The sequence below is a fragment of the Oppia nitens genome, unplaced genomic scaffold (genome assembly GCF_028296485.1).
Source record: "Oppia nitens isolate AA-2021 unplaced genomic scaffold, nextdenovo-longstitch-racon4-pilon3 scaffold9_pilon_pilon_pilon, whole genome shotgun sequence".
Classification (NCBI taxonomy): Eukaryota; Metazoa; Arthropoda; class Arachnida; order Sarcoptiformes; family Oppiidae; genus Oppia; species Oppia nitens.
In genome coordinates this window covers 171,951-244,039 of record NW_026533253.1, presented here as the reverse complement: position 1 = coordinate 244,039, position 72,089 = coordinate 171,951, and the positions used below count along the sequence as shown (strand labels likewise).

General features: G+C 21.0%; 2 protein-coding genes across 2 annotated transcripts in view; both read right to left on the bottom strand.

Moving 5' to 3' along the window:
* Positions 1–2,875, bottom strand: part of LOC128964663 (transmembrane channel-like protein) — a 7,711-nt gene extending 4,836 nt beyond the window's left edge. Inside the window, exons 1-7 of the mRNA XM_054311299.1 lie at positions 2,601–2,875; positions 1,996–2,122; positions 1,740–1,844; positions 1,184–1,265; positions 579–685; positions 310–402; positions 49–112 (exon numbers count right to left, since the gene is read on the bottom strand). Of these exons, the coding sequence (XP_054167274.1) occupies positions 49–112; positions 310–402; positions 579–685; positions 1,184–1,265; positions 1,740–1,844; positions 1,996–2,122; positions 2,601–2,875 (853 nt within the window). The remainder of the gene's footprint in view (positions 1–48; positions 113–309; positions 403–578; positions 686–1,183; positions 1,266–1,739; positions 1,845–1,995; positions 2,123–2,600) is intronic.
* Positions 2,876–36,892: 34,017 nt separating this feature from the next.
* Positions 36,893–61,858, bottom strand: LOC128964500 (endothelial cell-selective adhesion molecule-like). The gene is made up of 14 exons (XM_054311113.1): positions 61,714–61,858; positions 48,167–48,412; positions 46,682–46,805; positions 46,324–46,350; positions 45,499–45,511; positions 45,252–45,299; positions 44,798–44,865; positions 44,598–44,665; positions 39,904–39,966; positions 38,643–38,694; positions 38,390–38,408; positions 38,194–38,289; positions 37,950–38,091; positions 36,893–37,022 (listed from the first exon to the last, which is right to left on the bottom strand). The coding sequence occupies exons 2-14, from the start codon at positions 48,204–48,206 to the stop codon at positions 36,904–36,906; spliced, it is 879 nt and encodes a 292-aa protein (XP_054167088.1). The 5' UTR covers positions 48,207–48,412; positions 61,714–61,858; the 3' UTR covers positions 36,893–36,903.
* Between the last annotated feature and the right edge of the window lie 10,231 nt (positions 61,859–72,089).

Genomic DNA, 72,089 nt, shown 5'->3' with positions numbered 1-72,089 from the left:
ATAATAAATTAAGTTATATTTTTTTTAATTATTATTATTATTAAATACCTTCGCTAGTCATTTCACTTTTGCTATAATATCCATAAAATATTGGCGAAAATTTGAGATAACCCTTCAAAAAAATAAACAAAAAAAAAGAAAAGTTTAGTTAAACTTTGTTGTTGTTGTCATAAAATAACTTTTTCTTATTGTTCGGCGCTTTGCATATAATCCTCTGATGGATGACATCCAGAGGTGATGACAGCACCAGTACTACTACTACTACTAGTAGTAGTAGTAGTAGTAGTCATACAATACAGTAGGTTATACCTCAAAATCCCAAATGGCTTGCAGTTTGAGTGAGTCATCCTTATCCTTAACTTCTTTTCTCATACCAGTCAAGTCTGGATCACCTCTTAAGATCTGAATGTATAAGTAATATATGTTAATAATAATAATAAAAAACAGATACTATTGTTTAGGTGTTAATAATAATAATAGCAACAAAAAAAAGTTTGTTTTTCTCTTGAAGATAACTATCCTAATGGTTGGTGAAGTATACAGAAACTGATGGTTATGGTGGGGGGTCCGGGTCTTACCTCCGGAACCATTACAAAACAGCAGATGAAAACACTGATAAATATGTTGACCCAAAACACCCAACGAAGAAATATGAAATAAGAGGCGACACCTGAGCCGAAGTGACCTTTAAAACAAATATTATTTTTTTTATATGAATATATGTATAATAAACCAACAAAAAAAATATGAGAGATTTATATTGATAATAAAGATTTTTATTTTCTATGACTAAATATATACTACACTAATATATTAATCATTATTTGAAAAAAAGGTTTATATTTTAAAGAGATTTTTTATGTGTCTGTGTTTTGTTGTTGATATTGGTTTAATATGATAATAAAATGATAAGTAAAGTATTATTTTATTTTGTATTGTTTTTTGTTTTAAAGTTTAGTTTTAAAGAGTTTTTTTTGTATGATTATCATATCAACTAATGCATTGAATCTTTTGAATAATTTTTTTTCTTATTATAATATTATTTGCTTCTGTTTTTAAACAGTATATCAGTATATGTTTGTGTGTGTCTGTTATTTTGTTTAAATATATACACTTATGTGAAATATATATATAGTATATAAGTATATAAAATATATTTATATAAAAAAACTATTGAATTTACTCTCAATTTTCTTGATCCTCATCTCCCAGGGAGTGATAACAACTATAAGATTTGCAAATTCCCTTTTGAGTCGATTTATTGTCTGAAAAATACATATAAAAATATATATACACAGTATATATATATAAAATAAACAAAAAACAAGAGTATATATATAAAATATAGAGTAATAATATTTTCACTTTTATATATATATATCATATATAAGATAACAGTAATTGGTTTTTAGAGACGACTATGAATTATACAATATTATTATTACAATAGAAAATATTTATCTCATAAAACAATGTGAACTATAAATATGATATTTTATTTTAAATAAAAGTTTAAAAACTATTTTGTGTTATTTTATTTTTTATATTTTCATCCAAAATTTAACAAAAAAAAAATAACAAAACAAAAATAAAAGTTATGAATAAATAATAACAAAAAATAAACTGAGACTAAATAAGATTATAAATACTTAATATAAAATGTTTATATTTTGTTGTTGTTATCTATTATATATGAATAGTAATAGTAATAATAATTTTTTATTTTAAAAAAGTCATACTCTTTCAACATATGCTCGATATTTGGCTACCATATCCTTGGCCTGTTTGCTCTGTTTGAGGTCTCCCTCGTGTTTCTTAATATAACGTTTGGCCCGATTTAGTACCTGATTTATAGTAACAAAAACACAATTAATTAAAATATTTTGTAACCGTTTTAAAAATAGTTAATCTAAAACAAACAAATAAAAAATTGAATAATTTAAATTATATTAATTGTTTTTTTTTTTGAATATTATATATATATAAAATCAATACTTTTAATTTGCGATGCATTGGCCAGTGTTGTGATCGCATGTTTGTAATTATCTGTTTGTGGGCTCTGATAGTCTCCGAGATCTGCTCTTCAGTATACTCGTCGTCACCCATAGATAATGCCGTTTCTCTATAGATATATATGTAGATAATAGGGATATATATATATATATATTAAAATTTTTTGAAAACAATATAATATAAAATATTATACATTAATTTTAATCAATAAAATTTCAACAAAATCACTTAATGACTATAATTTTTATTTATTTGATGATTGATTTTTTAAAAATCTAAGAAACAAAACATTAAAAATAATTTTTAAAAAATCAATTAAATATTTAGCGAACCGAATGTAAAATTGAAACATTAATTTTTGTTAAGACATTTGAAAAAAGTTGTCATAAATATTAAAATCACAATAAAATTATATATATATATATATATAGATATTTCCTAAGTATTATAGTCAGTAATCAATACTTTTTTAAAACAAAATAACAAAAATCACAATAAAATGCATTAAAAATTTTAAAATAATAAATTTAATGTAATGTAAAACACTTGAGTATTAAAGAAAATAAAATAAACGATTGACTACTAACTCGTTTGAAGAGGTCGTACAAAACGATGACAATCTTCTGCCATCAAAAGCCATAACAATACTATCGTCTCCCATAAGAAAGGCGGTCGACCCTCGCCTCCCACCGCTACGCGAACCCCTACTCCTGGGCAATACAATAGGTTCGCTATCGGGTGGTACCAGCGATTGTCGTCTACCTTGCCTTTCATACGGTGTTTTTGTCGGTGTCTGGCTCTGGGATGTCGAGTCGGTCTCCTTTTTAGGCGACTCTTTAGGTGATTCCGATTTGTCACTCATTATTCTTTGTTGAAGTAATTAATTAACAAAAGTGTTATTATTATTATTATTAATTATAAATTATTAATAAACACTTTTGTATTTTTGTTTGGCTGCAAAGTGAACAAAACAATATTTTTGTTTAAAAACGGAGATAATTAAAAAATTAATTCATAAAATATTAATTTTTTTAGTTGAAAACATTAACACACAAAAAAAATTTATAACTAATAGGAAAATATTGTTATTATTATATAACAATTTGTCCACAGAATAGACTATCAAAACATTTTATGACAAATATTAATAAACCCAAAAACGATATGACAATTGATAGGCTAAACCACCAAAATTCATGATCAATAGATTTGATATTAAATTAAAATAATAATAGTATTGAAATGTGCAAATGTTTTTTTTGACTGCATATTACTTAAGCAAATTTCTAGTGAATAATAATAATAATTCCTGTTATTACATAAATATATATATACAGTATATTGATATTATTAGGAAAAAAATATATGGTTTCAAACAAAGCAAAATATATATATAAAATTATATACAGAATTTGTTGGCAATTCTGTGGATCAGAAAACTACATATAAAAACACAGTATTTTAATGGTCTCTCTCTCTCTCTCTCTCTCTCTCTCTCTCTCTCTCTCTCTCTCTCTCTATCTCTCTCTATCCTTTAAATGGGTGGAGTAGTGATGAAAACAAGTTTTAATGTCTACTATATTTTTTTTATTATTATATTATATTATATTGTCTCTCACTCTTAAAGACAGGTCATAATGCCTACGCCCTAATCGATTGGTGTTTATATCATATATACTGTATATATATGTGTATATATATTCAATATATTGACTAATTTTGTTGTCTTGTTTTTTAATGGTAAATATTTTGCTTGATTAGTCAAATTAGTTGAGTAAACTATTAAATATCTGTACCGGTATTATGTCAGAGAAATTGTCTTATATTACATAAGATTTTTTTATAATGTTATATAATTATGTTATTTTTCAGATACAGTTATTAAGAATATTCTACATTATATTGTTTTTATGTATCTATCATTATATATATTATATATATATATATCTGTATCTCATATTTCATGCTATAACTCATATTATATAAAAAAATATTATGAAAATGTTTCAATTAATTTCATTTTTATTTTTTATGAAAAAAATAATGTTGTTTGTTTAAATCAAATAATAATAATAATACACTTAACAAAATGTTTTAGCTTATCTAACTTGTTAGATATGTCTAACCTAACCTAAGCTAAGTTTATTTATGTATAGTAATAAAAAAATGTTAATAAAAAAATTATTTGATAAATAATTGCCGATTATGTAGAGATGGCGCTATATTTTGTATAAATAATTTTATAGATAAACTGTAAAATCAAAAAACTGTATGAAAATTATAACAAATAATACAGAATTATATATAAATATATATATATATATATGAGATATTTGCTCAACAATTGCTTATTTATTGACCAAAAAAATATTTATCAATTTTTAATATCAAAAAAAAATCTAAATATATTATGAAATTTATTTTACGTACGACTTGTTTGAACTAATAATAAATTTCCTGATTATTTGTGATTATTACTTGAATAAAAAAATTTGCATCAAATTAAATCAAAACATCATTGTTTAATAATAATTTATTTATAAGCTATTTTTGTCAATAAAATAGCTTATACTGTATTACAAATCTGTTTAATCATTTATTTGCTATCATTTTATTATTATTATTTCTTTTTATATAATACAGTATATATATATATACTGTACAATGTATCACTTTTGTTAAATGCATTCAATCAAAATTAACATAAAATGATAGCAAAAACTCTATACATACTATACTGTATAGTCTATACATACATATATATAATATATATATATTTAGTGTAATGTATTATACAATACAAGTCTCGACTTTGATTGTGTAAAGCAATAGCTTGTAATGCAAATGAATGAATAATGAGTTTTGCGCTACAAATGGATAATCAAATCAATGTTTTTGCTATTAAAAGCACTTTTGATTTAAAGAGTCATCTAATAGATAGTCAGTTACTACAACAACTACTACTACTACTACTACTACTACTACTACTACTACTACTACTACTACTACTACTACTACTACTACTAATACTAATACTAATACTCTTTCATTAAATTAATTAGATTTTAATTAAAAAGTTGAAATTGTTTTCCGATTTGAGGCCCGGAATATCTAATTAGAGAAACATATATATATATATAATATAATATGCAATATATAATATATTAGACATCAGTACAAATCAATTAAATATTATTATAATTGTACAATAAACTACAGTATTATATATATATATATTAAATTTAATTTCTATTGTCGTAAATGTAAATTAATACAGTAATCTACACAAAAAAAAATGTTGACCACAAAATTCAATTGATGACTACAGTATTGAAACACTTGCTATGAATTACAAAATAATTTATATTATATATTAATATATATATATATATATATTATTAATATATATATATTATTAATATATATAACAATAACTTATAATCAGTTTAGTCTCTCTCTCTCTCTCTCTCTCTCTCTCTCTCTCTCTCTCTCTCTCTCTCTCTCTTTCTCTCTAAATATTTTGTATAATATTTATGAATATGTCTTTCACATTATGTATGTATGCTATCATATATTGTTTTTAAAAAGTTATGGATTTTATTATTATTTTTTTCCATATGTATAGTGTTTTACATATTTTTACATATCGTTTATCATATAAATACTGTATATAACACAGAGTTTATGGTTACACCACATAACAGAAATATTTCGCATTTTGATACAATATTTGATACCGTTTTTACTATCATATGATAGATAATTTTAATGAGAAATATTAAAAATATTTTTAATTTATAAACCTTTTAAATACAGGAGTGTGTGTTGAAAATAAATTTTTGTTTTAAAAAAAGACACACTGTTTTTGACAATATTTCAATTAATATTTAACTATTTATGCAAAAATTATTTAATAATAAATTACTTATATATATATTTAAGTATAGCCCACTGGATATTTAATTAGCAAAATTATGCAATTTTAATATACAGTTTTTTATAGACTGTATAAATCATATCTCATAATAGTTATAATTTATATTTTTAAATTAACATTTAACTCTATATATATATAGATATATATATTAAATAATATATTTTCGGATGCGATAATTATTTATATAAGATTATCTATATTTAGTACTATTTATTAGCATATATATATATATATAATATATAGAGAGTATATATGACTATCTTTTAATGAATCAAAAAAATAATAATAATATTTTGATAGAGAATGAGAGAGTAAACTATTTTATCATCAAAAATGAATTCAATTAATTTACACTAAAAATAGTTTTCATTCAAATTATTTCTTAAGTTCTTATATTTGAATAATATATATAATACTTTGAAAAATATTTAATTTAAACAGAAAAATGCATATCAAATAAAAATATTATTCATATCTAATCACATGAAAATAAAACGTCAGACAACACACACACACATAGAGAGAAAAATACTTATTATAAAAGTGAAGACAAACCTTAACGTGAATTGCATTTTATGACATTTTTTTACTTTAGTCGGCTCTCTCTCTCTCTCTCTCTCTCTCTCTCTCTCTCTCTCTCTCTTTTACTCATCAAAAATGATATACTCTTTTTTTAGAGTTCATAATTAAATATATAAACTTATATATATATATATATATATATATACTTAAAGTCTATTTCCTTAAAGCCTATCATCTCATTTGCGTTTTTTCATGTGATTAGGCATTCAATTAAGTCCTCTCTCTCTCTCCTAATGTAGAGAAGCGATATTAATATAATATTATATATATGTATATAACATGAATATAATTTTTATGCTAAAAGTTAATATTTAGTAAAACGAGATGTCATATAATATTAATAAATATTATATAATAATAATAATATAAAAATAATATTATTATCATCATCTTACTGTCTATATATATATATATTTATAAACGACTAGTTTTAACGGCAAAATATTTTTTTTGTTAACAATAAAATAATGTATAGTCAATGAAAAAAAATATCATACAATACTCTCTGTATGTAATAGTGTTTGACTCGACATTTGCTAAAAGTGAAAATAAATGGTTTGAAAATACATATATAAAGTTTTGAACGATATATATATATATATTATATATATAAATGCAATACCTGATAGATACGGTATGTGTATGTTTGTATAAAAGAGAGGATCGGTAGCATTAAAATTGATTGCTATGACCAGTATATATATATATATATTGATGATATATAAACTAAGATATAAACTTATATACCGGTATTATATATATATATATAGTATAGTAAGTTATTTTGACTTTATAGGCAATATCGATGATTGAAAGAGTCATAAAATGTATTGGACCTCTGAATGAGCTACTAATGCATAGTTATATTGCAAATAACTATAGTGTGTGTGTGTGTAAATTGAGTTCAATACTACATTATATTATATTATTATTTATTTTATCATATATTATAAGTATTTTAAACTTCCTATCAAATAAAGGTTTACAAAATTGCATAACTAAACACATACAGTATACTGTGTGTGTATGTGTTAGGCTTAGGCATCGCTTAAAGTTATATACGTTAATATAAACCTAATATCTATATATGATATCAATGGCCTGTAATTTCAAAGGCAAACCAATGTTAAGTATTTTTTTAATGTCCTGTTTGAAACTAATATTCAATATATACTATAGAGACTGTACTATCAGTTTACTCATTGCAATGTCATTAATCATAGTGTTTGTCAACGTGTTTGTGTGTTGTTAGCCTAAAAACCTAACTGTGCTCAGCTAAACATATAGAGTTGGCTATGAGTACATCCAAATTATTATTGCATCCTAACTATTTTTCCCCAAATTTTATCTTATATATTATATTATATAATATGATATATATATGTATAAACCATGAGATAGGAAAAGTCAAATAACTCTAAATATATATATATATTGAAAAATTTTTGTCAAATAATAATAATCTCCTAAATTATGGCTACATATTAGTTATGCATATTTTAGTTGCTGTACAGTATATGAACTGTCATCACACAACTATATTGTTGTCATTTTATATATAATATATAATGAATTTTGTCGAGTATTTTGTTTTATATCACAAAAATTTTTATTAAATTAACAATTTGATTAATTTTATTTAATTTATTATTTAATTACTATTAACTAATTGTTTATATGAAATTTATTTATTTTTTTTTTTTAATTATAGTTGTTTTTTTGTTTGTTTATTAATATTTTATATATTAAAAAATTCTGTATTTTAATTACTAATAATTTTATCAATATATGATTTTTTGATTTTATAAAAAATACAGAAAAATATTTTCACAAATCAGTTGCATATCAATCATCAAAATATTAAATATCACAATATTTTCAAATATATTTTTATTATATATTATTTATATCTAAACAGTAAACAACTTTCAAATAACTTGGGAAAGCATATTATGTTTTTTTTCTGCTATATTATATGGGATTAATATATTTTTATAAAAGTATTTTATTGTTCAGTAATGTCCACCAATTGATAGTCAACCGGCGTATGGACTTTGCAGGCGGTCATAGAGATAGATAGGAGTTATCTAATAATAATAATAATAATAAAAAAATAAAATTTGTTTTATGATATCATTTACTCTCTAAATCTCTAATACTGTTGTTGTGTGTGTGATATATCCATCAGATTGCTTGCGAGTCAATCAGTGAAGTGCTCTGTAATGAGTAAACACTATAATAATAATAATATTGTTTGTGATATACAGTCAAACACACAGACATGATATCATACATGAGTTATATTATTATACAGTACTGTATTGACTGACTAACTAACTATCTATGATATCTATGTACACTATCATCTCAATAGCAACACGTAATACATAATGTTTAATATAAATAGCACTCAGTTGACTATTACTACTATTGCTTACCACTGGATATCAGTGCCCGGAATAAAATGTCTAACTATTTAGATATATATATATTCAGTACAAACATCTGTTTTCATATACTGTTTGTATCATTCATTTTTCAAGACGACATGTATTCAATACTAACAGTAGACTGTCTGTACATTTCAATATAATTTTACCGATGATTACACCAGTGATTACATTATGTTTATGGTGTGTGTGTGTTGACTGACCATCACTACCACCACAGCTCCAGTTCCCTCACCATAAAAAATACAATTGATTCTCAATGGCATAATTATTTAGCTCTCTCTCTCTCTCTCTCTCTCTCTCTCTCTCTCTCTCTCTTTCTGAAAATTGTTGAGATTTATTTCATATTAATTCATTGAATTAAAAAAAATATCTAAAATTTTTTTTGAGTACAAAACTAAAATATATCATAAAATATGAATAAAATGTCAATTATGTCATTGAGTTATTTGATGTGTCATTTTGTTTGTACTGTATATTATTGAAAACAACTCAAATAATGAACAATAAGTTATGATATATATATTAAATTCATGAGTCGTTAGCAATAAGTTTTTTGTTTGTTTGTCTGTCTATTTGATATTATATCAGAATATACTGTATATATATATTCTGGCAATAGTTGTGTTGGTATTGCTGTATATATTTAGCTTCACTTGAAATAGTATTGTATTGTATTAGTAGTAGTGGTCATACAATAGGCACTTATGTGGTGGTTATAAATCTGATTGTTTCTCATTTCGTGCATAATCTTCTTAGATGTTTGACTTTTATTATATAGTGAATGAGTGAGTGAGTGTGTGTGTGTAGAGAGAGAGAGAGAGAGAGAGAGAGAGAGAGAGAGAGAGAGAGAGATGGCATTAAATGATTAACGAATAAAAGGAAAGCCCAGGAATTGATTTATTTTCAATAATGAATTCATGAATTTAATGGCCAAATATCTAATAAACTCACATAAAATTGTGTCGAAACTTATATACAGTATATATACTGTATATACTATTAATAATATTAAAACCACAAAATTTTCCTATTATTCATACATACTGTTGTTACAATAGATTATATACCATATATATACTGTACCATACATTGAATTTATTGAGTTGATTAGTGAAAATGTAATAAGAAATATATATATATATATATATTGTGTGTATATATATATAGTGGAAGAGGTTTAACCCTTAAAAACAAAAATTTCTTTTTCATTCAATACATTTAATGAGAGAATAATGGATTCAATTTTGTTTTTAGTCCCGAAAAACTAAGCTACCAGTGCTCTCTATCCATGTATATTCAATTAGACTGTACTTTAGTCTAAACACTATATATATACAGTATATATACTGTAAGTACTGCCTAAAGTAATAAGTAAATAGTGTATTAAAAGTCATTTACTTTCTTTATATAATACTATATACTGTACAGTATATTGTAGTACAGTATTAGCCCATAAGTACCCAACTATTTATACCGTATTACTACTAAAAATAAGTTAATTTCTCCGATAAAAATAACTTTTTAAAAATAATTATTACACTAAACTTAATATTGTATTTTTGTTTGCAGTATTTGTTTGTAAATTATATATATATATACTATATATACAAAGTGTACAGTATTTCTGACAAATTACTCATTTGAAAACTTAATTTTATTTCAATTATTTCTCAATTAATATTTATGAATAGAAATTTTTATTTTCAAATACACACAAAAAACCTAATTAATATATTGATTAAATTCAAATTTTAAGATAAATAAATTTATAACATTACTGATTTGTTTAATAAAATAAAATATATAACTTGTTTTATTATTGTTTATTCATGTAATTTATAGTAATTTTTTTCAATTTATAGACAAACAAACAAAATTTCAGTCAATTAAAGTAATTTAGTTATATATTTATATATTTTTAGTAATTATTATTTGATTTAATTCCTAACTGTGTTTTGGATATAATATATGATACATATTTCAGAGACATTAATAACTGTTTAATAAAATATTTATAATAAAATAATGTTTAACTATTATAATCTATAATAACAGTTAAAATTTTAAATAGCAAACAAAAAAAATAATAATCACAGCAACATAAATACAATAATAATAATAATAAGAAATTATATTTTTTTATTATTATTATAATATTCATTATTGAATTTATAAAAGAGACGATTATTGAAGTAAAATTCAAGAAAAATAAAATCACAAATAAAAAGCTAAACAATATATATATATATATATATATATATATATATATATATATATATAACTATAAGTAAAGTTTTTTTATGCCATTCATTGATGCACTCACTGCCCTCCGGGGGCTTAGCTAACATCACTGAGAAATTATCATTAATGAGCCTAAAAATTATTATTATTGAAATTTTTTAAATAAAATATATTATGAAAATAATAATAATAATAACTATTATTATAAGAGTTTAAATAAAGTTATTACTGTTTTATATATATTGAATAACATAAATATATATTTTTACATTTAATTAGATTTATTTTGTTGCACAATTAAATAGTTTTTTTATTTATATTATTATATAAAAATTATTTTTAATTAATTTATATTTTATAAAATGTGTATTATTTTTAATACACTAATTCTAAGAAAATTTATAATTATTTATATTAAAAATTAATATAACATTACTACACATATTATACAAAATATTACTTATATATATTGTATATTAATTTTTATGACTTCAATATATTGTTGTGAATTAATATCAACATTTTACATAAGTTCATAGACAATATCATAGTTATTGTTATTTAAAAAGTTATAAAATAATAATAATACAAAAAAGACAATAACAATGCATATGAATGGGATGTCTATTTGAAAGTCAATGATTTGATTGTCGTGTGTATGGACTGTCTGTGTCATCGACAACAATATATATATTGAACTCTCTCTCTCTCTCTCTCTCTCTCTCTCTCTCTCTCTCTCTCTCTCTCTCTCTCTCTCTCTCTCTCTCTCTCTCTCTCTCTCCTATACTCTCTCAATAAATAAATATTTCAAGTATTACTTGGAAAAAAATATATAACAATACTGTATATAAATGAAAAAAACTAACTAACTGTGTGTATGTATTATATATCTGTGTAATCTATGTTATGCAAGTCATACGCCCGGAGCAGACCCCGCTAACCCCCTAAAACTATAGTTATTTTATTTGTGGTATTATTGCAATATTAGAGGAATGTTATCTCATTTTTATCAAATTACAATAATTTGCGTAAACTTTATGGCTATACGGATCTTAAAAAACACACAAATAAATAACTTTATGATCGGCAAACAAAATATGTCTAATCCTTATAATATCAATCGATCTTTATAATTGTATGTTATATAATATTTATCGATATTTTTACTCTCTCTCTCTCTCTCTCTCTCTCTCTCTCTCTCTCTCTCTCTCTCTCTCTCTTTCATACAATGTTTTGCTAATAACTTATTTTTTCACTATGTTATCCATCATTAGTAACCATTCAAACAATATTATATATTTGATATATATATATAAATATAATATAGTGTACAATACAATGTTATATACTGTATAAATCAAATGTAAATATGACTGATTTATTGCATTAACATAATTATACTCAAACAAAAATAACATACACACACACACACATAATATTGTTTTATTAGAAAGTAAAATCTGACCCAGATACAATCTTAATGATAAAATTAATTATTTCTGTATATTTATTTATTTATTCAATAATTTGTTTATAAATAATTAATTTATTTTTTTATCAAGTTTTTTTAAAAAATAAAATAAATAAATTATACGATTTGAATATAAAATTACTAAAAAAAAGTGTATAAATATATTATATATATTTTTTGATCAACTAAATCTCTATTGTATATAACTTAATACCGTATATGATATAGCTATAATATATATATATATATATATATATATATATATATAACTATAAAGTATAACTTTAATTGATTTATGTGTTATGCCATCCGTTATTTTTTCTCTCTCTCTCTCTCTCTCTCTCTCTCTCTCTCTCTCTCTTTCTGGCCATAAATACAGACACAATATTATTGGTACATAAGATTTATGACATATTGATGTCAATAAAACTGGCCGTAAATTTTTCAAACAACAATAACAACAAACAGTATATATATATATATACTGTATTTATCATGTAGTTTAGTAATAATATAAAATTAATATAATAAATGACATTTTTACTTTACGATTATAATCGATATGATGGCTCCGATAATCTAATGATTGTATGCTATATATATATATATTTATCTAATATTCTATAGTATTGTATAGTTATATAATGTATTAGTTATAATAAATTTATAATACATATAATAATAATAATACTAAAATAAATTATTGCTATTATGATTACATGAACCGTAACAAGTAGTAGTGAGTTAAGAGATTTTTTTTATTTATTATTATTTTATATAATTTTTTTATGAACACAAATATAAAGTTACAAATATATATGTATTATTAGATTATTACAGTATATTCTATATGTTGTGATCATCTTTTAATTTTGTTTTCATATAATAATAATACTGTATATATATATATATATATATAATGTATATACAATATGTTTGTCATATATTTAATTCAATATTTTTTTATGAGATTATAGTAAAAAAATAATTAAATCTCTTTCGCTCATACCTTGAAATGATTAAGACATTTATTGCATTTTTTACTCATCAATGAACGCGCAATGAGTGTAATACTAAAAATAAAACTAAGAAAAAATAACGGATTTTTTAGATTATTATATTATTATATCATTTATAAAACAGTTTATTATTAAAAAAATAATGTAAATATCTTAGATATATAATTTATATATATATATTTAATTTAGTCAATTAACTTGAGTTATATTTTTCAACATAATTTAATTTATTTTTATTTTTTGTTTGAAACACAATCCAAAATGATATCTTTATTATTTTTATTAAGTCTTAAGTAATAATATTAACTTATATTTTTTTATATACAATATTAATGTGAATATAATATTAGCGTAAAATAATTATTGTACATAAAAATAGGGGTTTTTAAATACATTTTTTTGTATGTTATAGTCATTCATGTGTTGCGATGAGAAAAATGTTTTTTTTGTGATGTATAATATAATATATATAAAAAAACTCAAGTCATAATTATAGCGATTAAAAAAAGAGTGATTTAATATACATTTTTTATTAAGTGGTAATATTAAAAGCCAGTTTATAGTAACATTAATTATATAATACATTAGCTATGGTTATAATTTAACAGAATATTCTGTATATTAAAAATTTCAATTTAACTCAAAAATTGATTATTATTATTATTATTATTTTTTTAAAGATTATAAATATCTTAAATTTTTTTCAATTATTTTTTTAATTATATTAGTAAAAACAATTTAATCAATACAAACTATTTAATGAGTTTTTAGTCAATTATATATATATCTATAAAGTAATAAAATAAAAAACACAACTATTAGTTTCAAATATTTTTTATTATATATATATATCTCTTTTCAATAGAAAACTATGGTTTATATGTAATTGGTTTACAATTTAATACACAAACACACAGTGTTTAGCAATTTATACAATAAATTAATTTTTTATAATCTATAGAAAATTGTTGTAAAATGTTTTTTATATATTTTTTGTTGTTGGTAAACACACACACACAGAAAAATGATATATTATTGCTATCGTGTTTTTGAAGAAGAAAAATAATAATAAATTTTTTTTTAAAACTGGATTTACACACATAAATATAGTGTACGTAAAGGCTAAACAATATAAAGTCAATATTGAGGTATATTTAGTATAGTTATATATTGAGTATATATATATGTATATAATCTCTCAATATATATATAGTATATAAAGTGTGTATAATATTATGTAAGTTAAAATCTTAAGACCACAGCTGTTATATACTGTATATATATACACAAACAACAGTGTGTTGTAGGTATCGATTCAATCAAAATAATGATAAAACAATTCAATAGTGGAACTACTGTGTGTCGTATATACTGTATATATATATCTATAAAAAAAGTTTAATCCAAATATTTTTCTACTTTTATTTTTTTAAATAATAATAATACGGTAATATATAAAATATTAATATATTTATTAATTGTTGAAAAATAACTAAAATATTTGTCTACTAATTGGTAAATTATTTTAAAAATTTTATTTTAGCAAATTATTTTTTGATAAAAATAAAGTATAAATATTTCAATATGGTTTCACAAATATTTAATGAGAAATTATTATAAAAATGTTTGTTTTAGAAATATGTGTTAAAAACTTGGTTTTTGATATAAGGATATCAAATTTTTGTCGTACATCTATGTTATGTAAACTAGACATTGAAAACCAAAACCTAACCCGAAATTAAAAATTTAAAAATATTAGTAATTTTTTTTATTAAAATTAACTTAAAAAGGGATATTATTAGTAATATATTTCAATTATCAATTGGGAATTTTTTTTATTGAATTTAAACTTAAATAATTTATTTTAATTTATAAAAACCTGAAGTTTGTTAATAAGAATAAAAATAAATTTTTCCAGAAAATTTCCATTAAGTGATATTGCAGTAAATTAATTGTAAGTAAATTAAACATTTCAGGTTATATTAATATAATGTTTACAATTAGGAGTATTTTAATGAATATATTTTTTTGATTAAAAATCCGAACCGAAACCAAACCGGAAACATAATACCCAATTGTTTGTCAATCCTAATGGCAAACATTTCTAACCCAATAACCAACAAAAATAATAATAAAATGTTTGCAATCAATAAACTAAAGTTAAAATAGCATTAAATTTGTTTATCATCAAAAAAAATTGTAGTTTCAATATTGTATTTCATATTATAATGATTACACAATAATAAACAATTGCTTTTAATATAATAACATGACTTTTCTTTTGGATATTATAGATGACAGCTTTTTTATAGACTGTGCTGATCTCAGCTCCGGTATGTACTGTACTGTGTGTCTGTGTCTCACATTACATGGTTTTGGTTGTTGATATTGTTTGTCACAATTAATTGACTTAATTACTTAAAAAATGACAAAAAAAATTAATGAGTTTTTTCTTACTCTCTCTCTCTCTCTCTATATATATATATATATATATATATCTATATATCTCAGAGTTGGTGTATAAATGTTTGCAAATCTTGCATTTTTTTAATATACAGTATATATTATTGACAATATATTATATAAAAAAAGTTTTTATGAAATACTATATATATTATTGGCGCCAATAGTAGACTGACCACCCATACAGGTGCCGCCTGTATTATACAGGAATCAAGGGTCTAATACAGGTGACAGGAAAGGGCTAACCTGTATAATAAAATATACAGTTTTAAAATATGTAAAACAAATTGATTAATAAAAGTATAAAATAACTATGAATTAAGTTTTGTTAGTAAAAAATTGCTTGTATTTTTAATATACAGTTTAAATATTTCAAATATTTTTTTTAAATATAAAAAATTTATAAATATTTGTAAAATTGTTCATGTTCAATATAAAATAATTTCAACTTTTTATATAATTATAGTATCTAAATTAAATTTATTTTATAGTATTATAAATATATACGAATATATAGTTATTTAAGTACAGGTTAACATACAGGAATATAATATTTAATATACAGGAAAATACAGGTGAAAATAATAATTTTATACTATTATACAGGTTTACTAATAAATTGGGTGGTCAGTCTAGCCAATAGTACTGTACAGTATTATTATTATTCAATGATGGGCTTATTGATGGGTACAAACATATTGTCATCATATAGTAGTAGTAGTAGTAGTAGTAGTAATAGTGATAATATTTATTGGACATCAAATTGAATTGACAAGAATTATCACTTATTACTGAGTCAGTTGAAGTTTACTTATATACTATGGATAGACATAATATTTTTAGTCGACCCATACCTTTTCCGACAGCCCATGTATTGCCAAATACATACACTATAACAATATAAAGTGATTTTTCGGATCTACACTATTATTGACTCTAACTATATATATAGTACTTGTTTTATTGGTTTATTATTATTATTGGACTATAATAGGTCTTATGGGAGAACAGACACATGGATTGATAGGTTTGATGGGTTTTTATTTAGAGAGAGAGAGAGAGAGACCGATTTCAAACGATTACTTTTTCATACAATAATTTTAGTGGTATTTTGATGTTTGGCTTTAATAGTAATGTGGTTTTTTGGTAGTTGTGGTGTGTGTTTGGGGAGAGAGAGAGAGAGAGAGAGTATTAACTTAAAAACTATTGTCTTTAATAGTACTGTAGTAATAGTAGTAGTAGTGGTGGTTAAAGTCAACCAACAGTCAAAACACTTGAAAAACATTATCTCAAAAATACTATACACACTATTAGAAAGAGGGAGAGAGAGAGACTACTCTAATGGATCTCTATTTTCTTTTTATACATTACTTTCTCTCTCTCTCTCTCTTTCCTCTCATATAACTATAATCCAGAGCCTGGATCTGGTAGTAGTTTTTGTTGTTTAGTGGACTTCCCACTAATATTGACTATACATTATAAAGAGAGACCACACTATACGGTATTGCAGTATATAAAGTATATATATATATATTTGGTAGCATTAATCGAGTATAGAATTTCCGATTATTTTTTAAATAAGATTTTTTTTAAATGTGTTTTTGGATTAACTATTTTTTCTAAAAAAAAATAAATAAAACCATTTCCAGAGATAACATTAGAAATTTGAGATTTTAAATTAAACAACAAAAAAATTAAATAACTAAAAAAATCTAACTAAAAAAAAGTTAACAGTAACATGTAATAATTGATAAATATTTTTTAAAAATATTTATTAATAATTCAATGTATTTCTAGTTTGAATATTTTATATAATATTTAATTAATTTCTATTCATAAAAAACAATTGTTTTTTATTATAACTAAAACATATTTGAGATAATATCTACCATATATCTAATAATACTTTATATTGTATATATATATATATATATACATTATATTACATATTATATATAATGTTTAAACAATAAATAATTTTTGTCTTTTGTTTTGTTTGTTTCTTTTTAAATCACTATATGATATATTCAACTAAAATATATATTTTAATTTAATATATTTTTACATATAATTTTTAATACTACAGTATTTATTATTTTTAATATCAATTATATATATATATCAGGGTTGCTAAAGGTTTTCGATTTCAGGGGGGGGTATAGGGGGAGGTAAAATGGCAAAATTTTCGAAAAAGCTTGGGGGGGGTATAGGGGGGGTGAACATTTTTTATTGCATTTTTAAACGACAATTTTTGCCAAATTTGAGTAAATTCCCATTAAATTCCCATTAAATTCCCATTAAATTCCCATTAAATTCCCACTAAATTCCCACTAAATTCCCACTAAATTCCCACTAAATTCCCGCTAAATTCCCATTAAATTTTCAATAAATTAACAAATAAAAATATTCTCAACTTAATTTCTCAATACTCAAAATGTTTTCTAAATATTAAAAATTGCATAAATATATATATAACAAATATAATTATAATTATTAAATAAAAATATTATTTAGATTTTAAAAAAATAGTTATTGATTAAAAATTAATGATATAATACTGTATTTATTAAAACGTTTTAATAATAATAATAATAAAATTGGCAGAAATAATTATTAATTAGTTCTAAATAATTAATTTAATTTAAAAATATATATTTTTTAGTATTTTATATTGAACCATAACTAACATATTTTAATACTGTATTTATTAAAACGTTTTAATAATAATAATAATAAAATTGTCAGAAATAAATAATTAGTTCTAAATAATTAATTTAAGAATATTTTTTTACATAGTATTTCATATTGAAAAATAACTAACACATTTTACTATAAAATTTAAAAATATTAAAATATAATAACTAAAATTTATGCTAAAAATTTGTTTTCTACTTTTAATAAGAAATAATATATATAAATATTATCATTTATAAAGGCTAAAAAATAAAATAAAATATTTGATTATTTTTTTTGAAAATTGGTGGGAATTTATTAGGGAGCTTTTTTCCTTGTGGAGTGCCCCAACTCTATTTATGTAATATTTAGTTAATATTATTATTATTATTTTTAAAGCACATAACTAACAAATTTTAATATAAAGTTTAAAAATATTAAAATATAATTATTTTAAAATTTATGCTAAAAATCTTAGTTTTCGACTTTTAATAAGAAATAAAATATATATTATCTTTTATAAACAGCTATAAATAAAATAAAATATCATTAATTTTTTTGAAAATTTGGTGGGAATTTATTTTTTAGCTTGTGGAGTGCCCTAACTAGTGTAAATAATGTTAAATTGATGTAATTAAGCATTTTTATCTATTTATTTTCTATACATAAGCTATTAATTTATATTAAAACTAATTTAATATTTATTTTTTTGTTTAATATAAAATTTTACATAATTGAAAAAAATTTTCGGCGCCTTCGGCGCCGAAAATTAGTAGGGGGCCCCCTAACTTTCTGGCTTCAGGCCAGGGGGTAAAAGCCAAAATTTCTCGATCTCAGGGGGGGTAAGACGTCTTACCCCCCCCCTACCCCCCCCTTTAGCAACCCTGATATATATATATATATATATATATATACTGTAGATTATAAAATGCACTTATTTATAATAATAATAATAATAATAATAAAAATCAAAATATTAATAATAAAGAGGTACTACTGGAGGCAACAAATTGATGATATCATTTAGACTTTAATAGACTATACATTACATAAATAGGTTTGACTTTAGTTTTATTTACTAAAGTTTTTTTTAAATAATAAAAAAATATATATTTAAGAAATAGCATTAAACACACACAAAAAGTGTATGTTTTTTACAGTATTTTACTGATGAATCCAAAAAAGGCAAACATTTTTTCAAAATAAAAAAAAATATAATTGATATAAAAGTCTTATTAATTTTAATCTCAGAAAACTGAAACTTCAATATATTTATAAAAAAAACTGATGTCATTATTCAAAGTGGTTTTTCTCTCCTAAAAAAATACTAATAATAATAATATTGAAATTGTGAACTGTTTTTAACGACTTATTGGCAAAGAATTTATAATATGTTTAATACACAAAAATATTTATATTTATATATATATATATACTGTATATAATATTATTATAATTTATAAATATATTTTCATATTCACAGATATATATATATAGAGTATATATGATATATATTTGTAAAATATTTTTGTATAAAAGTCACGTATTTATTCTCTAAGAAAATAAAAAAGTTTATAAAAAATATTATTTTTTTCAGTGAATATATGCCTATATATTCATGCAGTCAATAATAATTTGATATATTCTATACTATATTATCAACAAATAATATATAAAAAAATGAATGTCTAATGCAATGAAAATATAAATATAAAGAGCAAAATCTTGTTTTACTTTTCAATTATTAATCCAATGTGTTGTCTATTATTGTCTATTATTATTATTATTATTATTATTTTCTGTGTGTTTGTTTGTTTGTTTAAAAAAATACATTTTTTTGTTTCACTTCAGCTATGATTTGATTGAAAATAGTATATATATTCAATATATAGAAAGTTTTTTTTATATAAAAATAATTTTGTTTTTCAATATATATATATATATATATGTAACAAAACTGTTTATAACATGTCTATATGTTATATGGTTTTTCTACAACATATAATTTAACTTACTATATATAAAAATAAAATAAAAAACATGATATAATTTTTTGTTGTTGATATTTTTGATTTTATTTTGTTATTATGCAATATGTTTTTGTTGCATTGATTTCTACTGTATATATATGTATATATCTGACATACAGTATATATATATACTGTATGATTGCAAACTAATAGTATTATAAAATGTGTTTTTTTATATACAATGCATTAATGCATTTTAAATATAATTTATCTAAATGTGTGTGTATTTTATGTATGATATCTGGAAAAAATAATAGCAATCCATTTAAATCAATTGAATTATACATCATATAAAATATAATATTATATATTATATATATATATAACTTTAAAAAGCCATATCTTTTATTTGAAGTAAAATTATAATTTTGAATGAATTATTATTTTTAAATTTGAAACATTTGTTTGACTTTAAAAACACATTCACTTTAATATTGAGTATCAATATATACATTATATATATATGCGTTCAATATTTTTAATGTATTATTATATTATATATTAAATGTTAAAATATATAACATATAAAATATTTTTACTGAAATATCAATATTAGTAGTAAATATACTAATATAATGTACAGTACTGTACATACAGTACAGTATAGTGTAGAGGATATGGCCCTATGTTTAGCTACTGTTTTGTTTTATTTATGATGTTTTGCTGTGAATCTCAATACATATTTCATTATTTGCACAATAATTATGATTCAATAGCTGAATATATCAAATATATATAGATATACTGTATTTATATTATAATAAAATTAGGTTACTTTTCCTTTACTCCATCCAACAACTATCATATTATGCATATGGTTATCAATGTTACCATTATTTATCACATACTGTATAGATATATAGTATTGTATCATATTTACTGTATTATATATATAAAAACGGTGGTTTTTATATTGAAGTAAAACACAATCATATGTTTGATGAATAAGATGTTTGGCTAAAAATGATAAAAGACAGGCGTTTGAGTGGGTGCTGTACACACACATACACACACACACCACATACATAGATAGACCATCAAACGTAAACATACACATATTATATCATCAATAATTATATTGTACTGTACTGTACGGTACACTACAGTATATAAATATATATATTATTAATATATACTATAAATATAAGGACCAGAATGGAGAAGCTCTGGATATACACTATATATATATATACTGTACAGTAGTATAGAAGCCATTAATCAATCAGTTTGACACATATCTGATTGATTGTCATAACATTATGTGTCCCCAAATGTATAGCTAATATCACTGTATTTGCATTTATCGGTGTGTGTGTGTGTGTGTGTGTGTGTATGTATATATGTATGTGTACTTCCCATAAGTCGAGAGAGAGAGAGAGAGAGAGAGAGAGAGAGAGAGAGAGAGAGAGAGAGAGAGGGAGAGGGAAGAAAAAACCCAATTATTTGATGCTTTACTTGTGTTTTGCATATAACTGTCAAATAATATGTTGTAATTTAATAGATTTGAAACGTTAATCAAATAATTGCAACATTTGTAAATTAGCTATTCATGTTTTAAGTGATAAATATATATATAAAGGTAATATAATTTATTATATATATATTTGATTGTGTGAGGGGATAATTAATTTAATAAATTAAAATAAATTATTATGAATGTTATTTTATTTTAATTAATTAATGTACAGTATGTTTACTGTATATAATACACTATTATGTACTGTATATACAATATTATGTGTATGTATAATATTTATGTTTTAAATTTTATCTAAAAAACTGCCTTAAAAAATATTAATCATATATTTAGCAAATTTTTTTATTATTAAATTTTTATATCTTTATATCTGTAACAAATTTTTATAATATTAAATTTTCAATTTATTATATAATTTTATTTTATTTATATATATTTTTTTAATATCGTATATTGCATTATATACGGTTTAATATATCTAAATACTAAACACATAAAATTAATTTCAATTGAAAATATGTTAACATAAAGTGTTTGTTAAAAATGTGATGTCGACTAACAAAAAAAAATTAGACATAGTTTTGTAATTAATTTTTTATCAATGCTTTTTTAAAAGACAATAGTTTTATCATTATTATTAATATTATTAATTTAGCATTTTTTCTCTCATCACACACACACACACAACAAGTATACTAAAAAATACTTTATTATGTTTTAGATGTGGTATTAAATACTCTCTCTCTCTCTCTCTCTCTCTCTCTCTCTCTCTCTCTCTCTCACCCACTCACTCACCCACTCATTCATTCACCCACTCTCTGGCACTCAATTTTTATGAAACAAACGACACTTTTATTGAATTTCCCATCAAATAAATCATTTGCTGTTATTTTTTTATCACTCACTACTCCTAACTCATTATAATTCCCATTTCAGTTGACAACAAGTATTATTTAAATTACAATATATTAGATCTCTTGTATCACACATAACACACATATACTATCTCTCAATGGTTTGTATGTTTGAATTCAATATATTTATATAATGTCTTCAAAATAATACAATAATATTAGAGAGAAAAAAATCTCTCTTTTAGTTTGTAGTTGAAAGTTATATTACTTTGATTTTATTTTTTATTTTTTTGGTGGAAAGTACAGTAAAATCACAAATACGTAAATACTTATTGTATATATATTTTTTTATTTCACTTACTGTTTATACAATAAATTGAATTCAAGCAAACAGTATACCGTATATATATGCTATAAATTTGTTGTTATTATATATATATTGTGTGTATTTTATTAGTTTCAATTGCTTTCAAAATGAACAAAATATATTATTATTATTATTAAAATTATTTTTACACTCTCTTATTGTTCACATACTATATATACTGTAGTATAATATATACAAAAAATTTAGTTTACATTTTGAAATCTATTTTTAAATTACATTACAAATAACATATGCACCGAACTATTGAAAGTTTAAAACCTTTATATATATATATAAATTTAATATATTAAAAATAGAGTATAATATATATAGAATATTCTATATATTTATATAAACCGTATATTTGTTGACAGTTTATAAAAGATATTCAATAAAAAAAAATAAATCCGTTTCTATTTATCACTAAATTAATGTTGAATTACATTCAATGAAATTATTTTGTATGTAAACTAAACATTGAGTTTTTATTTATTTATTAAATAGAAAATATACGATATTTTTTCTCTATAGATATACTGAATAATGGAAAGCTTAAAATTTCAATTTAAAAAAAAAATTAATTATGATAATTATTGTTCAATTTGAATTTTATTTTAAAATACAATTATTAATATATTAGTTTTAATATTTTCAATTTATTTTATAAAAAATAAAATTTTATTTAATTTATCAAAAACATTTATATTAATATATATATATAATATTATATTGATGAATAATTTATAAAGTATAAGATTTTATTTTTAGCTTGAAATTTAATTATTATATAAAAAAAGTGAGATATAAACATAATATTTACATATTTTTAGTGATACAATATATAAAGTATTAATAATAAATAAACTTTTTTTTCATTTTGCAGACTATTTTTATTTAATTTATTAAATTTTAATAATAAAAAGATTGTCTGTATTTTTTGCGACAGTCGTTATCAACAAAAACAAATATATATAAACAATAACTATATTTTATTTAGTAATTTTCTAAAAAAAATAATTATGTAAATCATTTGAAAACATTAATATAAATTGAATTTTAGATGTTTATTAAAAAAGTTTATTTTTAGTTGATATTATTCTATCATAAAAATTGTATTTTAAGAAAATTATTGGTTCTTAAAATATTAAATAATAATTTAATTAAAAATATTTGAATTGTTTTTCAAAAGGGATATAAAATAAATTTTACTTTTATTGAGTGATTAGTTATCTATAGATTTTAATCTCTCCGATGGTTTCCCAAAAAAATGTTTTGTATTATTAGTATATAAGTGTATAGTGTTTTTTGGATGAATAAAATACAATCAAATAATGGCATCGCTTTAATGTCAACGTCTCTATAGACAGTGATATACTATATATATATCAATATATGATACAATATATATTAATCATAACACTTATAATCAATTAAATATATGATTGATACATACATTATATATATAAATTATTTATTTATATATATAAAATATTTCCTGGTTTTATTTCGTTATTAATATTTTAACTATACTAATATTAATTATTATTAAATCACATTTTATAATATTAATTATTATGATTATTTAAAAATTATTGTAAAGATTTTCTATAATTTGTTTTCAAATATTAATGTTGTTAAATATATTAAATATACTATTATTTATTGAAAATAAAATAACTTTAGCGATAAAAAATTGATAAATGTTATTCATATTATAAATAATAATTATTTATTGAATTAAATACACTATAAATTATTAAGCGTTAAAAATGTCTAATATAGATATATATTTACTATAATTAAGTTTATTTTTTAAAATTATTTTTATTGCATTTTAACATTATTATTATTATTATTATTATTATTTCATATTAACTATTAAAGTATATACAGTATATTCATTCATATTCAATAATATTATCCAAAAAAAATAAAATAAAATTTTAATATTATTGATGACTCAACTAAATTATTTGAAATATATTCTCTGCAATATATTTTAATGGTGTTAAGTAGCCATATATTAATAACAATATCATTATATTTAGTGAATATATACAGTATATATACTATTAATTTTAATAGTTGGATATAAATTGTGTTTAATTCATTAACGTTGAGGGGAAATAAGGTATTAAAAAGTTAATAATATTTGAATTTATTATTATTTTTTTTGAGGAAACTTACTTTAATAAAAAAAACTATACTTAAAATAGATATTATTATTAACTAAATTATTACCAACCGACAAAAATCGATGCTAACAAAATATATAATTAATTAAATAATTAATAAGATTTTGTTGTTGAAAATATTTAACAAAATTATTAACTAAATTTGTTGCACCAAAAATTTTTTTAACACTATTAAAACATAAATATATCTTATGTTTTTAATAATAATATTTTTTTTGATAAATAGATTATTTGTGTGTGTGTTTGAAGACATTACTTTTTAACGGGGGTGTGAGTGGGGGTGGGGTGGGAGTAAAATAAACTTAAAGTTAGTAATGTTATAAAATGAAAAGACTAATTCCCGGTACGGGGTTTTTAGGAGGAAAGGGATGGCAAAACAGTTATACAGTTTTATCATATACTGTATATATATATATTGTATGCATCAATCATATGAATCATTGTTTCGCTTTTGGGAATTATTTTTATTTTATTTTTTATTTTATTTTTGGTATATTTTTCTATTATATATATTATAGTAAAACTATATTTATATTATACTTATTTGTGAAGAAATTGTGTCTCTTTTTTTATAAAAAAATATGAAATGAAAACTACTTAAAGTGAATATAAATTAATTTTATCGCATCAAACAATTTTGTTGAGTTTATATCATATATATATATATATTATAAAGTCAAATGTAAACTTATATAATCTTACATATATTTAATTTAAGATAAATATATGTAAATGTATTATTTAATAGACAGTATAGTTGTATTTAATATTTGTTTAGTTTAGTTGTATTACTTGTTTATCATATAACTGTATAATTTTATTTTCATCCAAAAATAACAGATTAAATGTTTTGTCACTATATGTTGTTTTTGTGTTATATATTTTTTAATTTTCACAAAAATATATTTATTACATTTGAATTGCTAATTTAAATGTTAGCTACTAATTAAAAAAATAAAAGTTATTTTATTTTACATATAAATTTTATTATTTTTTTCTTATTGCTTGTTAAATATTATTTATTTACAAATACACATATAATTAATATTGTAAATAAAATTTATCACTTAATAAACTTATTTAATTTAGTTATTATTAATTTAAATTTTTTATTTATTTTTAAATGTTGTTCACTTATTAATTTTATTAATTAGTTAATTAAATATTGATAAACATTTCAAAAATTATAAGTTAGACAGCAATCATTGATTATTTATTTGTATAAATTGTTTTTTTTATTTATTTTTATTTATAGACATCCAGACATTAACTAATATGTCTAAACAGTAGTAAATAAATATAAATAATAATAACAAAAATTAATTAATAAATATTAACTATTTTGACAATTGTTTGCATAACTCTTGAAAATTAACTCTAATTTATAGTCAAAAACTTTCATTAAAATAGAGAGTGATTTATACGACATCTCTCTCTCTCTCTCTCTCTCTCTCTCTCTCTCTCTCTCTCTCTCTCTCTCTCTCTCTCTCTCTCTCTCTCTCTCTCTCTCTCTCTCTCTCTCTCTCTCTCTCTCTCTCTCTCTCTCTCTCTCTCTCTCTCTCTCTCTCTCTCTCTCTCTCTCTCTCTCTCTCTCTCTCTCTCTCTCTCTGACAATACACTGATAACTATTCAAATGCTTTCAGCACTCGTATCGCACCAATCATTATAAGCACCGGTAGATTGAAATAAAAGTGGTATAATAGCATTATTTACTACATTATTACTGTATATTATTATTATTATTATTATGCATCTAAAAACACTTAATTGCTTCAATGACTTTGTTTTAATTTTGTTTTATTCAATCAGTTTACTAACAAAATTATCATTATTAATGTATATCTAAATAAAATCAATGATATCGTTTACCATCATCATCATCATAATCATCATCATTATCATCATTTAATTAAAAAACATAAATAATACCCTATTTAGTTAAATACACACAAACTTATTATAAATTACAAAATATTTTTTGTTTGTTTGTTAGTTTATATTTATTATTTAAATTACAGATTTAATATATTTATACTAATAATAACATTATTATTAATATTTATAAAGTTAATTATGTATATAAATATTATTTAGTAAATAATATTACAAAAATAAAATAAAATAAATATTTTATTAATGGTATTATTTTCTATATAAACTATTTTTTTGTTACAGCAAAACCAATATTTATTAAATAAAGTGAATATACAGTATTACACTATTATTATTATTATTATATCATAGATAGATAGATACATAGATTAAAGTTTTATTGTGTTTTATGTACAATAAGTTAATAGAAAAATCAATTATTTAATAGCAAATGCATTGATTGAATAAATGAATGCCTTTTACGTATAATACCAAAACACACCAAACAAACAGTATGTTTGAATGCATTTGAAAAGTTTTTAGTTATTATTAATATTATATAATATTTTTTGTTAGTTGTTATGTGTGTGTGTGTGTGCAGTGAATTACACTATCGTTATGTGTGTGTGTGTCTGTGATTTTTTTTGTTGGTGGTCACACATTGCCTCACAGAGCCATGACTTAGATTATACTATACCACTAAATATACCAATATTTTTCCAAAAAACAATTCATCTCCAAAAAAACACAGACACACACACACGGTATGATTTAATGCGATTGAATGAATGAATCAAACATTATATCAAATATCAAAATAATATATATCTATATATATATATATATATATAGATGTATAAAACACAACGTTTTTTTGTTGATTGTATCGCTTTTTTCGGGGCTATCATTTCAATCGCACGACACGTTTGCTCCACTTTTTGTTCATCGATGTCTGTCCATCCGATAGAGCCCTGTTGTGTGTGTGTGTGTGTTGAAACACTTGATGGATGGATAGATAGATAGAGAGATAGGAAAGAGAGAGAGAGAGAGAGAGAGAGAGAGAGAGAGAGAGAGAGAGTGGGAGATAAAGACACTGTTAAATGTCTGTCACAATCAATATATTGTATTATATTTTATTGTTTACTATGATTGTCATTAATCATATATTTTATATTTTGTTTTCTCTCAATTTTTTTTATTTTACACAAATTGTGCAAAACTATTGAATCAATGATAAATTTTTATTATTAATTTTATATCATTTTTATATAAAAAAAACTTTATATATATATTTAAATTATTTTTCCACAAAAATAGTCAATTTTTATAGTATTACTTTTTAAATAATTAATTATATCTTCACAATAGAAAAGCTTTCAAATAATAAATACTTAATCATTAGTTTTGTTTTGGCATTTAGTTTCTTTTAAAAACTTTAATATATGATAATATAAATAATAAATGAAAATTTTATATTAATCATAAGTTAATTTAGATTTTATTTATTTATTTATTTTTATCTAATTTGATAATTTTTATTTCTTTTTTTAATTATAAACTTTATACCAAATATACAATTAGTATAAAATATACATAAATATATATATATATATATATATATATATATCAGGGTTAAGCAAGGTTTTGGATTTTAGGGGGGGGTAGACCGGGGTAAAATTTACAAAATTCTCAAAAAATCTTGGGGGGGGTATTGGGTGGGGTAAGATTTTTATTGCATTTTTAAACGGCAATTTTTTCAAAAATCCAAAATCAAGGGGGGGGGTCTAGAGAAAATTCCCTAAAAATTCCTTAAGTTCCCTAATATTCCCATGTAAATTCAATAAAATTCCCACAAGTTCCCGTATAAATTCCCGGGAAAATAGGTAAAATTTCCAAAAAATATAAAAAAACTTAAAAATTAACAAAAATTTAAATTTTAACAAAAAATAAATATTTTTAAAAAAAATTTTTTAAAATTAATAAAAACTTAAATTTTAACAAAAAAATAAAATAATGTATTTAAGATTTAAAAATAGTTGATAAAAGCATTAATGATACACTATGAGTTATTTTTAGTATTTTAATAATTTTTAACTTTTAACATAATTAATTTTTTAAACAATACTTAATGTTTATAGTTTGTTATATATTTTTATTTTTATACAAATACTGACTGAATACTACTTATTTAACTCAAATTTCGTTAAAGTTTAATTATATTAAGTACAAAATTGAAAATATTTTTAAATTTTTTATTTAAAATTTAAAAATTATTTATAAAAACATAAGTATTTATTGTTTTATTAACTTCTTAAACTTATATTTAAATTGTAATATGATTACTCTTTTCAACAAATAGGTAATTTTTAATTTTTTAGTTTATTTTAATTAAAATAATGTTATTTTTTGATGACTTTTAACGTTATTTTAACTATTTTTAATCAATAATTAGATTTTTATAAATATTAAAAACATAAAAACACTTACTAAAATAGTATCAACTAAAATTAAAATTTTCGGCGCCTTCGGCGCCAAAATTTTAGGGGGTTTCATTTCTCCTCGTTTTTAAGCGACAATTTTTTCAATTTGGTCAAAAAGTCTGGGGGGGTAAAATCCCAATTTCTCATCTTAGAGTGGGGTATTTTGGCCTTACCCCCCCCTACCCCCCCTTACTTAACCCTGATATATATATAATGATATATAGTTTATATGTATATGTGATATGATTGTAGATTTTTTATAGAGATAAAATTAATATCATTATGAAAATTAGGAATTAAAATAAATAAATAAAAAATAATAATTATTATTATATCATTATATTAGCTTAAATATTTTCAGCTAATCTCCTCTGAAAATAACTTTATTTTCAAAAAAAACAAATGCAAATAATGCAATAATTGTGAGGACATTATATGATTGTATTAGTAAAATGTATAGTAGTTTTGCGCCCAAAAACGATTAAATATAATGGCTTTCAAACGCGAAAGTGACTTGAATTTTATTTTTTGGGAGAAAGAGAGAGAGAGAGAGAGAGAGAGAGAGAGAGAGAGAGAGAGAGAGAGAGAGATGTTATACATATTATTTTGAACTACCAGTGCTGAACTACTACTACTACTACTACTACTACTACTACTACTACTACTACTACTACTACTACTACTACTACTACTACTACTACTACTACTACTACTACTACTACTACTACTACTATTGTCCAAAAATGCATTTCACTTTAGGGTTTGCCCCATAAAAATCAATATAATCGGAACGGAGTCGCCAACTGTCACAAAAAGGTGACATTTGTGTGTATGACTATACAATGTATAAGCATTTACAGTAGAAAACCCTTCATTGAAAATTAGTCGCAAATATTTATGCAAACTATACTCAACTGTATATTAAAGAATATTCTGTAGTATTGCTTAATAATTTATTTATCTTAATGATTATTAATACTAATGCCATAATAATTATTTTTAAAAAAACTTATTAACTATATAAATATAGCACATTTAAATATAGCAATAGCATTTTTGTAAAAAATTATATTAGTAAATATTGATACAATGTATTGTTTTGATTTTAATTTTTTTGTTTGTTGAGAAACATTTCTGTACATAATAGTTGATATATTTATTATTTATATATATTTTTTTAAAAAATAATAATAAATTGATATATTTAATAAAGTCTCTGATCTAAACTTATTGACTATATTTTTTCCAGTCTATCTCCCGGTGCCCACCAAATGATGATCAGCACGTTTTGTCACACAAGTCATGAATAATTCATGAGAAAGAGGTTAATGAGAGAGTATTTTTATGGCTAATATATGTATTGATATTATTATTATTATTATTATTATTATTATTATTATTATTATTATTATTATTATTATTATTATTATTATTATTATTATTATTATTATTATTATTATTATTATTATTATTATTATTATTATTATTATTATTATTATTATTATTATTATTATTATTATTATTATTATTATTATTATTATTATTATTATTATTATTATTATTATTATTATTATTATTATTATTATTATTATTATTATTATTATATATGTGTGTATATAATATTGATTTACTGTGTGTGTGTGTGTGTTCAATAGTATACAGTAATATATTTTTATACAGTATTATCACCAATAATAATATTTGTCATTATGTATAATAAGATACTGTATATTATTATACAGTATAGCAATAAATCTAAGAAAAACAATATAAATCTATAGACACTTTAAAAAAAAATTTTTTAAGTAAATTTAAAATTATTATTTTTTAATTTTTAGTAAATTCAATATTATAAACTTTAAAATAATCTCATATTAGCAGTATTTGCAAATATAAAAAACATAATAATTATTATATTTATAGTTTTAAAGCAACAACAAAAAATCATATATTAAATAATACCTTTTGGGGTTTACATGAAAATTGTTTTGTTTTTTTCCAGCTATAATGGCATGACTTTAACTAATAATACATATTTGTAATGTTTCTATAATACTATTAGTTTTATAATAATTTTTAAAACATTAGAAATTGAATTATTTTGTTTTTTTCGTTTATTTTATTAATAATTAATATTTCATTTGTTTTTTAACTCTCTCTCTCTCTCTCTCTCTCTCTCTCTCTCTCTCTCTCTCTCTTTCTTTCTTTCTTTATATTTATCTATTTCTATATCTCTCTCTAAATTTATTCAATTTTTGAAATATTATTTCAAATAGTTTTATATGCATCTAAATATTATAGTTTGTTGGCTCTAAAAAACTAAGTAATAATTTATTATTTTATTTTCGAAAATTTATGAAAATTACAACTTTTTTGTTGTACTTTATATATATATACAGTATATATATATATATATATATATATATATATATATATATATATATATATATATATATATATATACAACTGTACTGTATATGAACTTAATGGTATTTTATATATATAGATAGTATAGGTGATATAACTGTAAACAACTTTATAATTTTATAAGTATAATTTATAAAAATTTAGTTTTTTTATTTTATTAAATAATAATAATAATAAAAATACTCGAAGCTAATAAATAAATTATTATAGGAAAAATTTGTGTGCATATATTTACCTTTAAAAAAATTATTATTAGTATTAGTATATATATATTGAACTTTTTTTTATTTATCATTGAATATATAGTATTATGTTTTATTATTTATAAGTAATATCGTGTATTTTATGCATAAATATTTTTTTGTATTTATATGTATATATAGTATGTATATCTAATATTTGTTTTATTATTTTATTTATTTATTTATTTATTAAGTTATTTATTTTTATCTTGTTGAAACAAATCAATAATTTTTAAATAACATATCAAAACTTACTGTAATTATATATTATTTTCATTTTTATTTATACTGATTTAGTGATATTTTATTAACAGGTGAATAATAGTAGTAATATACGGTATATAAAATATTTTTAAATAAAAATCTATTATTATAAAGGATAGACTTTTTTTATCTGTACATTAAGTTACATCCGTTTTGCTATAGATTTGCCATATATTTAATGAAAATTTATTTTTTTATACTTAATATTATATATATATACATATACTCTGTATTTACCTCACAGTACTCTATATGTATATTAGACTTATGTTTTCAGTCAACAACAAAAAATATCTTATTTTATTATTGACACAAAAAAATATTTCCACACTTTTTTGTTGTTGTGTCGGAGAAATTAACACATTTTTATGCATAATATGTATATATATATATATATTGTATAATACATATTATATAAAAAATTATATAATGAAATTGAATTTATCGTTTAAATATATATATATATATATATATGTGTTTTTAATGCAAATAAATTATACGCCATATATATATATATAACTAACCGGAAAAGTCATTTAAACAAATAAATGATTCAATCGTTTTCTTATATAATTTCATAGTATTTTATTTTTTTTCTCTTTTTTATATATATATAGTTTAGTATTTAATTTAAAGATCTATTTATACAGTATTTTCTTTATTTATATATAAAAAAAATTCAGTTGTTTTTGTTATTCAACAAAAATAAAACAGATAATAAAATAAAGTAAAAGTAAAAATAATAAATAAAACAAAGAGATAAATAGATATACAGTAATAATAAAAGTGAAAATAAATAATGATTAAAACAATTTAGATACAGTTATTATAATTATTATTAAATATATATTTTTTTGTTGCTCAATGGCACTGTATTTATTTTATTAAAAAAAACATAACTACAAATTATTATTATTATTTAATTAATTAATTAGTTTTGTTAAATTGTTTTTTTTAATATTTTTCTTCAAAATATTAAATCCAACAATTAAAACGGTTAGTCGCCATCATTGGTTGGTTTCTCTCAACTATATAACCCATTAAAAAGCAGCACAAGTATGTTGTGACAGTCAATTGATAGGTATGTTATTATTATTTTTTTTATAAATAGTCACTAATAATAAGTATCCCTGAGGTCTGCAAAGATGATGCACTAATTGTAATAATTGTAAAGTTTTTTTATATATAAATGTTATGGTCAATGATTTTTTTGGTTGTTGTTGTTGCTGATGATGGTGTTGTTGTTGTTGTTGATGATGGTGTGTATGTATGTATGGATAGAGATGAGGTGTCGGCCCAAACAAACGGCTTTGCACACACCTATTGATAGGTTGTTTGATGAGATAATATGGTTGTACAGTAAGTGTGTGTGTGTGTGTGTGTGTGGTGTGGTGTCAATATTGATGTGCTGTCTCATTTATATATCATATATATATAAATATTTTCAATGTATTAGATAACAAAAAACTTATAATTTATTTATCGCTTATGCCAACAATATATATATATATATATATATATAATAGATATACTGTATATACAAAATTGTATATAATATAACTCTATGTGCATAACAATTGCTAATTCAGATCAATATTATTATTATTATTATTATTATTATCATTATGTGTTATGCTATATATTACAGTAAAAAGTGTTTTTTTCTTCTAGTGTACAAATAGTTTGATATAATTTATATATACATTATATAGAGCTAATATTTTTTTTATACAAAATTCAATGAAAATTTGTTTCATAGACCATTGAAACATTATATACATTATGTACTCTCTTTCTTTCTTTCTTTCTTTCTCTCTCTCTCTCTCTCTCTCTCTCTCTCTCTCTTAAACATACACTTAATCATCCACTCACTTACTCACTCGATATAAAACTTATGGCTAGAAGTTATATATATCTATATATTTATGGTATATATTTGTGGATTTTATTGCAATGTAAAGCTTCATTAGAGAGAGAGAGAGAGAGAGAGAGAGAGAGAGAGAGAGAGAGAGAGAGAGAGAGAGAGAGAGAGAGAGCTGACAGTCCTGTATATAGAGTACAGTATTGTATTAATCTATAGGAACGACACCATTATTTTTCTTGTGATACATATATGTTTGTGTTTATGTGTTTGTGTGATGTCAAGTATTAATGTTAAAAAAGATATACTATATATATATATATTGGTAAACTTATATCAAATAATTTACCTCAAGTGTATATACTGTAAATTAAACGTTTCAAAATGTTTGTGATTTTTTTTGAATGACTTATTTTGCAACATAATTAATAATAAACAATAAAATTGATTTAAAATTTATATATTTTTAGGCGCTTGTATCTTAAATTTATACAATCAAATTGTTTAATATCTCCAATAATTATAATATAATTTTATTTTAACTAAATTGTGTCAAATATTTGTACAATTTTGGTCTAAAAACAATTTATAATAATAATAATTATTATATTTAAATAAAACAAAATGATTTTCTTATATTTATATAACAATACTTTACACTCATACAGAATATTCTGTGTATTTTAAAAAATTAATTAAATTAATGAATTTGAAAAGATTTTACAAATAACTTTTAATTTTATTTTTAGCACTTTATTATTAAATTTATTGATGATCTCTCTAATAGTTGCTTACATATATAGTAACAACAACAACAACAAAAATAATAATAATAATAATAAACTGTAGTAACGGTCCTATTTTGGTGATGTCTTTTATCAATGAGATGGATGTGCTCTCTCACGAGGGAAATCATTGCCACACATACACACACACACACACATCGATGATTTAGCTGAAAGTCAATACTACTTGGCTATCCCCTCTCTCTCTCTCCCACTCTCTTTCGATCCCTGGCCCCCAAAGGCAACACCAATCTTTCATAGATGTTCACACACACACACATACCATACCATCTGATTCATCTGTATGTGTGCTAAATATAACTGTGTGTATGTCTTCATCACAAAATAATGTCTATTTTATTGTTTCGCCGGTTTGGATACATAAGCACACAGTGCTATACACACACACATATAGCTATAGCTATACACACACTCGTGGCTAAAGTGATGAGGTGATAAAGACGTGCCAAAACATACCAGTGCTCATCTCTTTATGTATGTGTGTATGTTTATGTCTAACCAGAGTCCATACACATACACACACACACTAGTATGATACTAATCCAACACATTTTTATCGTTTACTTATTTTTAATGTCATTTATTTTGGTCTCACATTTTTATTTTATTTATAATATTTTTTTGTGGGTCACAAATATGCACATAAAACACATATATGACATATGTAATAACATATGTATGGATATTATTATTATTATTATTATTAAATGGTGTGTCCAAACAAAGTGAGAGAGAGCACAGTGATTTTAATACAATTTATTTCTATACATGTAATGGGATTGTAGTTTGAAGTCACACACATATATATATATTGTATAAATTTATATATAATATATATATATATTGTATATAATACGGTATATCACACACACATGGGTTAAATCTCATGTGCTAACAGTTTATTTTAGGTGATTTTTTTCTAGCGCCCAATATATTATGTTTTCCTAATAAATTTATGGTGTTTTTTTAGTATCATATTTATAGTCATCACAATTTAGACGTTTTATAGTTTAATAAAAACTATATATATGTAGTATATATATATATATATATGTATGTAGTTTTGTGTCCTCTCTTTATAGTCATAAAAATAATATATATTTATTATTATATGCTATTTATATATAATATATTATATATAAATATGAATTGTGGTGTATGTGTGTGTGTTTTTTTTCATGTGTTGCTATTATGATGCCTGAGTGCCATCCAAGTGCTTATAAGAGACAAACTCCAGGCCAACCATACCGTCCAAACGCTATTTATTTTGGCTATCGATGAGGCTGTGCCGCGCACTGTTAGGTTAGGATTGGTTAGAAAAATAATTATTATTAATATTTAAAAAAAATAAATTAGATGCAAAACAAGCATAATAATAAATAAAATGAAAGTTTTGTCAAAAAATATTTAAATGATATTTAAAGATTATTTTAACGGAAAAAATAAATTTTAAAAATATAAAGAAAATTATTTTTTTTGTATTTACAATATATATATATATAATTTGAAAATTGAATTTACAGTCTATTTTATCACTTGTCTATTCACAAACAAAATACTTTTTAAAATCCTATATCACATTATTTACATAAAATTATTATTATTATTATTATTACAATTTATTTATAAAATTATTATATGATTTAATTTTGTTGAATGAGAATAATAATAATAATAATACTAATATAAAAAACGTTTCTCATAAGGGATTTCTGTATATATATATATATATTTATATACAAATATATATAAATAAATAAATATATGTATACAGAGTTCGTGATCTTTTTCGAGCACTAAAAAATCAATTGCATTATATTATACACTATTTATTATATATATATATATATTTGAAGAGTGAGATTCAATTCCCAGAATATTCTTTTACATTATTGCTATTGTGTTCAATGTCTTCAATCACTACACAATATTTTCTGTATGTATTTGTTATACTACTATATACAGTATATTGAATATATTGTATATATATATATATATATACAATATATTGTTATTTTTCAGTATTTCAATTCAATTGTAAACAAGTGGTGTATAAATATACTGTGTATTTATACTGCAACACATACGGTATATGTATATACATATACTATAGGTATACCAATATATGTAGGTTTATTTCTCTGTGTATTTTGTTTATGTTTGTTTGTTTGTCTAAACAAACAGATAGGTCATTCATCACATAAACACACACACACACATACCCTGTCCGAGTCCCAGTGGCCCGACATTCAGCGATCCCGAGGCCTTATAATCAGCGGAAGTGCCAAACGCTTCATCGCTCATAGTATACATTCGCGATATGGTTGCCATACATTTGAACCGTATGTTAGCATTTTTGAAGTGCTATTATGAAGAAGTGTGGGTTTTTTTTTATATATTCATATCAATAATAATTATGAAAACAAATATATATTAATATATAAATAAAACTATTTATATACAAACCTTTTCGTTGGCTATAAACTTAAGACTCAGACTACTAGTCTCGAGTCCATCTGAATGAAGTGTTGTCGAGTATATTGTCTCGTATTCACTGCCAATCTGTTTATCAAATAATTTTTTGTATAAATAAATATTTATGATTTAAATCTTTTTTTTAAATGAGAAATTTTAATGATAACATTTTTATTGAGACACTTACCTCTTGATCATTAATATACCTGATATTATGATTAAAAACATTAATAATAATAATATCAGTCACCAAATGATATCCAAGTTTTGTTGGTTTGAAATAGAATATAAAAAAATAAATAAATTTATTACAATAACAATAGATATACAATATATATATAAAGTGTGTGTAAAGTGTCTGAAAGTTAATAAAAATTGGTAATCAAAGTAAAAGGACTACTATTACTACTACAACAACAACTACTACTACTATTACTCACCACTTTAATGACGCCGACGGCTTACTCTTAGCTGAAGTGCAATTCAATGATACTATAAAATTGATAGACACATAATTAGTAGGTGTGTGTATGTGTATGTGTATGTGTATGTGTATGTGTATGTGTATGTGTATGTGTATGTGTATGTGTATGTGTATGTGTATGTGTATGTGTATGTGTATGTGTATGTGTATGTGTATGTGTATGTGTATGTGTATGTGTATGTGTATGTGTATGTGTATGTGTATGTGTAATTGGGATAATAAATTACAATTAGAAATTTCCATAGAAATTTTCCCTAAATAAACTTTTACTGTTTTTTTTAATGAAAACAAAATAATATTTTCCCCAATAAATGTTGTTTTAATGAATTTATTTAATTAGAATATATATATATATATATTTTAAAACTTTTTAAATTTCCATTATTTTTTTAAAATTATTAATATCTTATAAATTTGGAAAAATCATTATTAGAGAAATTTTCTCGAAACGTTTCGCATTCAATTTCTGTGGGGAAAAATAGTCAAACACTATATCGGTTTATATATAAATTTATACAATAATAATAAAAGCGTTTAATATATTGTATCTTATATTAAGGTATACACTATGTTGTAACTCAACATTACTTTTTTCTTTATATATATCTATACTGTATATAATACCTATAAATAGTGATATAAATTCAGTGTTTAGTTGTATTACTTTTCTTTTAACACACAAAATAAGGTGTCTGTGAAAATAAAAACTGTCTTTCAATACATATTACACAATGTATAATAACACTGTCTATATGTGCTCTCAATGTGTTGGTCAGGGATGTCTGGGTATGACTTAGAAAGATAAAGTGAGAGAGAGAGGAAAGAGAGAGAGAGAGAGAGAGAGAGAGAGAGAGAGAGAGAGAGAGAGAGAGAGAGAGAGAGGATAAACATAATGATTGGCCACAAAAATACTGTAATAAAAATAATAATAAAAAAGAGGTTTCAATTTATGTAAAGAGCTATACATTTAAAACATAATGTTTTTTATTAGTTTTTTGTCTGTCATTACAGAATATTCTGTATGTGTGTGTGTTTTTTGTCAACAAAATGACTATAAAAGTAATAAATATATATATAAACTAATATTTTTTATAGAAATTTATTTTTTTTCATACAAAACATACAATTTTTGTTTTTTTTTGTATAAAATTGTTAAATGTTTTATATATACATTTTCTTTTTTTAAAAAAACCTAACTGTGCTATCAATAGACATACCTATTTGTCCCAATTTATACTTGGATTGTATGCCAGTAATTGATGGTCCTTGTGATGGCAATACTATATTATATAAAAAAACAATGTTTTAATTTATTATAACTTTATTATTATTTTATTTTTAGATTTATAAATAATTAATTAATATTAGAGTATTATAAATAACTTTTTTGTTTTGTTTTTATTATAATATAAAAATAAGTAAAATATATATTATATTATATGTCTTTTTAAATGAAATTTAAATCACATTCGTTTGAGATCTTAATTAATCAAACAAAACAAAAAAATAATAGTAAATTATTATTATTACAGTAAAAATTTGTTTTCAAAAAGCAAATACTAAAATACTAAACAAAATTTTTCCTGAAAAATTAATGAACAAAAAACATTAATCATTCAAAATATGAGAGATTTATTACTTTGCATAATAAACACTAATATATATACTGTATATACTGTATATTAAGAGCAATATTTTATGACTTAATAAAATAAAATTATATATTTTATATATATATATTTATATTCAAAGTATAAAAGATTAGCGTTTTTTGTTGTTGTTGTTATTATTGTTATTTTAAATGACATTTTTGTTACATATTTTCAATTCAAATGATATTAATTGTCTTTAATTATATGACAAACAATTAGAATTAGTATAATTTTTTTTTTTGTTATTAGCTTTTATTTCATTAATTTTATACTAATTGTCTCTAAAGTTTTATGTCTCTTACATATAGATAAATAACAATAAAATTGATAATAAATTTTAACAAATGGATAATAAAAAAAACATTGATTTTTGTTTTGTTTAATTAGTTAAATTATTTTTATTAGATACAAATATATAAGTTGAAGTGTAATAAATAAGTTTCAATATGTTTGCTAAACTTGATTATCATATAATACTGTATATATATATATATATATATATATATATAACTAATTTTCAAATAAACTTTTCAATTATTATGTTAATAAAAAAAATCAAAACGAAATTATCGTTTGATTTTTTTTGCTGTTAAAAGATTTTATACAAATCATTTGGAAACTATTTTTGACAACAAATATATATATAATATTATATATATATATCGATACAAAATCCTTTATGCATTGTTGTCAATGATAAGACAATATATATATAAGAGATTATTTGAATCACTGACTCGTAAACCCAATGATATTTTTGATGTCATTTTTGGTTGTGAATCCAAAAACAATATATATTGAATCAAATGATAACTATTTCATCGTTCAAATTATCACATAATAATAATAATAATCGTTTTTATGTATGTTTTTCTCTGATTAATATGTCATTAATATGCAATTCAGACTTATATTATCATTATTATTAGGAAATGTTATATAATATTATTAGATTTTATGATATTATATTCAAATTTATTTATATTTATAACTAAAGTATTTTATTTATTGCTGTATAATAAAGTTCTTACTATAAAAAACTATAATAAATACAAAATAACAAAAAAATTGGCTATAATTTTAATAAAAGTGAATATAATAGATAACATAATTATAATATTACTATTACTATAAGTAAGTATTAATACAATAAAACAGTATTTTATGAATATATATATACAGTATATCTATAGATATCTATTGTTATACTGTAAGTAAATACTTATATATAAATATAAATTATATGTCAATAATTAAATTACAATTTTGTTACTAATATATACAGTATTATATTTACTCAACAATACACGTTTAAACATTAATATTTATTAATAAAGTATATAAAAGTGATACTATCATATTAACAAAAAAAAGTCTACATAGATATATGCAAAACACTAATAAACGATTAAAAAAAATTACAATTATATTAAATCTATATTATATAAACATAAGTCATTATTATATTAAGTTGTTTTAAAATAGTTTTTTATTATTTTTTATTATTAAGTGTTTAATGCCTACAAATAGAAAGAGAGAGAGAGAGAGAGAGAGAGAGAGAGAGAGAGAGAGAGAGAGAGCTTTTTTCTTTCAATAGAAAAAATAATAGTTAATTGTCTGTAATTTTTCATATTATATATATTTATAAAGGCGTTTATAAATTTTTTTTTTTGTGTGCTATTATTTCACACACATATACACTTGAAAAACACTTATTCATTAAAAGAATAGTATCTTTTTTATTATTATTACTATTTTTTGTGTGTAAAAAATTTGTGATTCAATTATTCATTTTTTGCTTATATCTGTTTTAATTCAATGACAAAAAAAACTGTTTAAATATTACATTAAACATATGTGTGTGTAATGTTTACATTTGAGTGAACAAAAGATTTTACTTTTTTTGTTGTATTTAATTCATTGTATAATTTTTTTTATATTTTATTTTTTCATTACTATTTTCATAATAATAATAATAATAATAATAATAACTTAATTACACAAATACACAGAGATTTGTATGTATGTGTGTCTATAATACCGTGTAATACCCTTATTCGCACATACAGTACATTACATTAGAAATTATAATTATTAGACAAAAACAAACTTTTAGATCAAATACTCTGTATATACTGTAAAAATTTGTTTGCTATTATATAACTAAAATATTACACTATTTTCACAATATATTTAAACATATTTACATATCTATTATAGATTGTATGTCTCTTTTTGTTATATATTTTATTTGCTAATTAGTTTTGTTATAAAATATTTTTCTATTTCTTTGATTTTTCAATAAAATAAAACAACAAATACTAGTTGTTTTAGATTTATAATAATAATAAAAATAATTTTTGTGTAAACTATAAAATCAAAATTCAATTTATATCAAAACAAAATTTTTATTATTTATATGTCGTCTTTTGTGTCTCAAATAACACATATACAGCATATACTGTATATAAATATATAGTATATTACAGTATATTATAAGTTATATAGAAATTTTTGCATTCATTATCCACTAATTAGTACAGATGTGAACAATTAAATTAATTTGTTATATAATTTATGTGTGCTTTATATTAGATATATATATATACTGTAAGGTATAAAACAAGTACACATAATAATTAATTTTAACAACAAATAAATTTATATATATTTGTAAAAATTACAAAATCATTAGTACTTTATTAAATAACATCTCATTCAATGTGTATGTATAGTGTGTGTGTGTGTGTGTGTGTTAGAGTAAATTAAAAAAATTTAGTTTTATTAAATATATATAATTATATTTAATATATTTTAATTAGATTTGATTAAAGTCACAAACAATACACAATAGACTTAGAATGACATAAAAATTTCATATTTTAAATAAATAAATAAATGAAAAAAATATTTAGTAAATGAAAAATGACTTATTATTATTGTGTGACATAACTTTTTAATTGCTTTTATGTAATAAATTATTATTTTTTATTTTTTTGCTCAATAAATTCATTAATCAATTTGTTGCCTAAAAAATAAATATAATCCTAACTAATCAAAACAATGCAATCTCAACATTTATTTTTTATATTATTTTTTAATGTAGTTTAATAATAATATAGTATATATTTATTTAATGTTATAATTATTAATTATTAATACATTGATGATGACTATGCAGTTTTTTTTGGTAATTTATTAATAGTATTATTATTTTTTGATTTACTATATAATAGTTATTGTAGTAAAAAAAATTTGATCTAAAAGTTATTGAATTTAACATATTATTTGTAATGTCAACAACAACAACAACAAAATTTCTCAAAATTTTTATATCAATTGTTTTGATAGATTTTAATTTAATATCTAACTACAAAATACAATAATAATTATATATTTGAAAGTAGGTGTACTAAATAAATCGATAGGTTAGCTATTTAGTTAAAATGATAGAAACATTATTATTATTTTTCTCTACAATTTATATTGTAATATAAATTATTAATGAAAAGTAAAAAAAATGATTTTTTTAAGAGAGAGAGAGAGAGAGAGAGAGAGAGAGAGAAATATAAAATAATAAAATACACTGTTATATAAATATTAGTTTATGATAATAAATTTTGAACAGTGAAAAAACTAAAATAATTTATTGCATTTGATTTAATAATTTTGGGCACTCATTGCATAAATTATATTTGGGTTAATGAGCTCTACTGTTAAAATATATTAATATAATACAGAATATATATATACAGTATTTGAATATATATTTATATTTATAAGTCTAATGAAAATTCATGCAAATCTCGATATTATATATATATATACTGTAAATGTAGTGAAAATATATAACAAAAAAATAATAAAATAAAACAGTTTTTGATATGTCATTTGCGTTTAAACTATAAGCGCCACTAATATGTTAGTCAAACCACATTTACAATAATATTTTATGTGATCTACTGGTAATAATATATGTATATTACAGTATATATATAATGTATATATATATACCACTTGTATTGAGACATTACTTTTTTAAAATATATATATATATAATTCACACATAAAGTGCTCAAACATTTAATGGCATTTATATTCATCATTACTACAGAATATATGTACGATATATATATATATATATATATATATATATATATATTATATAACTTTTTTATGTATGTGTTTAACGTAGTGTTGAAAAAAATGTGTTAAAAAATGTCAACAAAAAAAACAGTTTTTATTTTTAGTGTAATTACCGGTCACTTCCAAAACCTTCTGTCCCTCTGCGGTCACAAAAGACGGCGCTTCGGCCGATACCTCACATCTATATATATATATACAGACACACAAAAAATGACAGAAAATTATTTATATATAATTATATTTAATAATAATAATTATAAAAAAATATTTATATATAAATTATATTTGTTTTATAAACGATTGCTACCAATACCTATAGAGACCGGCTGTATGGATGTCGACCTGTTTGAGAAACACCGAGTTTTTACCACTTCTCGATAGCTGTTTGGTTGAGTAAACATCACAAAAAATAGTTTAGTTTTAATTTTTGTTTTTAAAATAAATAAATATATTTTACAATATTTTAAGCTATATACTGTATATAAAGATAATGCCAATTAAAATTTTAAATTTGAGTAATATCATATACAGTTAACTTTACTTGCTAAGCAAGATAACTTAGTATACAGTTATATTATATTAGGTAAGTTATATACAGTACCTTGCTAAAGCATTATGAAATATTACTCAAATTTAAACTTTTAAATGGCATAAACTGTATATTATGGTATATTTTTTAAAAAAATATACAATATATATATATATATATATATATTGTGTATATTATAAATAAATAATAAAATTGTTTAATAAGTAATAATACTTACATCGACTCTAATGCCGGGAATCGGTAGGAACTGTCCGGGCGGCCAATCCTTTAGTAATTTGGTTGCAAAAACAAACAAACAGACAAACAATTAGATAAAACAAACCATTTTTTAATGTTTGTATTTTTTTTGGGGTTTTGCTTTTTGACTTTTATTTAATTAACTAATATATTTATTACAACCAAACATTAATACATTTAACATATTATATTATATCATATTATATATTATTAGCTCTCATACATACCTTTGGGACATATCTTGAGATTTATTAGTAGCCATGAGTTGTAGGGTTGTAATTGAAAAGTAAAATACGGTATTATTTATTATATATATATATATATATAATGTAGTTTATATATATATATAACAGTAATTATTAATTAGATTAATAACAAAAATAAACAAATATTATATTTAATAAATGTTAATGTATTTGCAGTAGTAGTTTACAGTGTAAACCAAATGTATATATGTTATAGCATAAGCTAACCTAACCTTAACTATTGCTTTAGTTGATTAAACAAAAATTGTTTTTTGAATTTATTATTTACAGGTATACTGTATTACAGCTCTATTATTACTACTGGTATTATTTTAACAAAATTGTTATTTTTGGTTAAATTTATTAAATATAAATATCATAATTATATTATTTTAACCTATAATATTTTTCATAAAATGTTTACTTTTTTATTTTGGGTAAAATAATGTTGCTAAAATTTTTTAATAATTAATAATGATTAAAAATATGTTTACTTCTAAATTAATGTATAAATACAAATATATTAACTTAATAATTGAATGATTATATTATTTATTATAGTTTTCAAAAATAATTATCAAGTTTATACTAAATATAGTATATTAAGTATTATGTAATCTATAAAAATTATTACAATTATTTATGACTATCTATAATTGAATTTATATTTTATTATAATTAATTATAATTACTACATGTAACATATATATATATATAGAAATTATATACTGTATATATCTATGTCTAATATAATACTGAAAATTTAATTTTAATTTTTAAAAAAAATTATTCAATTCATTTACTTACCGATAAAATTCGACATCATTTTTATACCTAAAAAAATAGTTATTAGAGAAATGGGAAAATAAAATAAACAAAAATTAGTCAACATTTTATTTTTTTTAAAAAACAAATAACAAACAATATTCACAAAATCCATTAATAATGCACTTATAATATATTAATAATTAAAAAAAAAAATTATAAATAAAGCAAAAAATAGATATCAATTTAAATATTAATATATATTTTTTTTATTATAAGTCAAGTGAACTTAAATTATTGACTGTATATATAAGCTGTATATATATATATATATATATATATATATATATGTACAGTATATTAATATTGTATAATATCATCTATCTATTAATGGACATACCATTTAACTGAGTATAGTCTATCATCACCCAGGTCGTATGAGCATGTTAATTCAACTGATTCGCCCACGTATGATGGGGACGGCACGTCCAGCATAATCAGCCTCAATGATACTACACTATGAGCTAAATAAAACATAATACATGAAAAAAATTACATTGATAATAATAATAATAAATTTAAGTATACTGGTGTGTATATTAATAGTATATGAAATATAATTATTAATTTTATAGTTAATTATTAGTTAATATTATCATTTTTTTACATTGTGTATACTATTATATTACACGTGTCTGTATAATGTAAAACAAACAAACAAAATAATGTGAAACTAATGACTAAAAGTAGAAATTATATATATTTTTAAAAAAATATATTTTTATTTTATATATATTTTATATTGACTTTATCTCCTTAAAAAAGGCTTTTATAAGATTAAGTTGTTTGTAATAAAATTTATGTATTTTTTGAAATTAATTATTTTCTCTCTCTCTCTCTCTCTCTCTCTCTCTCTCTCTCTCTCTCTCTCTAGCAATAGTGTAAAACTGAAAATATTTATATATATAAAAAATGCAAATTTTTCAATACATCATCAAATCATAGATAAGTGTTTAGAGAGTTTGGGATTTGTAATGCATTTATCATATATTTTATATATACTGTATATAAGATTTTTTTTTATTTGAATTTCTTTTTTTACACAAATATATATATAAAAGATTTTATAAGAAAATTGATTTGTAGACAACTTATGGTTAATCTTTCAAAAATAAATCTTTTTTAATGTCTTTATTAATATTGTTATTTTATATATATATTGTATACTTATATTAAAAATTTATTTTTTATATAAAATTATTATAGTTTTTATCAATAATAATTATTTTATTTTTAAATTTTTAAAAATTATTACTAATATTAATGTTGACTTTAATTAATTGAAATTGAATAATATACTTAATAATAAACTATATATATTGTGTATGCTGTATATATTATACAATATAATCAATATTTATATTAAATATAAAAATAAAATTTATAATAAATTATCATATGTTTACATAAATTTAATATACTATTTATGGTTATATATATACTGTATAATTAATTTATAGCATAACTTATCGTTGGCTTAGTATTATATAAAAAAAATTTGATTACTTTATCTCAAAAATTAATTTTATTAATTTAATAAATCTAGAAAATTAACACCTTGTTTAAAATTTAACAATTATAATATATAAGTTAATTAAATTATTTCTAATTTATAAATTTTGTAGATTACTATTAAAGATTATAAACTATTTTTTAAAAACAAAATAACTGATTAATAGATATGTTTACTATATATATATATATATATAAAGTATTGAAGGTATTTAATTATATTTTTTGTGGAAACTAATGGCAAAAATTAATTAAAATAATTTTTTAAAAAAATACATTTTATAATAAATAATAATAATAAATAAAAACTTACCAAATATGAGCAGAAATAGTAGAAATAATAAGTAAAACATAGTTTTTTTTCAATTATATGGTTTTGTCAACACAACAATAGACGAGTGATCGGAAATTTGATACATTCGGCTGATAACGACATCATTTTGCCAGCACTGGTAGCTGAACAACACCAACACAACAGCAGCACAGGGATAGACACAACACCGTAGACAACGATGACGACGACAACTGTGCCGACAATAATGGCATTCCCTTTAAATCTCTAAGTTTTTTGAGAGAAAAAAATATATATATTATATAAAAAATGTTAAAAGTTTTGCATTAAAGTATGCATTTTTCAAGATTATGGCTATACTATTGAAAATAGCATTTATTTATTTATATATATTTATTTATATTATATTTATATATATATACAATCAATTTATAGGTAGATAAATAATCTGTAAAATAGAGAGAGAGAGAGAGAAAAAAAGAGAGAGAAAAAAGATGTCCTATTGTTGGCAAACGTAAGAAAAAAAGTTTTCAAACAAATAAAAGGTCTCCAAAAAAAATAACAAAAAAACTAGTTTTTATTGTAAAAGATTGATGTATTTGTGGCCCAAATAGTCGTCTACTCAATCCTTTAAGATTTATTTTGGGCACTCAATAGTGGTGTTTGTGTTTCAAAAAACTTTTTTATTTTTTTTTTATTTGGCGATCAAAATGAATAAAAAGCGTATCTTTTATATTATGCGTGTTATATGTATAAAGAAAATAAACTATTGCCTAAAGAGTCAAATATATATATATATAAATAATTTTTTTTGGGGCCAAAAGTTTAACCGTATGTTTATTTCGGTATAATATAAATGTTTTTTTTGTGTGTCTAATGAATGATATGTACTATGTTTTGTGTATATATATATATATAAATTTATATACAATACATACACACAAAATAGATAGATAGAGAAAAAAAATCACAATTTTTGTTACTACTATTTAATATATTTAATGTATAAAATATATATATACAGTATACACACAATGATAATGTATATAAACATATATTTTATGTGTGCGTGCGATATACCCGTGTGTTTGTATTGATTCAAACAAATAATAAAAAAATAGTAAAATATATTTTTATTTCTATTGAGAATAATATAACTTTTTTTTTTGAACAAAAAAACAGATTCTATAATTCAATTGTAAAGAATTTAAGAATATTCTGTTATAATATTATACTTAAAATCTTATATACTTAGTATTATATATATATATATTTATGATATTATATATCTCTATATTTTATTATTTTAATATAAATTCATTTTCAATATTATTATTATTATTACTAGTATTAATAATATTATCATAAATAATTTAATGTTACTATTGATTATTTATATATTCATTATCTTAATTCAGATACTGATTTATATGTATCAAATGACCTCAATTATTATTATTGTAATAATAATAATGTATATGATATCAATTGATTGATTGATTTGATTTGTTGATTATTATTATTATTATTTGCAAATGACATGCATTTCATTAATATTTTTTATCTAAATAATAGATAATATATATATATATATATATACTGTATATTTTATTCTATGTGTTATAACATTTAAATATTATATAATAAAAATAAAATTATTAAAAACATTATCTAATTAATAAATACAAAAGTTATAATAATAATAATAACAATAATAATGATGTTATTTCTATACAATTATTGAAATTACTGTACATTATATTTGATTGTGAAATAGCTATGTAATGCAGTGAAGCGTCATTTAAGGAGATACTGTATTAAATATAAAACTACAGTTTTATTATAAAAATATTTATTAAAATTAGATAAACTATTATAGTATTTGCTATGTTTTTGTTAAACTGTAATTGAAATAACAATATATACAGTATTTATAATTTATAACAAATATTTATAGCATACTATTTTAAATAATACAAATATTAATAATAATCTATATTTATTATATTATATTTTTGTTATCTACTCTTTTTGCTCTAAAAAACATTTAAACATTTAGCCAAATAAAATAAAATAACTATACAATGCATAAATATAATACCAAAAAATATGAATTAAGTTATTATTATTGTATTATTATTATTATTATTTAATATAAATATGTTTAAATACAAATTAGTTTACTATAGGGATTGAAAATTATTATTTAAAAAAATGTTTTATATTACTGTATTTGAAATACTATTTCAAATACTAAGCGTAGAGTTAAGTTAATTTTGAATAATTTGAAGAAAAAAAATTTAATAATAATTTATTTAATGAATAATTTTTCACACAACAAATGGCAGTCAACAAAAAAATAAATAAACTTTTTATTTTAGTCAAAATAATTTTATTTTTAAATCCTTCAAATATATATATATATAATAAATATATATTTATATACAATATATATATATATATAGTATATATAAAATTTTGGAGTCATTTCTGTAAAATTCATTCACAAAACTCATCCATCAAAACACAAACCAAAAAAAGTCAAAGTCGTTGAATGAATTCAATATTTTTTTTATATATATGCAATGCATTGCTTTACTATACAATAGTTATTATACACTGTATATACTGTACACTGTGTTTGTGTATAACAAAAATAAATATAAGTGAAGTTCAATAAAATGAAAATCCAAACAAATCTATTGTTTTTTTTTTTTTGCTTTTAAGTTTTTATTTTGATTTTTTCTTAGTTTAATTTGTTTAGGTTTTATATATATATATATATATATATACTGTTATTAATAAATAAAATGCAATTCAAATATAAATAATTCACTGCTTGAATGATTTTATGAGAAGCTTAATATATTAGATTTTTATAACTTATAAAATATACTGTATATTATTATTTTTAGTTATTTTTGTTGTTGTTGGTGGTATTAAATCAAAAATAATATATATATATATATATATAGTTTATAATATATATATAAAGTTTAAGATTTTTGTATTTTATTCTATATATATATATAAATCTTTAATTTTATTTGTTGCATTTAAATTGCCTATTTAATTTAATTTTGCACAAAAAAATAAATAATACAATTTATTTTTATAAATAATTTTTCAAATTTATTATAGTTTGTCCCTGTATCAATTTATTATTATTATATTTTATTTTCAACTAAATAAAATTGAAATATATAAAAAATAAATGATAGATGGGCCAGACTTTTGTTTCAATAAGACAATCAAATCAAAAAATACATACTATTTCTATGAAATATAATGTACTGTATATTCACTTAATATATATATATATATATATATATATATATATATAGTATATGTTTATTATATGAAATGATATATCTATACTAATAATAGATAAGTAGATTATATGAATGCCTTACATAATATATTATTTATGTATAGCGTGTGTGTGTGTGTGTTTGGACTCAAATATTGTTATCCCAGTGTCCACACCAGTCATAAACAATTTAAAGCTCTATCGCTTTTCAAACACCATTATATATATATTATATTATAAAAAATAATATATATATGTGTGTGAAACTTATATTTCTGCTATTATGACACCCCTTGAAAGCTATTAAAAATTATAGCCTACATGTGCTCTCTCTCTCTCTCTCTCTCTCTCTCTCTCTCTCTCTCTCTCTCTATTCCTCTTAAATCAGTGTATTTTGGATCATATGATATAATACTCTACTCTAAGGAGAATCATATGTCGATTTATACTCTAAAACTAAAAGTATTATTAATCCATAGGATAGGAAAAAAACGTAAGTTTGTTATATATTAGTTAGTTTGTTAATGCAAACTAAGTTTGTTTTTTTTATCAAATAAAATCATATATATAAATTTTTTCCCCAACAAAAAAAAAATAGTATTACTAGAAATCAATTCAATCTCCGCTTGGGATTCACTTTCATAGCAATAAAATATATTTGACTAAAAAATAATATATTATGAAATATATATATGTATACGATATATGTATACCATATATATAAATGGATTTATAAGTAATGCACACATAGGCTATAATCCTCAAAAAAAACTAAGGGCTATAGTGAGGACTAGTAGTAGTTTTTTTTAATGTAAACGCTTTTATGATTTATGTTTTTCATGCGAGACATCACATGTATATATATAAACATATGAGTGTTTGTTAGGCCTTAAAAAACTAATATGTGTACCCAACAACAAAAAAATCCAACGGTGCTATCATATGGGCCAACAATGTGTGAGCGTATGTTACTGTGTATAAAACTTTCATATATGGCTAAAGTTTTTTTTATTAAAAAAAACTATTTCAAACTATTTTTTCAATTTCAATATATATATATATAATATATATTTACACAATCAAAACTTCTAATATTATTATAAATTATTATTTATGATATATATACAGTATATTACATATTAGTATTGTGTGAATATGTTATAAGAGCTTATATATTATTTATTGAATAACTCATTTATTTTGACTATAAAAACAATACCTCTCATCCATGAGATATTCATATATATATATATAATATGTATATACAGTAAATATTAGATATAAAAGAGAGATAACTTGAAATGATATGTACAGTCAATAAAGCTGTATATAATTTATATATATATATACAAAGAATATTTAATATTAATATTAATATATCAATATATATTATTACATAAATAAATATCCTATCATTATTAGATTTATCGTTATTTTTTTTGTTGCAATATTAATTCAAAACACACAAAAAAACTGCAATATATATATAACAGTGTTATACACTTTATTATTAATATTATTATATTGTGAAGTTATAATTAAAACAATTTATGATTTTAATGTTGCGATTAGTTTTATTTTTATTTTATTATTATTTTTTTTGTTTTGTGCTGAGACTAGCATTGAATAAATTGATTGGAAACAATATATGTATATATACAGTATAAATTGTATTTATATAGTTTTATATAAATATTACTAGACTCTGTCAACTGTGAAACAATAATAATAATTAGGGGCTATACCTATGCATACTAGCATAAAAAACTATATATATATAATATATATATATATATATAAATGTATATATAATAGTGATATTTATATGTTATAGAAATCAGATAAAGGCTTTAATAATTTATTGTCGACTCGAGTTTTATGTCAAATTCATGAGCTTTTTTTAGAGTCGATTATAATAGCAATAAGTATACTATAAGTATAAAGGCATTGTATATCTACTAATATATGGTAGAAATATATATATATATAGTAAACTGAATTTTGTTAGTCTAAAAAATAGTTATATACAATATATATATATATATTGAATATAATATACAGTATATAAATATAATACAGTTTGGGGTGGAGTCGAGCAAAATGATCCTAACAGCTGCCATATACTGTAAATACAATATATATATATATATAATATACTGTATATATTGCAAGTTTAGCTTAATTTTTTGTTTTTGGTGCTATTATTTCCAATATATATATTTTTTAATAGTTACACACATATTTAATAATATCGCAAAATTGCCATATTATATTATAATGGCCCACCACTACTCCCCTCCCCCTCTACTTCAAATAATATATTATTTTTTGTCCCATCAAAATGCAGTGTTTAAAACTTTGTTAAATTTTTTGTTTGTTTTCATATGTTTGCTAAACATAGTCATCCAATAGTTGTGCCAAACAATTAAAACCACTTTTGAATATTAAAAACAATATTAAAGTGCTTTAAAAATTATATTATATAATATTTATTATGTTATAAAGTATTTATCCTCTTTTGTTATACACTGAAATACACAAATACATTGAAAATTATTGTTTACTAATTTTTACAAATAATATTCAATTAAATATAGATTAACAGTACTTATGATGATATAAATAGTAATATCTTTATAATATTGGCATTAATATGGTTTTATGGTATGTTTAAAACAATTAGTTTAAATTTGATTTATTAGCTATTTTATAGTCAATTTATATATGAATTTTCAGTATATAATTCTTATAACTAATTAATTTCACTAAAAAAAAATTTAAATTATTATTGAAGTTAATTATAATCATTAACAACATTTTTATTTTAGACCTAATTATTATTTAATTTTATAGCAATACTACTGTATATTTGAATACTATGTTTAAATGAATATAATTTGTTACAAATTTATATTTCAAAAATATTTTAGTACTATTTTTAGTACTAAAAATAAATAATTTTGTTGTTACTTTGTTTTCATTTATGATTAATTTTTAAATGTATAAATTTAATGAATTTATTATTTGATGTGCACAAAATATATATATATATCATATATTGTTACATGTATTAAACATTAATAATAATAATAATATATTATTAATGAATTTCTATAAATAAATAGTAGCGACAAAAAATAGTTTTCACAATAATAATAATAATAATAATTTTAGTTACATAAAGTAATTGTCATTTTGAGACTAAAATTTTGTTTTGTTTTTGTGTTTTAATTGGATTGAAAAATCAGTTGTTTCAGTGACTGGTTTAACAAAACGCAATGCACTTGTGGCCAATTCATGGCACCGTTAGTTTTATGAGTAGTTTCCTAATAATAAATGCCAATATATATATATACAGTATATACAATGTATAAGTATGTGTCTGACTTTTATACTCTGTTTTTTATATATAAAAAAAGTTATTATTATTATTAATTAATTATAATTTATTTAATGCAATAAAATAAGATACCATATACTGTATATATATATACACACACACATAATAGCCAGCAGTATTGATAAATATTAAATTATTATTGTACAGTAAATTATTACAATGTTTAATATCTAAAATAATAATAATATTTTCAATTTTTGTTAATAATATATATAACAAAAAAAATTCAATATTACGTGAATTGACATTCAATTGTTATTATATATCTGATACATCATAATCTATTTAAAGAGCACACACACACTAAATATATAAATTAAAAAACAAAAAAAAATATTGTATCAAATTGTATATAACTATAATAATTAAATGATTTTTTTGTGGTTGTAATAAACGAGTTTTGAATTACTAAAACTATATTATAATTATTGTCATTAGTGTTTAGAAAATAGTAAATCACTGTAGTTTTTAGTTTATTATTTTCAACCACAAATAGGCAACACATTTATTATTATAGATATATATATATTAAATCTATAATATTGATCATACATTTAGCTAACAATTAAACAGATATATATATATATATATATATATATATATATACTGTATATATTTAAGTAATATTATATTGTATAGTACAATATAGTAGATAAATTGGTATTATATATAATATATATATTTTTTATTTTATATAAAATGTCTATAGGCTATCCATTACATTGTTTTTCTATTTCAATTACAATTGACGTATATATATACTGTATATATAGTACAAACATATTACACTATTTTATATAATAAACATAAACACAACACAAATCACTGTTTAGTCTCAAATCACATCATTTAAGTGCTCGCAAAACATATTATAAACACAAAGAAATAGAAAGAAAGAAAGAGAGAGAGAGAGAGAGAGAGAGAGAGAGAGAGAGAGAGAGAGAGAGAGTAAAACTCATGAAAACATTTTGCGCTGAAAAGACATATCATTGTTAACAAAAAAAAAAGTTCACTTTTTTCATAACTCACTTGATTTTTCTCTAGTAGTAGTTGTAGTTATAAGTGGATAGTTATATAAACTGCTTGTTTTAATAGTGAGTGAGTGAGTGAGTGAGTGAGAGAGAGAGAGAGAGGATTGGATAACAACACAATGAAAAGAGATCTCTTTTTTGTCTATTAAGTGAAAGTATAGTTTATAAGAATAAATGAGAGTAAAAATTTTTTTTATAGTAATTTATTATGTGGTTTTACTCAATACACATCACATTCATAACCATAATATACAGTATATAAGAATATATATATATATATATATATTCTTGTATTCAACACAACACAGAATATATATATTTTTTTATATTGTATTTATGGCAAACAATTTGTTGATTTTCAACAAAAAACATTTTTGTTTATCCGCATATATACTGTGTGTGTGTGTGTACTGTATATACAGTTATATTATATATTCCTAAAAATAAAGAATCATTTACTCAGAAAACAATAATACAATCAACCAAAACATAGTATTTAAGTTATTTAAGTTTTTTTTCGGTAGTTTGTATGTATGTATGTATGTATGTGTGTGTGTATATATTGTTTTTCAGTGGACGGGTATCAAACACACACACATACACAACACACACAAACATACCGGTACATACATACATACATTTGATAACAAGGAAGGGATCACTGATTAAGGGAAATCCAAAAGCAATTGTATTTGCTTTATATATATATATATATATATATGTATATATGGGAGAAGCAAATAATATCAATATATACTTCTTAAAAACAATACGATTTGATTTGTGGCTCACGAAAAGGCTTAGGCACTGGCGGGTCAGTCCTATCGGCAAAATTTATTAAATCCAAGCACGCGATACATGTATGTGAGTGTATGTGAGTCCGTGTCTATGATTATAGCTGTACTGTTATGTACTTATAAATGATACAATATATATATATAAACAATATATTATACTGTAGATGCACGCTATTTACTATAAGTATGATATAGTCTATGATATAGCTAGCGATGCACAGGGCTGTCACCACAGTTACCTACAGTTTTCAGAGAGAGAGAGAGAGAGAGAGAGAGAGAGAGAGAGAGAGAGAGAGAGAGAGAGAGAGAGAGAGAGGAGAGAGAGAGAGAGAGGGAGAGAGAGAGAGACCCGACTGTGCCAATGCACTCATGAGACTCTTCTCATTAAAAACAATCACTATATCATTATTTTATTATTTTAAATATTAGTATTATTATTACATACATACACACATACAGCTCATAATATACATAATATTATTTATAATAAAATTATAATTTTTTTTTAAATATAGTTTTTATTCATTCAAATTCAATATTTTTGTTTTATTGACTTTATCTGAGTATCAGATATTAATATATTTTTTGAATTTATTAACATTTATATATTTATTATACAGTAATTATATTTTATAAGCAACTATACATATATATAAAATTGAAGTAAATATTTTTTCACGCACACAAAAAATACTTAAAAAATAATTTTATATTTCATAAAATAATATGTTTTGTTTTGATAGATAAATTTTATACTTTAAGATATTTATATATATATAATATTTTTGTTTGTTTGCCCATTGAATTAATTTATTTGTTAAACGATAGAGACATAAATAAAATGATTGATATTTTTGCAAAACATACAGATAAAGATAAAGCTTAATATTTCATAAAAATTGTTTTTATGACAAATGTTTTAACAGTGTTTTTCCTCTCTCTCTCTCTCTCTCTCTCTCTCTCTCTCTCTCTCTCTCTCTCTCTCTCTCTCTCTCTCTCTCTCTCTCTCTCAAAGTTATTGTTATACATTTAAAAATGAATTTATATATATATATTATAATATTATAATATCATATGTATTATTATATTTAATATAATAAAAATAGTGCATTTAATAGTAAAATCATATATAATATATATAAATATTTTTTTATTATTAAATGCTTTCATTCAGGCTTTAAATTCCTTTTTAATTAATAATATAAAATATTTTTTTTTATTCCTAACGTATTATTATTATTATACTGTATTAGTAATAAACTTAGTTTTTTTCATTTTCTCTCAATAATATTTCCAACAATATTTATTCAGTGATTTAATCCCTCAAATAAAATACACAGAAATTTGAGATTTTTCTTTAATAAATTCTATATATAAGCAAAATATATAAAGTATAGTAAATATAATAATAATAATATAAATTTTTGTAGATATACTTTTAAAATGTAAAATAATATAAAAAAACCCTATATTATAATCTGTACATATATTTTTTATTATTATTATTATGTAGAAAAATTATATTAATATATTTTTAAATACCAAACCAATTGTTTAAATTACTACTACTACTACTACTAATATTATGTCATTCAAAATATTATATATATATATATATATCGGAATTTGTTTTTCAAATGCCATTTAATCGTTTCTATTGTTCTGTATTTATTAACTTTTCAAATAAATAAATTATTTTTTTATATAATAAATCCTTTTTTTGACTTAACATTTAATATATATATATATATATATGCAGAGAGAGAGAGAGAGAGAGAGAGAGAGAAAGAAAGAGAGAGAGCGAGAGAGAGAGAGCTATTTAGTAGACATACATAAGCCCATGACATGTATTGTGACATAACTAAACATAATATAAAACTTTTATGTTTATCAATTAAAGCCATTAATCAGATAAACAGTTACTTAGTTTTATACAATTATTTTTTATATAATAATAATAATAATAATACAGTATTTTATTATTTTTCTTATATTTTTGTTGCTGTTATTGTTAATTATTAATTAAAATGCTAATAAAACAATTAAAATTTAATAAAATTTACTTTAAATTACATTAATTTTTTAAATTATAAATGTTTTCAAAAAAAAGTTAGAAAAGACATTAAATAAAATTATTTGAATTAAAAGTATGCGATAAATATTATAAATGTTTTAATAATTTTTAGAAAAAATTTATTATTATTATTATTATTATATAATATGTTTGACAGTATTTTTACTATCAATAATATTTAATAGAGTATATATTGACTTAAATTTGTTACTTATACTGTATTTTTAATTTATAAAATCAATAAAACTTTCTATTTTTTACTTTTACTAATAAACGTAAGTAAAAAGTAACGTGAATAATAATATATTAATAATATTATTATTATTAATAATAATATATTTTTAATGCAAATAAAAATATTGAAAATTGCAATAAAAAAATAATTGTCACTTAAAATTAATATTATTATTATAAAATTTTTATTATTATAAATACAGTAAATAGTAGATAAGTTTATTTTTAAAAATAGAAAATATTATGTTTATTTGCTAGATATGCAAATTTTTATTATTATTTAAATAATTTTATAAAATTGCAAACATTCAATATATACATAAATATAATTTATATATATATACATAATTAATTATGTTTATTTTATATAACCAACAATTTAATTTTAATATATAAACATAACATATTATTATATTGTTATTTTAAAATTATTATTTTTTAAAAAAATAACATTTAGCAATGTTTATTAATGTGTGTGTGTTTTTAAAAAAAAATTAAATACTAATATTATTTACTTTAGTTTAACAATCTTAATTGAAAATTATTTTAATAATAAATTTGTTTAGGCAAATTGCCAAAATAGTTAAGTAACAAAACTTTAAAATGTTTAGTTAAAGTTTATATATATATACTGTATATATATATATATTAATTATATAAATAATATAAATTTATAACAATTTATTGTGCAGTATATTAGTGTATATACTATATACTGTATATATATAATATATATATATATATAAACACAAGTTTTAATTGAAAAATGAAACCCTTTTGTAAAGCAAATTATTTATAACTTATAGTTAGTTTTGTTTATTATTATTATATAATACTTACACTTAACTGTTTTAAATGTATACATAAGTGAAACACAATTTGCTTTTATGAAAATATCTTTATTTTTGTCGCATTGTTTTTTTTTGTTTATTTTTGTAAACATTTTATTATAACATAATTTCTATGTTTAAATGTGTTGTTATATTATTATTATTATTATTATTTTATCTTAACTTTATTCCCCCCCAAAAAACTGTAGTTAATTATTCTATGCATTTAATTTATTTTTCTCAGAAAAATACTTTATATTTTTGACATTAATAATTAAAATATTTTACTGTATATGCAGTATATTTACTCTATAACTATATGTATATAATTTAAATATACAAAAGTTTTTAATGCTTACAAATAAATAACTTGAAAAATAAATATACAATAAAAATATTTTCTTTAAACATTACTATTATGTTTGCATAGTTTTATTATGAAAAATATTATACATTATATGTATGTATAATACTGTAATATATATATATATATATATACATTATTTACTATGATTTGCATAAAATTGATATTTAGAAATACAATGCAATTTACAATACAGTATAAATTATAACTTAATATTTTAATTTTTATACATTATTAGTACAATTACTAATACTATATATATATATATACTGTATGTTTAGTTTATATGTGTCTTATATGCTTTAAGGACACCAAAAAATTTATAATAAAAAATAAATAAATAAATGATCAATGAATATGCATTATATATAAATATAACAATACATGAATATCTCTAAGGTATCAAAATAAATGGTAACAATGAATAAATGAAATAGAAATGTATGTATAAGTTATTTATATATATTTTTTTATAAAAAAAGTATAAAAGTCAAAAAAGTTTATCAAACAAAACTATATATACATTTTTTTTGTTGGTATATAAACTATAATAAATTTAAAACTTTTTTTTAGTGAATTGAGAATAAAAACGTGTAAAATATTAACTTTTATTTGATATGAAAAAAAACAATAGGAGTAGTAGTAGTAAGTTATCAAATAAATATATTTTAGTTATAAATATATATAAATATATACTGTAGTAATACAATAAAAACTTTAAGTACTACTACTACTACTACTACTACTACTACTACTACTACTACTACTACTACTACTACTACTACCACTACTACTATTAAGGGATTGACTGTTGGGATAAGTGGACAGTTGTCTTACATGTTAGAGTAATACATACACATACAGACAATAACATCATAAAGTATTTAATATAATTTATATATTATATTATTATTTTATAAAGTGAAAGACATTTGACATAAGATATCAATTTAACGACAAGTTTAATCTGAGAGTTCAACTAATAAATAAAAATTGTTTTTTTTCTCTACACTAATTGATTAAAATAAAAACATTTGAAAAAAACATATGTTTAAAAATAATATATTTCGAAAAAAATATTTATATAATATTATCATTAATTTATAATAAACTTCATAAATAATATTAAATATTGTATAAATTATTAACTATTTTATTTTGTTAACAATCTTAACTATGCCAAATAGTTAAAATAAATTAATGTTTTAAATGTTTAGTTAAATTATATAGATATTTATATAAAGGTATATTAAATACATAAGTTTTAATGGGATTAAAAAAAATGAGAGAAAAAGTTACTAAAAAAGTTAATAATTTTATAAAAAAAAATTTGCGACACAAATACAATGTATACTATCATTTAATTTTGAAATTGAATGCATTATCAATATATATACTGTTTTTTTAAAAAAAATCTAATGATATACTAAATGTAAGTAACAAAACAAACTATTTATTTAAATTTATGACAACATTTTAATAATAATAATAATACTTAAAAAAATGTTTAAAAATTTCGTTGACTTACCGACAAAAACGATGCAAAAAAAAATATTCAAAAAATACTTATCCCAAGTGTTTGTGTCTCACATAACATATCTAAATAATAACTGTTATTATTAATTGCTGGTCAACAACAACAACATTATCATCACAACAGTGTTGAGGCTTTAAAACCCATATATATATATTTTTTAAATATAAATATATACTGTATATAATTTTTTGGTCCACACAATTATAATAATAAATAACACATAATTGAAAATAGTTTTTATAGTGTTGTCTTATATTATTATTATTTGAATATGCATTGCATGTGTTTATATGATATAACAACTATCGTAGGTTTGTGTGTCTGTGTGTGTGTCTGTAAAGTGTGTGATGTTGTGGTCTAACTCTCAGTCAAAGCCAACTGTTTTATCTTCACTTGTGTGCCGACAATGAGTGAGAGTTTTATATATATTATATAGAAATATATAGAGAAAGAGAGAGAGAGAGAGAGAGAGAGAGAGAGAGAGAGACTCCAACACTCATATACCATACCTAAGACCGGATTTGTGTTGAGTTTGCGCCAAAAAATAACTTATTTTATTTAAACGACACATACATACAAAAACTACAAGATTTTAAATGATTTAATATTTTATAAAAAAAGAAAAATTATTACAGAAAGCTATGAAAATATAAATTAAATAAAATTTAAATTATGTATATATATATATATATTTTAAAAATACATTTATTGAAAGCACTTACCAAGTCATCGGATTTTTTTTTTAAAAACTTATTTAGTTTATTAAAAAAATAAATATTTCTAAATTAATTGTATTTTTTATTATTTTTCAATTATAATTATTTTATTAGTTTTTTGTTATGTTATGTAATAATTACTTTTACAGTACTTGATTATAATTGAAAACAACAAAAATTAAACCAATTTTCTTTAATCATGATATAATGTTTATGTATATATTTATTTATTTTTGATCTAGTATAATTTAAATAGCAACTTTATTAAATCACTTATAGTCTATTAGAGATATAGATTAATGGATCCCTGACCTTGCATATACCCCACCCCTCCCTTAGCCCAATTACATGACTATACACACTACTAATCATCGCTCAAAAAAATTATATCTAATTATAATATATGTTATATAAAGTATATAAATACAACAAAAACACCTTGCTTACATTTATACTAAATTATATGTACTATTTTTGGACTAATTATTTTATAAATTTTAAAATCAATGACTTTATAGATATATTGTATACAATATTTTATATATAATGTATATAAAACTATGATTTGTTAGAAAAATATCTTATCTAATAATATATGTGTGTGACTTATTTCCTATTAGACTTTATAAAATATACAGGTAATATATTTTATATGTGACATAAAGTTATATATATATATTTTTTAAAAACATATAGATTTTTTTTATATACTGTATCAATATATCCTTTGGCAATGTAAAAAAATTGTAAAATCTATAATAATTTAATTAAATAACAAAAAAGAATCTAGCACATTTATTTAGATAGTGATGGACAAAAGTGCATAGTTTATAATATACTGTATATATAAATATTTGAATAATTTACATTGGTCATATATTAATAAATTTAACAATAGCATAAATGATTAGTATAATTTTTTTTAATATATAACTATAATTTATTATAGCATAAATGTTTGCAAAAAAATTAAATACTAATATTTAATGTCAACAATTGAAATGTTTGTAAATTCAGACTAAAATCTTATTTTAAAAAAATAGTTTTATTAGAATTAATTAGCATTTAGTAAAGTTTTATATATGATATTATTATTTAAGATAATAAAAATATTTGTTTAATTGATATTAGTTTAATAAATGATTGATTTAAAAAAAACTTTTTTAGTTATATATTGATATATGATTATATATAATATATATTATTGTATTTACATATAATTTTACATTATATAACTACAGTTACTTAGTATTTGCATTTAGTAATATTTTTTAAGTTATGATTTTACTGTTAAAAAATATGACATTGAATTTAACATAACTATTTTATGCATACAAATTATTACATTATTTTCCTTATATGGATATATACTGTATAATGTATTTACTATATATTATTAATATTACAGTAATTAAAAGTAAAATTATATAATCATAAGATTTGTAACTTTTTAAAAACTATTATATGTTTTATTTTTGCTAACTTTTATTTTTGGATAATATCAATTGCTTTAAACTCTAATAATAATTTTAAAAAAAAGTTATTTTAATTTTATTAACTTGTAATACAATTATAATTATTACATTTGGATTGAAACATACCAGTAAATTGATGTATAAATTGTGTTTAAAAATAATTATTATTTTATATATATATATATATATATTAAGATTAATTTTAACATAATTTTAATTCTTTTACTTATTAAAAATTTTTATTCAATAATAACTCAAAGTTATAGTATATTATGACAAAAAAATATATTAATTATTTACGTATTTATTTGTTTAAATGTATTAAAAATGGATTATATGATAGCTTTGCTCTCTCTCTCTCTCTCTCTCTCTCTCTTTCTTTCTCTCTTTCTCTCTCTCTCTCTCTGTCTCTAACCTCCCCACAGATCTTAACCCTAATATATATGTATTAATATATATAATAATAATATCTTTATTGATTAAACAACATGTGCTTAAAATACATCAAATAAAATGTTCATTTAAATATTTTACAAACTTATAAAAATTAGTTTCATTTCTAATAAAATCAGGTAAAAGGTTAAACAATTTTATGATATAATTAAAAATATATTTATCAGTTAAATACAATCTATTTAAAGATAGTTTACATAATATACCTTTACGTCTATTATTTACAAAAGTCAATTCATTATAAAACTTATTGTTAAAATCCAGTAAATTATATCTAACTTTAAACATAAATTTTAAAATTTGAATTTTGCGTCTATTTTCAATAGATTTAATATTTAACAGTTTTAGACGCTCACTATAATTGAGATCATATTTTTGTAATTTATTACATAAATATTTAGTAACAAATTTTTGTATACTTTCTAATTGATTACTTTGTGTATCATTATATATAAGACATAAATTAGAAAATTCAATAATTGGTAATACATATACATTATATAATCGTAAAAATGTTTCTACATTTACTCGTTTACATAAACTTTTAATTATATAAAATTTTTTAATAGCCTTATATTTGATATCATTTACATGTAAATTGAATGACATTTTTTGATCATATGTAATCCCAACATTTTTATGTGATGTAGTTTTATTTAATTGAAAATTATTGATAAAATATGTATAATTTTTAATATTTTGTTTCAAACTGATACATAAATATTCACATTTATTTGCATTTAGTTTTAATGTATTTTCATTACAAAATTTCACTAATGTGTTTAAATCATTTTGTAATACCTTAGAATCATTTTCATTATAAATTACTTTACAAAATGTTATATCATCAGCAAAACACATTAAATTTGATTGTATTTGATTAACTAAATCACATAAATAAACATTAAAATATGTAGGAGAGGTAACCCCCCCTTGAAAAACACCTGAAACTACATCTATTGGTTTTGATAATGTGTTTTTATATTTAATAATTGTTTTCCTATCACAAAAACTATCTTCTAATATATCATAAAAATCACCACAAATTCCATATAATTTAAGTTTATTTAGTAGAATTTTATGAGAAACTGTGTCAAAGGCATCTGAAAAGTCAGTAAAAACTATATGTATTGATTCAACATTTTTGTTGTCTAATGCATTATATATATATTTTTGTAAATTAATGTGTAAATCTGATAAACCTTTTTTAATACGATATCCGTATTGACTAGTTTTTAAAATAAAATTATTTTCTAAAAAAGGTAGTAATTTATTTAAAACAATTTTATCAAATATACGGTATATATTTGATTGAACTGATATAAGTCTATATGACTTATATATATATATATATATATAATATTGAATATAAATTATATGTCTGTACTGTGTTGTTGTTAAAACATCTGTGTTTGTGAAAAAATGTCACTTTTCTTGTACTGTTGTATATTAGTAATAATAATAATAATAATAATACCAACCAATCCTTTTACATACAGTATATACAATGTATATGTCTTTAATATAAGCAATATTACGGTATAACACACACACACATATATATATAATACATATATAATGATTAAAGCAATACTCCGTCAAATAATCAAAAAGCTTATAAATGAAAAATATATAACAAATTTTTTATTTTTGTTTCATATCTAACCACAAAAAAACTAAAAGTAAAAAAAAGGAAATGCAATGGAAATAGTCTTGAATATGCAAAAGATAATATTGTAGTATAAATTGTTTTGGTATTACACCACAAATATAAATATATATAAGATATATACTGTATGTATACCGTATATATTGTGAAATAATAAAATATTAAAAAATATTGTTATGCATTACTTTATATATTTAATATGATATAAATGTCAGCTGTGACTGCTTTATATACGGTATTTATAGTATAAATTTTATACTATATATATGATATGTTTTGCTGTTTTAACAAATTTTTATTTTATTTTATATTACAATATTTTTTTGTGGTTGTTTTTTGTGGTTATGTTTATAACTATATATACATATAGTTACTGTATATATATCTCAGTAATATTGGTGTTACATATTATACCCGCCGACACACCATTTAGTAAAGTACTGTACATTGAGACTGTGTGTGTGTGTGTGTCAACAAAAAATATGTGCAACACTTTAATACAACACATTTATATACCCTTAATATTATATAATATACGTTATATATATATTATATTTGCGGTTAAGTCTGTCATATATATTAAATGGCAGTCATTTGCTCTCTCTCTCTCTCTCTCTCTCTCTCTCTCTCTCTCTCTCTATCTATCTCTCTCTCTCTCACTCACTCACTCACTCTCACTGTCTTCTCATTCAACTTAATCTCGACTCTCAATACAACTTAATAAACATTGGCTTTTGTTGTCGTTGTTGTTGTTGTCGTCGACAGTAAGCAATGTGAGAGCAATCAGATTGAACTCAAACTATATATTATATACCAATAGATATATATATATATATATAACTAAATAACTGAATAACTGGTTAATGCACTAACCATTTGCACTCTCAACATCTCAAACAACTTTCCACATGTATGGACAGTCTCCTCTCTCTCTCTCTCTCTCTCTCTCTCTCTCTCTCTCTCTCTCTCTCTCTTTCTATTTGACTCTTACTCTGCTTTTTCATTTAACCATTAGATGAGATCCAATTGAGGCCAAAGTCACTGGACTTTAATAACTCTCTCTCTCTCTCTCTCTCTCTCTCTCTCTCTCATTGTTGTTACACTGTGTTTGGCAATCTCTGGGTAGATATTTCCTACTACTTGACGACGACTACCCCAATGAGTATCTCAGTGTGTAATCCTTATTTGAAGTACAATTACTTAATACATATATACTCTCTCTCTCTCCTTCTCTCTCTCTCTCTCTTTAATACATACACATTGAATGCCACCACAACTACTATCAACCTGAGAGAAATAGTAGCAAACAATACTATATTTATATTGAGCCAAAAATAATGAAAAACCTAAAGGTTTTTGGGGAAGACTAGACTACTATTGTGTTAGACTACTACTGTATGTGTCGCTAATCTCTAAGACAATGCACCGTTGGATAAGACAGCTCTCACTCAGAAAAGCTTGAAAGAGAGAGAGAGAGAGAGAGAGAGAGAGAGAAATACGATTGCGATTGAAATTGCGAAACGGCTTTAGTTTATTGAGAGAGAGAGAGAGAGAGAGAGAGAGAGAGAGATAACAGTCTTTTTGCTGGACAGTCATAAGGCGGGTATGGATTTGAACATTATCTTCAATTGACAATTACTTGTGGGGGGAAATGCGGTACATTATATATATATATATACTGTATAATTGTGTATCAGTTTATTTTGACCATAAATTTTTGTCTTCAAAAACAGGTCATCATTTCCACCCATTTTTGTTGTTGTATTATATTATGTGTTTCCCTGTGAGACATACCAAAAATGATTTGTTTTTTTTTATCGGAGGGAATAACCCATTAATTGATTTGTGTTTTTCCTTTCACATTATTTTCCAATACTTTGACTATAATATTTCAATAATAATTATATATATATATCCATAACTTTATTTTATTAACTCTTTTTCTGTATAAATATTTTTTTATTTGTTAGAAAAACTATATATAATATACATGTTCTCAATAAATATTTTCAAACATATTTTTTTATAAATAATAAACTGTTTATTCTATATAATAAATCAAATGTAAAACTCAAAATATTGTATAGATTATTAAATATTATATTTTGTTATATATATATATATATCATATAATATAAATTGACTCAAAAAATAAGATATATTGTATTTTTTCAATCATATCTTAATAATAATAATAATAATACTTATCATTTGAATTGAAAATAAATAGTCTGTAAATCCGTCACATTTATGACTAACTTATATATATATATCATATCAATGCAATTATATATATATATATATACTGTATATATATATATTATAATAGCAATCAATGTTACGACAAGTGGTGTCATTAGGATTGCGAGTCTGAAAACTGTTTTCTCATTTCATATAAATATTATTAATAATAACATTGTTGTTGTTGTTGTTATCATACTATAAATGTTTTGTGATTATATATATATATATATATATATGTTGTTGAAAAATGTTGTCCTCAATGATCTGAAACATTTCAACCCCCCCCCCAAAAAACATATCGACACAAATTAACTAAATTGAAGTCCATTTAAGTTGTCTATGAATGCTATGTCTATGTCTATCGATTGGGTTTGAGATCGATGTATGACTGACTAAATGAATGAATGATTTATATATATTATTGATATTTATGTCTAAGATTTTATTTATATTTATTTTTGTTGGTTTGATTTTTTTTGTGCATTATTTATTATTGCATTCAATATACAGTACACTAAACAGAATATTTTGTTAATAGGTTATACTGTACTATATATATATATAATTGAAATAATAATAATATGAAAACAGAAACAATTTATTATATCATTACTAAAAAATAAAATTAGTTGATAAAAATAAATTAGATAACGATATATACAACTTTTTTTTACTGGAAAATAAAGTTAATAGAAAACAAATTGTACAAAAAAAATAATTTTTTATTTATATATATATATATATATATATATATATATATAAATTCCTATAAATATCACAATTGATTTTTAATACTGTTTAACAATTTACAGTACATATACGGCACTGAATGAAACCATTAGTTATTTATTTGTGACATTAAGGGTGCCTTTGAAATGTTAGTACACTATTTACTCTCAATTTATTGTAATCTAAATCATAGGACACATATATATATATACAACTATAAAATCATTGAGTTTTGTTTGTATGATATCAGTGCACACAATATACTATACATTTTATATATATATGAAATGATGAAAACCATTTAGTATTTGGTGAGAGAGAGAGAGAGAGAGAGAGAGAGAGAGAGAGAGAGAGAGAGAGAGATGTCAGTCCCTCTTAGTTTGTGATAAAAAAAAAGTTATTTTTCTTCAATAGAAATCTATTGTGAAATATTTTTTTTTGTTAAAAGATTAGCGATTGTATGGCTCAGCACTTTCACCCTTAAGTGTATAGCATTTAGACGACGACAACAATAGGCAGTTACTGGCAGTTAGAGAGAGAGAAAAAATACAGTTATATATAAATATATATAAAAAAAGTTATTTAACAATATATTGTAAATGAAAATCAAAGTGTTTATATCTTTATACTGTATATATATATAATATATAGATTGATAGTCTAGTTTTTATTTAATGTAATTTTCATTTTGTTTGTGTGTTTATTGAACACACCATCATTTTTTAGCCACTTAGATATTGTAGTCATCAAAATAAACATTGTATATAACAGTTTATATCAATATATAACAAAATAATTGCTGATCAATGAATTAAATTCAAGCAAAAAAGTCAAGTATAACAAACAACATATATTTATTTTCAATAGTTTTCCTATTTTGTGTGTGTGTTGTGAACGTGTTTGTGAAATGTGTTTCCTTTCCACTCATTACTATAAAACTTATATAAAATACTATATATATATATATATATATTATAAACAACATTTGCTTAGTTAGTTAGTCAGCTCTCTCTCTCTCTCTCTCTCTCTCTCTCTCTCTCTCTCTCTCTGAATGTTGAAGTCATTGTCGGAGTCAGACCGTGACTGACGGGACTCTCCTTTCATTGATTTTTTTGTGTATTCATTCAATTGAATGTCTATTATCCTATCATTTAGTACTTAATTTTGTTTTTTTTATTATTATTATTTTGATTAAACACTTAATGCATTGCCTTCAATGTCTATGTGTGTGTGTGTGTGTGTGTTTCGATACCATTAGTCATGTTATATAATTTATATATAATTTTTTTATATATACTGTATATATATCAATGAAAACGCGCGGCACTTAATTACTATTAAATTCATAGTATATATAAAATTTATAAAAATATATATATAATTCATTAACGCACTTAACATTTACTATTATTTTTATTGTAAAATTATTTAATCAATTTCTTAAACTTATTTTATTATTATTATTATTAATATTATAGAATAATAGCAACAATAGTGAAACAGTTTAACTAAAATATAAATATAAATCAATTGTTTTAAGCAAAAAAGTTTTTGTTGTTGATAATTAGTGAACATTTTTACTGAAAATTATAAATTAATATTTTAAAAGATTAATTATTTTATTGTGTGTGTGTTAATTGTTTTTACACTTTTATTTAGCTATATTTTTTTATAAAGCAAATTATATATATATATATAATTTGCTTTATATATATATATATATGCATTATTTGTATGTGAGTTTATTATCTATTTAGTGATACACAATGTATGTGACTATAAAATAAAATTATTTATACATTAAAGTTTTTTTTATAATGTTTTATAGTTTTATACATTTTATAACGTTTTGAAATTGTTTATATATAATTAGATTACATACTGTATATAAATTATAAATATAAAATTAATATATTTTAATTAATAACAATATCATTAATAAAGTTTATAAATTTTATTTATACTGTATCATATAATTTATAATTTTTAACGATAATATAATGACATAGTTTTTATTATTAAAATAAATAATATAAATATTGAAATATTAGTACAATATATACTATATAGCAAAACAAACAAAATATATCAAATAATAACTTTACAATTGTTTATAAATAGCTGTCATTACAAAATAGGAATTGTCCGACAAAAATGATATAAAATATAAATTACAATATATTTAATTTAGTATATAATATAATACATTATGAATAATGTTTTGAGTGTGTATTATGTGTTTCGTGAACTAATACCATAATAAATAATACACAGAAATTTGTTTTTTTTTTTGTATATTTGTTGAGATTCTGCATAAATAATGTGTGAGTTATAGTCATAGGTATATAATCTATCTATAAGAGAGAGAGAGAGAGAGAGAGAGAGAGAGAGAATATGTATGGCATATATATATATATAAAAGTTGATGTTTTGTATAAATTGTTTGCTAGTAGTAGTTGTACTGTTGTTGTAATATCAATTGAATTCAACAAGCATTATATGATAGACCATTAAAAATACTGTACATATATATATATATAAAGTATTGCACATTGAAATCGCCATATTATGTTGTTTTCATTCATTTTGATTCATAGCTGAACCCAGTCGTGTCATAAACATATGTGCGGTATTGCACTGGCAGTCAGCTATACTGTGTGTATGTTTTAGGTGGGGGTCTATACACACACACACACACACACACACACACACACACACACAACCATATAATATTCTGGTCCAAACTTTTTTTTCTTGTTGTGTATAATATCAGCGGAATATTCCTAATATGTATTACTTAAGTACAGTAGTAATAGTAGTAGTGATGCTAAAAGTGAATGCATTGTAACTTTTATAGTTAAGATTTAGTTAGTGAGAGCACCAGTATCTGTATGGTTAACCTGATGGTGATATCAGATATGCTAACAATGGGCACTTTTTTTATCTCTCTCTCTCTCTCTCTCTCTCTCTCTCTCGCAATGCAATTATATTTATGTTCAGTGTGTGTATGTGTGTGTGTTTCTGGAAACTGTAGGTCCATTTGGAGACAATTTTTTTCTCGTTTTTTCTTATATAGAGAAA

Excerpts from the sequence above, each read along its gene's own strand:
- LOC128964500 (XM_054311113.1), bottom strand. The coding sequence starts at position 48,206 with ATGTTTTACTTATTATTTCTACTATTTCTGCTCATATTTG. Across the intron at positions 39,967-44,597 it reads GAAGGTTTTGGAAGTGACCG|TATTGCCATCACAAGGACCA; the intron begins GTAATTACACTA and ends TATATAATATAG. Across the intron at positions 37,023-37,949 it reads GCCACTGGGACTCGGACAGG|TGCGCGGCACAGCCTCATCG; the intron begins GTATGTGTGTGT and ends CTAACCTAACAG.